Source organism: Peromyscus leucopus, chromosome X (genome assembly GCF_004664715.2).
Source record: "Peromyscus leucopus breed LL Stock chromosome X, UCI_PerLeu_2.1, whole genome shotgun sequence".
Classification (NCBI taxonomy): Eukaryota; Metazoa; Chordata; class Mammalia; order Rodentia; family Cricetidae; genus Peromyscus; species Peromyscus leucopus.
This window is the reverse complement of record NC_051083.1, coordinates 132119862-132191950: the sequence shown is the minus strand read 5'-3', so window position 1 is coordinate 132191950 and position 72089 is coordinate 132119862. Positions and strand designations below refer to the sequence as shown.

The 72089-nt window shown below is 38.7% G+C and overlaps 1 pseudogene; it reads left to right on the top strand.

The window, feature by feature from the left end:
- Positions 1–24356: 24356 nt before the first annotated feature.
- LOC114688018 lies at positions 24357–62555 on the top strand (annotated as a pseudogene).
- Positions 62556–72089: the final 9534 nt, after the last annotated feature.

Genomic DNA, 72089 nt, shown 5'->3' with positions numbered 1-72089 from the left:
CCTGGACCCTGGGAGGGGACTATCAAGGGGCTGGACCCCCATAGTCCCTGATACATCTACTTTACTCCAAGGATATACCCTGGATGATTTAGGTATCTCACTTCTATCCAAACCAACAGTGTTTATATCTAAAATGTATTACCACACAATATATGGGGATTCTCCCATTGTGATTTTTTTTAAGAATTTTATTTATTTATTATGTATACAATGTTCTGCCTGCATATATCCCTGCATGCCAGAAGAGGGGACTGGATCTCATTATAGATGGTTGTGAGCCACCCTGTGATGGCTGGGAATTGAACTCAGGACCTCAGGAAGATCAGCCATTGCTATTAACCTCTGAGCCATCTCTCCAGCCCCTCCCATTGTGATTTTTATCTAACCTAAGAATCAGAGGGAAGGGTCCATATGATTCATCATTAAATTCACAGTGCCTGGTCTAGGTCTGGTGCAGTTGATTGTGAAGATTTAATAAAATATTGATGTCTTCCTTTTTGATGCATTATAGTGTAGTTTTGTACCCATTTGAAAAATATAAACATTTCTATTATTTTGTGTAATTGGGATGCACTGCTAGGTTATAATTTCTGATATTTCAAACATATTTTAGAAGTTTCCTCTTTATTATAATTGCACAGTCAATTTCCTTGTGTCTAGTGAGTATCCAATTAAGGACAAATATTTGTTGCTTTCAAAAACCTAATGATTTCCATCTATATCTCAAATATACTAGTTTGTGAGATCCATGTTTCTTATCTCTTGAATCATCACTTCACAATAAATAACTTCACAAGCATTCTAAGACAAAGAAAGTAGTCCTCCTGAAACTGGCCAGTCAAACACTAGCTTAAACTGATCTTTTGTTAGCATTTGAGAGAAACCAGAAATTTACAAGAAATGAAGTGGCTATATCAGTGCACTAATGATGCATGAGGATGAAGTCTGATAGTCAACCTCACAAGAACATCAAGGAATTCCTGTTAATTTGTGTCAGTAGTCACCAATGTCTTCCTAGTACCCCATCAGTTCCTGATATACACATAATCCTCCCTTTCTTTTCAGTAGGAGTTTAGTATTTTGAATGCTTTAGATATAATGATTCCATGCCTCAAAGACAAGAAGAAAGACTATCATGTGCTCTCTGTACAAGAACAGAGGTGTGTGTGTGTGTTAAGAAGGAAGGTTCTCTCCCCTTTATCAGTATTCTCTTTCCTTCCCTAGTAGGTGTTATTCCTCAGAGGTTAGTCTCTCTTTTGCCCCACAGGTCAGAGTCAGCCTTCAGGTCATTGCCATCTACAATGTTCTGTGCTCTAGGTTCAGAGACTTTGTCATGCACAGTGGATACTTCTCAGCTCCTATTTTATTGACTGGCCCTAGAATTTAACACATCACCTGGCCAGAAACAGCAGTTTTACTGGTGTCTTTTATAATGGTAGCAAATGAATCATTGGGTGATTTTGTTTTCTAATATCTTTTGTATACAACTACAGACACAGAATCTAATGATTTTATCTAGAATGGCATTGCATTTATACATATTAGTCATTTTGTGTCTCATAAAGGAAAGACTTGTCAGTGATCATCTTAAGGCATTGTAAGCCTTCGTTAAAACCACAGGGTTAAAAGAGAGGACAATGCTGATTTAGTGTGTGTCAGCATTCAAATGAGTGTCTTTTCAGCACAGATGGACACCTAGTCCTCCTTTGAAGTCCAATGGAATATATAATAACATTTCAGATGGCCTACTACTCTCCTTTGAATGATTTATTTTTATCCTGTTTTAGTCAGTTGCATGTTTGTGTTTTCTTTTTTAGATAGACCCAATTGTAAGCAGTTAACATGATAGCAAAATACAACTCTCTTTGTATTAGGACAACAGAAAGAATGCCATTTGATTGAAAATCACTGACTTTTCAGGTGATCTTGAACAAGTCATGGTTTGGCTTTTGTTTACCATGTATAAAATAGAGAAAGGGCTATACTAGCTGGTTTTGGCAGGTCTTCAGAGGTATAATATTGAGAGTTTTTGATTACTCATATTTCATTAAGGACCCATTGTTAGCCAGAATTTCTTCAGGAGATGTAAAAAAATCTGTTTGGTCTGGAAGACTTTTAAACTGGATGAATCTCTATAGTCCATTTTCCTTAGGTATCTAATACAATGAAGTCATATGACATGTCTACTTATAGCCTAACACACACATACACACACACACACACACACACACACACACACACACACACAGAGAGAGAGAGAGAGAGAGAGAGAGAGAGAGAGAGAGAGAGAGAGAGAGAGAGAAGGAAAGGTTTAGTGGTACAATCTATACCTATTGTTTGTATTTTTTTTTTGTTTGTTTGTAGTTCTGAGGATTGGAACCAGGTCCTTGTACATGCTAGGCAAAACCTCTCACTGAGCTGTTTCAAGTTTACTGTTATGGATGAAGTTTATTGTTTTTTTTTTTCCAGCATGAGAAGTGGAGAGAAGATTCTAGAGATGTACTTATATTTCTGGTTTAGGCAGTTGGTTAACATGATAGAGCCAATCTGTGGGGAAGAGGGCAAAAAATGTAGACTGATTGAAAAAATGACATATTGTGTTCTTTTTTTGTGAGGATTCATTCTGTGGATTTAAAGATGATATTTTAGACACATTGGCTTTGAGGTGTCCATGGGATGGTTATATTGATGGAGATATTCCAAAGTCCATCTGAAAAATTATCTTTGTAAGGGGCAACCAGGTTTATTTGCATGACCTTATTTTATTCTTATGCCAATTTTAGATCATTATGTTTTATCTCTTAGGTAACTTGTATTATTTATATCTGGAGAAAAGAAATCCATTGAGGATAAGTCAAGTGAAATAAAGTGATACATGGGACAGTGGCATATAAACAACAAAGTGCTATGTACTTGAGAAGGCTGATTAGCTCCTATGGGACACCTATAGATTACTGTGGTTAGATTAGACCCCTTGCTACTGGTATTTGTTCCTCTGTTCTCTAATAAATGCATCATGCATCTATAAATCACTCAATTCAACAAAACTAACCAGCCAATGGTTACTGAGTATCTAATTGTGTATAATTACCTGGAGTCTGAATCAATATAGTTTGTGTGAACTTCCATACAGTTAGAGTACACATTTGGAACATAAGTGATGTAGCTTTCATTCAGTTTTACACTTTAACTTGTGATGTATAGAATTTTGGTCTGGTTAATTTTGGTGTGTGGTTTTCTTTATTTGCAAGATTTTTATAATAAAGCTTATAAAGTTTAAAAATTAATAAAATAGTTTTTGTTCTGAAAAAACTTTCAGCCCAGAGAAGAAGGCAAGATCATAGACCATGATATGAGCTCTGGGTTTGAGTTATAATTATATAACAAAATACTCCTACAATTAACAGATTAAAGCATCTGTTCTATTTTGTTCCCTGCTTTGTAGGTTACAAATGTGGGGAATGTGGCTATGTGTTTTTCCTCTGATTTTCATGACATCAACTTGGTGGTAGTTGGGGAGGGGTAGGGCTAGAGGCTATTTTCTAGTCTTCTCTTTTCTTCACATGTATAAAGCTTCAATATTCTTTGAACTCTCTCCTTTCATGGCTACTTATCATCCAGGATGGTTATTTCTAGGTATTTAAAATTTTATATACAAGCGGGTGGTGCAGATTAAGGTATCTATGAAATCCATGCAGAAGGTAATTTAGATTTGGAAGTCCAAGTATTTCACTTCTGCAATATTCTATTATTCTAAGCCTAGATTCAGTGAAGATGGCAGGAAGATTTCTTGGTTGGATAGTAGGTGCTAACAAAGAATTCATATTTATGCATTAATCTTCCTAACTATGCTAAGAAGTTTGGTTTCTACTACACGTGCTTTTCTATCCATTTATAGTATTTTAATGAGAATGTCCACATGATAATCAGATATGAACTATTAAAAATAAAATATTTTAATTAATTAATTATTTGAGAATTTAATAAATGTATGGAATACATTTTGATCATATTCAGTCTTGCACAAGCTGCTCTCAGATCCACTGATCACTCCTAGTTCCCTTCCCCTTCCAACTTTTCTCACCCCAGCCCCATCCTCCTTCCAACTTTGTGTCTTTTAAAACATAATCCATCAAGCCCAAATTTTATGGTAGTAGGGCCATCCACTAGAGCATGGAAGACCCACCATGGACCACATATTTAAAGAAAATGATTCTCCCTTCTTTAGAGGCTATCAGTTATCAACAGATCTTCAGAGGGGTTGGAGCTCATGAGCCCTTCCCCATTATGTGCTGGAATGTTGACTGGCTTGAATCTGTGCAGAGCTCCTGCAGTAAACTTGAATTTTTAATAGATTCTATTTGTCTACAGAATAGAATATAAAATGGGAAGGAGGTTGAGGTGAGTGGATGAGAGACCAGCTATGAACATTTTCTAGGGTCCAGGACAGACCTGATAACAAGATGGTGGCAATGGTAACTGAGAGAATTAGAGGAATGGCCTTTAAAATTTTAGGAATTAAATCAATAGTTTTGTTTCAATTCATGGAATGAAAAATGCAGTAATTTTATCTTTTGCATGCCTTTCACATTTCCTTGTATTCATTCTATCTTTTATTCATGCACATGATAAAAATGTTAACTGAACATTAGTCACATTAGTATTATCTTTTAGGAATTGTACTGGATACAAAAGGTATTTTCTCTTAGAGAGCTGCGTCCAGTGGTAGGACTTGGTCACATTTTCAAACAACCGTGAGACAATAGCAATATTTTCCATGTGTAAATACTCAGCCTATACTGAGAGACTCACTTTATATATTAAGAGCTCTTTGGCCTTTGCACATACATTTATTCAGTAAGTGGTTTCAATGATTGTCTCATAGACTGCACCCAACCATGTGAAACTCTGATGGAAGCATTGGGAGATTGGTGTGTGGTGAGTAGTCTAGCTTATGCTTAATACCTGCAAGCTCAATACCTGATTCAGTTCTCTTGTACTTATCATTGCTCACAGAAAATCTCAAATTCAAAATCCAAAAGCACCCCTGAAGTATCTTAGTGATATTTCTTTCATGGAGTGACCTCTGTGTTAGAGTCCTCTTTGATCCTAACTATATTTTTACAGATATTTTGAGCCTTATTGATTTTTTTTATCATTACCTCCAACTTTCCACACTGCTGTGGGATGGTCTGTATATCAAATTACTCTGATTGGTCAATAAATAAAACACTGATTGGCCAGTGGCTAGGCACGAAGTATAGGCGGGACTAACAGGAGAAAAGAAAGAACAGGAAGGCGGAAAGAGTCACTGCTACCCGCCAACATGACAAACAGCATGTGAAGACATCGGTAAGCCACAAGCCATGTGGCAAGGTATAGATTTATGAAAATGTCTTAATTTAAGCTATAAGAACAATTAGCAAGAAGCCTGCCATGGCCATACAGTTTGTAAGCAATATAAGTCTCTGTGTTTACTTGGTTGGGTCTGAGTGGCTGTGGGACTGGCGGGCAACAAGGATTTGTCCTGACTGTGGGCAAGGCAGGAAAACTCTAGCTACACCACACTTCATTTTGGTCTCAGACACCAGATTGTTGAAAAATCTCTTGTTCAGGTCATTGGCATGATTCACTGGGCACAGGAAGGTACCTCCTTTGCCTTCCTGTTTTTCCACACATGCATGTGTATGTATGTATATTTACAGACACATGTGGGTGTGCATGTGTATGCACGCATGTATGCATGTGCATGTGGAGGCCAGAAGAGAATGTAAGGATTCCTCAGGAGTTGCTTACATGACTTTTGAGACACAGTCTCTCACTGTCCTGGAGCTTACCAACCAAAATAAGCTGACTTTCCACAGAGATATGCCTATCTCTGCCTCCTCAGTGTTGGGATTACAAGAACACACCACCAGACCTGGAATTTTACAAAGTGTGGGTACTGGAGATTAAACTGAGATTCTTTTGTTTGCTTAGCAAGAGCTTTTACTGACTGAGATTTGTGCTCCACCTCCATTTCAGTTTCTTTATTCCAAAGAATAGTCTACAATATTTCACATCTTGTGAAAAAATTAAGGAAGACTCATTCCTGTAGGTAGTGGATTTAAGACCATTTTTATGGCCTCCTAGTAAGAATGGTCCCCCACTTTTTGGGGGCATGGACCCTAGCTGACTCATTTGTTTGGAGTTCTATTTAATTAACCTTTCTCATTGTCTCTACTTGGTACTACTCTCCCCACTTCTTCTCTAGTACCCTCAATGTTGGGTATTTATAAATTAAACCTTAGTAATGTGATTTAGTAACTACCAGCTCAGGGTGGATTCAACCTAATGACCTCAGGGGGAAATAATTTTTTAAATTTTTTTCTTTCTTTCACTGTTTCAAAGAAATTGGTACTGTATTTTCATTTCACAAGTCACAAATTTGTGTCTTAAAAAGCTGGAAAACATCAACACTTCAGAAAAATTTAGTGTGAAATATGCTGACATCTGCTTACTTGGAGTAGTTATCACAGAGAAACCTGTCATCTCCTGGACTAGGTTAGCATTAGGTGCCTGTGTTCAGACTCAACTTAGGGGCATCTTCAATCTATTGAACTCTGTAGATCATAAAAGCCTGGCAGCACATACACTGAATTAGGCAGCTGGGAGAGATAGAGACTTGTTTCAACAGAAAGTCAACAAAGTTTCATTGTTTCACTGGCTAGGTATCTCCCCACTGTGATCTAACACCTTCCATGAGGCCTTCCTCTCCAGCACAGTCATGTTGGGTCAGGAGTCAGCATTCCACAAGTATTTCCTGAGGGTCTCTCTCCCAAGCCCCTCTCAACATGTGCATTCATGGCCAGATCATTTATCCTGCTTGCCAAATTGGACTGATGAAAATGTTACTTTGACTTATGGCCTGAGCACTTCCTCAGAAAGTCATGGACTTCAAGTGAATTCTATCCTTAAGTTTTCTTCAAAAAATGGTTTTCATTTTTTATAGTCTGTGAATTTTGGATGGCAGCCAATGCTGTAGCCAAGAGGAATGCTTTCCCAGTGGGATTTCTTCTGCAAACATCACCATGATAAATATGCACTGTTCACTTTTACAAAAACACTTTCCTTGAGAGCATGATGGTGTAGTTTTCAAATTCATACTTGTCTTATGTTCTTAATAGTCAATCATGTTTTCATTTAATTATTATGAGATTAGTATAACCTCTTTTTGGGTCCTAAAGTATAATGAGGGAAGAAATTCAGGTATTTTTGTGTTGTGCAGAGGTAGCTTTCCACCAGAACAAATTTGATTTCTGAATGATAAAATAATTTCAGCAGGAATTACTAATAAAAACCTCACAAAGCTGTCTATGGGATGAGGAATTGGTAGCTAACAAAAGGGTGATTATAATATCTCCTCTTCAACAATGGGAATTAGTAAAAACTCATGACAATTTTTAGACAGAAGTAATGTGGTTAACATAATGTAGGCATTGCATTGTTGCAAATGGGGGAGAAGAAAGGTGCCAAGCAAAGCCCCTAAGTATGGTGATATGTTAATTGTACTGAAATGTGATTTTATTTGCATGTTAATAAATAAAGTTGCCTGGGGGTCAGAGCTAATAGCAATCCATAGCAGAAACTGGGCAGTGGTGGTGCATGCCTTTAATCCCAGCTCTTGGGAGGCAGAGCTAGGCGGATCTCTGTGTGTTCAAGGATACAGCCAGCATGGAGACACACACCTTTAATCTCAATACCAACCATAGAAGACCTGGAGTTCTGTACAGACAGGCAGTGACGAGGAGGTCATGTGGTTGGGTTTACAACCAATGAGAAGGCAGAATAAAAAGTCTATAAAAAAGACAAACAGACAGGAAGTAGGTCTCTTGCTGAAGAGGACAACAGCAGCAGTTAAGCGTAATGTTTTAGTTCTGATGTCTTGGGCTTTCATCTCTGCATTGGCTCTGTGTTTCTTATTTAACAAGACCATTCATCTACATTTGGTGCCCATGTGGCAAGAATTCATTAAAAACTGGTTGGCTTGGCTTGGCAGCAGGTAAGGTTTCCCACCTAGGCGGCCTGGCTCCCTAGCTCTGGTCCAGCTCGGCTTAGGTCTCAGGCCCGATGACCATAGCTACAAGCCATTACCACAGCTGGAGCTACTTCCTTAAAGCTGATGCTACAAACAACTCAGACCTGCCCTGCTGGAGCTACCGCTAATTGCAGTGGTTGGAGCTTAAGGAAGCCTAAGCACAGGTTCGACTCGGCTCAAGTGGGAACACATGGCTGGATTTAAGTTTTCAGCTGGAACTTGAGGCTACACTTTCTTGCTCTCTCTCTCTCTCTCTCTCTCTCTCTCTCTCTCTCTCTCTCTCTCTCTCTGGATTCACACCTCGGACACTAGGTAGCTGTTTTGAAATTCCCTCAGATTTCTACTGTTCTACCCAGAATTGGTAAGTTAATTAAGATATCAGATATTTTAAAGGAAATTATTTAAAAGAGAAATTTTTTTCCACATTTAAAAAATGGATTTTTTTTGTGTACATTGGAAGAAAATTGAGCTTTGTTTGAAATTTTAGGCAGTCTGACAATGGAACAACTATATAAGAAGATTAATGTTGATCGAATTATGCACATTACTTTTCTTATCCTTATATTACTATTTAAAAAATAGTCAATTTTGCCGGGTGAGGTGGCACACACCTTTAATCCCAGTACTCAGGAGGCAGAGGCAGGCGGATCTCTGTGATTTCGAGGCCAGCCTGGTCTACCAAGTGTGTTCCAGGGAAGACACAAAGCTACACAGAGAAACCCTGTCTCAAAAAACAAAAAACAAAAAAAACAACAAAAACAACAACAAAAAAAACCAAAAAAAAAGTCAATTTAAGTGCCAGGAAAAAAGTTTTAGAAAAACCTGTTAAACCTGTTAAAATGAATTATAGAGAAATTCAAATTCAGACAGAAGAAATTAACAGTGATGTTGTTTTAGGATTGGATCATAAGGTTACAGAAAGAAAGCCTGTTTTCATACAATCATTCTTAATTAATTCAGTAACCATCCAGCAGTTATCTGATCAAGTGAATACACAAAATATTTGGACTCCAATTGAAATGTTAGATTTTCAAAGGTTTAAAGGAGGCAATAGTATCTTATGGCATGCATTCCGCATATATAAAGCAAATGTTAAACACCTGGTCAACTTATAATAGGATATTACCACAGGACTGGCGGGAGCTGGCAAATGCTGTTCTGGCACCTGGACAACAGCTCCAGTGGCAAATGTGGTTCAAAGAGGAATATAAAAACAGAGAAAAACAATGGAGGGATAAAGAAATAAAAGTCTCCCCAAATCAGCTTGTTGGAGAAGGCCAATATGCTGCAGTACAAAAAAACAAAGTTTATATGATATCCAAATCTTAATTCTATGTCAAATGGCAGGTTTGAATGCATGAGACAGAGTTGAGGAACCAGGAAAGAAAACTGAGACATTTACAAAGGTTATACAGGGTCCAAAAGAATCTTTCAGAGATTCCTTACAAAGACTGGCTTCAGCAGTAAAGAGAATGGTCCGGAATTCAAAAACACTGAAGACACTTTATGCTGGAGAGGATGTGGAACTAGGGGAACTCTCCTCCACTGCTGGTGGGAATGCAAGCTTATACAACCACTTTGGAAATCAATATGGCGCTTTCTTAGAAAATTGGGAATCAATTTCCCCAAGATCCAGCTATACCACTCTTGGGAATATACCCATGAAATGCTCAATCATACCACAAGAGCACTTGCTCAGCTGTGTTCATATCAGCATTGTTTGTAATAGCCAAAACCTGGAAACAACCTAGATGGCCTTCAACTGAAGAATGGATAAATAAATTGTGGCACATATACACAATGGAATACTACTCAGCAGAGAAAAACAATAACATCATGAGGTTTGCAGGCAAATGGATGGATCTAGAAAAAATCATCCTGAGTGAGGTAACCCAGACTCAGAAAGACAAACATGGTATGTACTCACTCATAGGAGGATACTAGAGGTGGAACAAGGATGACTGGACTGCTACTTACATCACCAGTGAGGCTACCTGGAAAAAAACACAAAGAAAGACAGGAGGATCACCCAATGATGGAGAAATGGATGAGATCTACATGAACAACCTCGACATGAGTGGGAGTAATGAAGGGAGAGGGTCGAGGGAAAGAGAGCCTGTGGGAGCGGGAGATCCCTGCTAGATCAAGAACAGAGAGGGAGAACAAGGAATCTGAGACCATGGTAAATGAAGACCACATGAGAAAAGGAAGAAACAAAGTGCTAGAGAGGCCCACAGAAATCCACAAAGATACCCCCACAATAGATTGCTGGCAATGGTTGAGAGACAGCCAGAACTGACCTACTCTGGTGATGTGATGGCCAAATACCCTAATAGTCATGTCAGAAACCCCATCCAAGGACTGAGGCCTCTGGATGCAGAGATCCATGGCTAGGCCCTGGTGGAGCTCCACGAATCCAATTAGCGAGAAAGAGGAGGGTTTATATGAGTGAAAATTGTTGAAACCAAGGTTGGATAAAGCACAGGCACAAATAGCCAAATGAATGGAAACACATGAACTATGAACCAAAGGCTGAGGGGACCCCAACTGGATCAGGCCCTCTGAATAGATCTCTGAAGTATTCGAAGGATCCTAATTGTCATGCTAGAAACCCCATCCAATGAATGAGGGAACCAGACTCAGAGATCCATGGTCAGGCCCCAGGTGGAGCTCCAGGAGTCCAATTGGTGAGAAAGAGGAGGGTTTGTATGAGTGAGAATTGTTGAGACCAAGTTTGGAAAAAGCACAGGGACAAATATATAAACAAAAGGAAACATATGAACTATGAACCAATAGCTGAGGAGCCCCCAACTGTATCAGTCCCTCCGGATAAATAAGACAGTTGATTAGCTTGATCTGCTTGGGAGGCATCCAGACAGTGGGACCAGGTCCCGTCCTTAGTGCATGAACTGGCAGTTTGGAACCTGGGGCTTATACAGGGACACTTTGCTCAGCCTGGGAGGAGGGGACTGGACCTTCCTGGACTGAATCTACCAGGTTGAACTCAATCCTTGGGGGAGTCTTTGCCCTGGAGGAGATGGGAATGGGGGGTGGGCTGGGGGGAATGCAGGGGTGGGTGGGTGGGAGGGGAAGAACAAGGGAATCTGTGGCTGATATGTAAAATTAAATTTAATAAATAAATTTAAAAAAATGAAACATTATCTCAAGTGAAAGAGAGTGCAAGATGGCTCAAAAGTATAGGTCCAGAAGGAAAGAGAGGAAAATTAAAACCACATGTGGCTAACATAGCTATGAACCTGTGGGGTCCAGACCTGTTGCAACAATGGAATACTCAGATTAGCATCCCTCCAATCTCAGAAATAAATCATAATCCAGCACATATTTCTGAGAGAAATACTAGAAGATATTATTCTAATGAGTGGTCACCAGCCATCCATATTATACAAGAACAGGGCACAACAACTGATGATCTCCCAAAGACACCAACAGCTCTACTCTTGAAATGGTTAAGGGATGAACCTGTATTGGTTCAGCAATGGCCTTTAACAACAGAGAAAGTCCAGGCTTTAGAAGAGCTGGTAGAAGAACAGTTAAATCCTCAGCATATTGAAGAATCAACCTGTGCTTGGAATTCTCCTGTATTTGTTATTAAAAAGAAATCTGGTAAATGGAGAATGGTAACAGACCTTAGAGCAATTAACAAAGTAATTCAGCCAATGGGCTCTCTACAATCTGGAATTCCTTTGCCTACTGTTACCAAAAGGATGGCCTCTCAAAATTATTGATTTAAAAGACTGTTTCTTTTCAGTACTCTTACAAGAAAAGGACAGAGAAAAATTTGCCTTGATGGTTCATACTTAGAATAATTCTCAACCAATTAAAAGATTTCAATTGAGAATTCTCCCACAGGGAATGTTGAAAAGCAGAACTCTGTGCCAATATTTTGTACAACAGCCATTGGAAGTGATACATAAACAATTTCCTTAATGTATAAATATTGGAGAAATTATTTTGGCCACTCCACGTAGTTAAAAGGATATTTATTTAATGGCGAAACTCACAAATTAAGTAATGGGTAGGTCGCAGGGTCTGGGGAAGGTGTAATGCAGTCCAGCGGTGTTCTCCGGAGCTCTACACAGTCAATCTGCACTGGTCAGCGTCCCAGCACCGAGAGAGCGCCCAGCGCGAGCGCTGGCCCATCCAGCTCTCGGGTCCCCCGGCGCCTCCCCTCGCCCCGCCTCGTAGGCGTGACAGTTGCCAGAGTCTCAATGGGGGTTGGAACTTCCAGATCCAAGCTGGAATGGCTACCCACTACATCTCCCCCTTTTTGTCTAAATAAGAAGGTTCTAAACTAATACAAGACTATATACAAAGGAATGGTTATCAAATATTGTCCAGAAATAATGAGAGATAATGACCTAGATAAGATGGAACTACAACCAATGCAAACAATATCAAGCAAGAAACACATACTAAAATCCAGAGAAGTATAGAGCATAGGTAAACAGCATGTTATAAAGATCATTCAAAGGTGTCCTATCCTAAAGAACCTGAATCTAATACTTAATATGTTCTATCTAAGATATTATATATACCAAGTTGTAACTATAACTGCTAGTCTTCAATCCCATCAAAGACCTGAGAAGGAACATAATGGTACCTGAGAAATGGTAGATGGATGCAAGCAACTTTCGGGAATCTTGCAAGAGTAGACCAAGACAGCTGGCAGCCTGGACAGTCACCTAATGTTTCTCAGCATTGTTGGTGCATTCAAATTGGCTACAGGTCTAGAGTATCTGACAGACCATTTTCAGAAGCAGGATTTCTGAAAGACCATCTTACCCTGTCTTGGCAGAGTACAGTGGTCGCTTTCCTTGTGTCCCGCTTGTCCAGAAAGGAGAGCATTGCATTTGTACTGTCAGCCATCAAGGCAAGGGCAGTTCTTTGCCCAGTAGGCCATTTTGTGCCAAAAGACAAACTTCCAAATGGAAATGTCTTAGAAGCCCAACATTCTCTCGGGATCAATTGGTGCAGCCAGGAGCAATTGTGTCTCACGTCAACAGAATTCTAAGTTATTTAAATGCCATATTCTCTAGGTCTATGAAGTGTTTGAAGATTACCTATCTATCTGAAATATATCTATGTATACCTAGAAGACTTAACTAACATGGCTACAAATATGATTATCATAGATGACTAATTATTAATCTATTTTTTAATTATCCATTACAATTTTAAATGAGTTATATAAACACAATACCTCAAACAAGAATAGAAATATATATATATATATACAGTACAACAAAATTAACTTCAAGCCTGCATCAACGAACCAAAATTTATACCAATGTAAAACATTTTAAACATAAACTAAAATCTATACCAATGTAAAACATTTTAAACATAAACTAAAATCTATACCAATGTAAAACATTTTAAACAAGTTGTTCTTTAAAAGTAGGTTCATTAATCTACCCTTTTATCTTATCATCTCCATATCCTATATATCCATATCATATCCCCTTTTCTTTTTTAGAAAGAGATCACATTTATAATCAACCTGTTTTAAATAAAAATATTGGTTTTTCTTTGTCCCACACCAGAGGGCTCTTCTGATTTGGGACACAAGAATCACTTAACCATTTTTTTTTTTAAAGCAATATGTCTGGGTTTAGAGGGGGAGTGAGCCAATTCCACCTCTAAAGCCAGCTTGGTATATTTGGGAATTTGGGCGTAGCATCTCTTACTACTTCCTGCTGGAGGGGGCGCTGTATCTTATGGGGATGCAAAGAAAATTTTAGACCTATGGGGTAGTCCGTGAGGCTGTATTGTGTGAACCAGTTGCCTTGAAACCGATCTGGATGATGGATCATCTGGGCCATGGTGTCATCGGAGTCCTTTCAGGGGGTCTTGGCTGGTGAAACCTGATGTATCTTAATCTGGAACAAGTCCACAGCCTCTGGCTTTCTGTGGAAACAAAAGCAGAACCTCTTTCCCAAAGTAACATATCCTTATATCCAAATTTTGAAGTCAAGGTACCTTTAAAATATACATTTTGGCATAACTCAACAGGTTTTGTAATCAAATGTTTTTCTTTAGTTATGAATATCAAAGAGAACATAATCCAGATTCTCTGTGTGGTAGCCATCTTTATGTGGCTTATGTTTTATATTACCTTGAGCCTTGAGCCTATTGCTTTAAACTGTACCATTGTAAGCCTGAAACGGCGGTGTGGCTGCTGGCTCCGCCCACTTCAGCTTCCCAACATGGCAGTGGTACGTTTTCCGCCAACTCTGGGAGTCATCAAGTCTCAGAAATAGTGGGTCTAAGCTTTTATCAAAGCAGCGTGTAGCCCAGAAACCTTTTTTTTTTTTTTTTTTTTTTTAAATACTAGTAAAGACTAAATCTACCACACAGCTTAATTTGCCGCTGGCAGATGCCTCATTTCCGCCATACTGCCGGTCAAACGCACCCGCCAGGAACCCGCCAGTGTCCAAACTTGCGTTTTGCCGTATCTAGCTGCCCGTATGAGACAAGAAGCAGGAACCTTGTTTTGGCTCTGTTTAGAATTGGTTATTAAATATTCTCAGGTTTAAGGTGGAAACTCGAGCCGAAGACTAGATAGTCGTAATTTCCTCAGTTATGATAAAAGATAAGTTAGCTATAAAACCTTAAACTCACAAATATAAGATAGATAGGACATCTTCTTTAACTATAATTCTTGCTCGGTAATTGTTTTGTTATATGTAATTTTACCATGTTAAAGTTAAAACCTTCCTTTTTTAAAAAAAAGAAGAAAGGGGAAGTGCTGTGGATATCACTCTATGTAAATAAAACACTGATGGCCAATGACCAGGCAGGAAGTATAGGCGGGACAGAGAGAGGAGAATTGGGGAAACAGGAAGAAGGAGGAGAGAGACTGCAGCCACCGCCAGGAGAAGAGCATGTAGAGACGCCGGTAAGCCAACAGCCACGTGGCAAGCTATAGATTTATAAAAATGGGTTAATTTAAGATAAAAGAACAGTTAGCAAGAAGCCTGCCATGGCCATACAGTTTATAAGTGATATAAGCGTCTGAGTGATTATTTTATAAGTGGATTGTGGGACTGTGGGGCTTGGGGAACCTGGAGAGAAGCCCTCCAGCTACATATAAATTATCATTATATGGTTGATATTTTACTAAGTGACTCAAGTGCAGATACTTTAGAAAGAATGTTTGAAGAGGTAAAGAAAATTTTGCCTTGGTGGGGATTACCAATTGTTCCTGAAAAGATAAGAAGAAGACATTCTATTAATTATTTAGGATATAAAATAAGTCTACAAAAATTAGACCCCAAATGGTGCAAATTATGAGAGATCGACTACAGACACTTAATGACTTTGAAAGGTTATTTGGAGACATTTCTCATCCACAATCTATTGTTGGGGTAAAAAAATGATGAACTGAATAACTTGTTCAAAATCTTAGAAGGTGATAAGGACTTAAATAGTCCAAGAGAATTATCACCTTAAGCTGAGAAAGAATTGTCCTTGTTAGAAATGAAAGTACATGAAGGACATGTGGATCATAATGATCCAAAGCTGGATTGCATTTTGGTTATTTTACCATCTAGGCATTCTCCTACAGGAATACTAATGCAGAGGGAAAATATTATATTGGAATGGATATTTTTACCAAGTTACCTGAATAAAAAATTAAAAACTTATGTGGAAAAAATGTCTGATTTGATTTGGAAAGGAAAATTGAGACTTTGTCATCTAGCAGGAATAGACCCAGCAGAAATTGTCATACCTTTAACTAAAGAGGACATTGAAAAATTATGGACAGAAAGTGACACTTGGCAAAGAGCTTGCCGTAATTTTTTTTTTTTTTTGGAATTAACAGCAAATAGCCCAAAAGTGATAGAATTGATCTTATAAAGAGATCTGATTGTATCTTGCCTCAAATTGTAGGCAAAAAATCCTTATCTGGAGTTCATACATTTTGTACAGATTCCAAAAAACAAGGAAAGGCAGGTTACAAATCAGAAAATTTAAGTAAAGTGGTTCAAATTCCTTATACGTCACTTCAAAAATCGAAAGTGTATGCTATTCTGTTAGTATTAATGGATTTTTCAGAACCTCTCAACATAGTTACTGATTCTCAGTATGCTGAAAGAGTGGTATTACATATTGAGACTGCAGAGTTTATCCCTGATGCTACAGAATTAAATTCACTATTTATTCATTTGCAAGATACAATCAGGAAAAAGAGTCATCCTGTGCATATAACTCACATCTGATCCCATACTGGTCTGCCAGGCCCCTAGCACCAGGTAATTATGAAATTGATGAATTATGGATAGGAAATATGCTGAAGGCCTCAGAATTTAAGAAAAAACATCATGTCAATCGTGAGGTTTAAAAAAGGATTTTTCCATAACCTGGCAACAAGTCAAAGAAATAGTAAAGAAATGTCCTACTTCTTCCTTCTACAATCAGACGCCATTACCAGCAGGATGTAACCCAAAGGGTACTCAGAGGCATGAAATCTGGCAGATGGACGTGTTTCACTTTGTGGAATTTGGAAAATTGAAATATGTACACTATACCATCCATATTTATTCAGGAATTCAATGGGCAACTGCTTTGAGTTCTGAAAAAGCTGATTCTGTAATCACTCATTTGCCAGAAGTTATGGCCATCATGAGTGTATCTGCACAAATTAAAACTGACAATGCTCCAGGATATGCATCTGTTAAAATGAAACAGGTTTTTTTTTTTTTTTTTTTGCTTATTACAATATAAAGCATATTATAGGTATACAACATAATCCTACAGGTCAAGCAGTTATAGAAAGATCAAACAGAACTCCAAAGGACATGCTAAATAAACAGAAAGCGGTAACAAAAAGCCCCCAGAAATAGACTGCATAATGCTCTATTTATATTGAATTTTCTCAATGCCAATGAGAAAAGAACAACAGCTGCGGAGAGACATTGGATAATAGAAAAAAAAAAAAACCTATAGAATTAAATCATCCTATATACTTCAAGGATGTGCTGACCTCAGAATGGAAACCAGGATATGTGTCACATTGGGGACGAGGTTTTGCTTTTGTTTCTACAGGAGAAGATAAGTTGTGGGTACCATCAAAATTGATAATGGTTCTATTTGAACAAGAGAGACCTCTTAATTAGAGGAGGTGATATTTCATCAACCAGCATGAACATCCAATTTAAACTAACTTATACCAGCAACCCATGCCTTTTCATTTAATCAGATAAAAACTTGCCAAAAAGCAACATCCCCAAAATTAGTCTTGGGGATAGGTTTTTGTTTTTGTCTTTTAGGTGAATGAAGGCTAAGGAATCTGAAGAACACTGGACAAATGAGACAACTGAAGAAAAAGTACAAATCATCTATCCCAGGAAACAGAGTAAAACGGCCTATTGGTATATCATCTATAAAATTTTATAAGTCTTCCTAAATGTTTTTTTGTGATCTTCTGTAATGAAATTTAACACTATTGGTCTTCTAATAGTCCCAGTTCAAGTAAAATTTAAAGCTGGCTTTTGAGTTGCAGAATGGCTCTCTCTTTCTTTAAACTCAAGCATATTGTTAAAAAGAAAATGCAAACTCCCTGTATCATGCCAGAAGAAAAGAACCATCTTTTGCTATGGGACAGGAGGAAAACCAAATTAATTAGGAGATTATTCTATTACTATTCTCAACTCTTTGTTTCTATTCTGATTCTTTAAACTTTTTTAAAATATGAATTTTATATCAAAAGATTAATATATATATATATATATATATATACATTTTAAACTTTGTTAAGATATGAATGGTCGCCGGGCGGTGGTGGCACATGCCTTTAATCCCAGCACTCGGGAGGCAGAGCCATGTGGATCTCTGTGAGTTCGAGGCCAGCCTGGGCTACCAAGTGAGTCCCAGGAAAGGCGCAAAGCTACACAGAGAAACCCTGTCTCGAAAAAACAAAACAAAAAACAACAACAAAACAAAACAAAACAAAACAAAAAGATATGAATGGTCATATAGAGTACTAACTAATTCTAAAAAAAAAAGTCTTCAATTAGCTGCATATATATGTCTTTGTTTTCCAGTATCTAATCAGTTTTCTGCAGGAAATCACGGCCAGGCCTAATATCAACTGAAGTCTCCAGGAAGAAGATGGGCCCCACAACAACAACAACAATTCCACAGGGACAATAATAATATCACTAAGCTGACAAACATCATCTACAGATCAGATTTGGACTACAAAGTGCTCAGAGCAATTTTGAGAGGGCTGGCTGAGATGATCCAATTTCAAAGACTACTTGAATCAGGACTTGAGATAAACCTTGAACTTTGGCATTATGCACAGACTGGACAAGAAAGAACATAGCTACCTTTCCTAAAATTTGACAAGTAACCCAAAATTTTCTTTTCAGAATAAAGATACCTTCGCCCATACCCAGCAGGAAGCAATTTTAAGAATATGACACCCACATTCCCAAAGAGCTGGTGTGGGGCGGGTGTTTTTTTTTTGGCCTTTTAATGGCTTTTGCATCTGGGATAATTTTCATTGTTTAGGAGGGTTGGTTACAAGTTGTTGTTAAGGATTAGAAAAAGGCTAAGCAAAGGAGATTAGATTTAAGATTATTGTTTAAAAAAAAGAAGAAAAAAGACAATTACTAGTTTTAAATACTTTACATTGGATTGGATTTTTTATATTTTATACAAATTATACATATTAGAACTGATATTGTTAGAAAATGCTACATGTATATTTCTAATTTTGTTCAAGATAGTGTACTTATACCATTCATTTAAAAATGTAATGCAAATTGCTATTTCTTGAATGTTATTATTACCAACTTTTTGGATGTAAAGAAATGAAAGTTAGTAGTTAGACATTATAATAGAACTTGTAGTCATATTAGGTATGTTTTCAAGATTGAGCAGATATATTTTAGGTAGACAGGTCATCTTCAAACCCTTCAGAGATCTACAGAATATGGCATTTAAAATGTTTTAATAACTTAGAAAACTTTTTTTTGTTATGACTATGAGACATGTTGGCTCCTGGCAGTACCAATCTACTTCAGAGAAAATATGGACATTGAAGAAACTGCATATGGAGTTAACTTTCATTGTGGCAAAAGTTAGCCACTGGACAACAAAGTATCCTTGAATCAACTGCTGATAACAGAACAAAATGGACAGAGAGGACATGAAACAAAGGACTACTGATTCTTGCCAAAACAAGTGTGGTTATGGCTTTTTCAAAAGGCATCTTCTGAGGCCAGGACAATATGGCACCATCCCTGAAGTGGCTTTTGCAATCTGGAAAAGGTACAGCTGCCTTTTCTTCAAAAGCAGCTGAACAGGCAGTGGGCTGATGGCTTCTGACGTACAGTGGAACAGCAGCTGAAACATTTATTCTTGAAGAGTAACTAAACTCACACCTCTCAATAGTAGACTGGCATTTAATAGAATGATATGGAGAAGAACAGGATGCTGAGATGATGCCACACATACACACTCATAGCCAAGAAGAATGGACAGCTTAATTTAAAAAACATCAATGATTTCCAGAATTTAAAATCCTGAATCATGACATGACACTAGTAAAATTCAGGTGTTTCTGGTACATGGACTGCTCTCACCCAATGTGAAGTCGAACTATTGACCTTGTGTACATCCTACTTCACAAATGAGTCTGTCAGATACACTAAGCCTATAGGCTGAAGATGATGCCCTTAACACTACGGAGAAACCTCAGGTGACTGTCCAGGCAACTGGCTGTTTCTGCCAACTCACATTTTTTTTTGGAAGCTGCTTGCATGCACTTCCTGTTTTTATTTTTTATTAGGTAATATTTTTTCCTTCTTGGGTCTCTGAGGGAGTTGAAGATTAGTTAGTTATAGGGCCAGATTAGTTAGTTATACTTGAAGATTAGTTAGGATAGAAAGTGAATTAGGTACATTTTGGACTTACCAAAATAGGATAGATAATGCAATTATTTTCTCTGAATTTGTCAAATACAAATGGACTAGACATTGTTTAGGTATTTATTACTTGTATATATGGTATATAGTTATTGTACTTTTGTATAGTTTTTATGTTATAACCTTTTTCCTTTTTTATTAAAATAGAAAATGGGAAATATGGTGGTATTTTATTTGTACTAAAATGTCATTTTATTTGTATGTTAATAAATAAAGTTGCCTGGGGGGTCAGAGCTAATAGCAAGCCATAGCAGAAAGTGGGCAGTGGTGTTGCATGCCTTTAATCCCAGCTCTTGGTAGGCAGAGCTAGGTGGATCTCTGTGTGTTTAAGGATACTGCCATCATGGAAACACACACCTATGGTGCTATTCTATTTGTACTGAAATGTGATTTTAATTGTATATTAATAAAGTTGCCAGGGGGTCAGAGCTATTATAGCCATAGCAAGAGCATGGCAGTGGTGGTGCATGCCTTTAATCCCAGCACTTTGTAGACAGAGCTAGATAGGTCTCTGTATGTTCAGGGATATAGCCAGCATTGGAGACATACACCTTTAAGACCTGGAGGGCTGTACTTACAGGCAGTGACGAGGCAGTCATGTGTTTGGGTTTATAACCAATGAGAAGGCAGAACAGAAAGACAATGTAAAGACATACACACAGGAAGTAGGTCTCTTTTGGAGAAGTAGGAGCACTGCAGGAGGAAGGGTAAGATTTTAGTTCTGAGCTCTGACCTCTTGGCTTTCTCTTTTACATTGGTTCTGTGTTTCTTATTTAATAAGATGGTTGGTTACATCTACACATGCCTTTAATCTCAATACCGAACATAGAAGACCTGGAGTTCTGAACAGACAGGCAGTGACGAGGAGGTCATGTGTTTGGGTTTGCAACCAGTGAGAAGGCAGAATAGAAAGTCTATAAAAAAGACAGACATGAAGTAGGTCTCTTGCTGAAGAGGACAGCAGCAGTGAAGGGTAAGATTTTTAGCTCTGACCTCTTGGGCTTTCATCTCTGCATTTGCTCTGTGTTTTGTATTTAACAAGATCGTTCATCTACAACTAAGTTATACCTAGGGGTTGTGGATGGTAGTAGTCTTTATCAGAAACCATTTCTCGGTTAGGCTGCCACATTATAAAGAAGTGTGTTGTGTGATAATTTTGTTTGTGTTATGACAAATAAAGCTTGCCTGGAGATCAGAGGGCAGAGTTTGCCACTAGTGTAACCATAGAGGCCACGTGGTGGTGGCACACACCTTTAATCCCAGCACTTGGGTGTCAGAGAGAGAAAGTGATAAGGCAGGGCAGAGACAGGATTTTTGTTGTTTAGGCTGGAGGATCCAGAGAGGTAAGAAGTCATTGGTGGCTGCTCCTATGTTTACCTGATCTTTCAGGTTATTACCCTGATATCTGACTCCTGGCTTTGATTGATAAGACTAATTAGGTTCATACTTCAGAAGTGAATTTTTAAAACTACTGCTGTGTTGAGACAATCTGTCATTAAATAACCTTGGCTTGTCTTATACTTGTTTGTGTGGCTCAGAATGTCCTTTAAACTTGTGACAGTATTCCTGCCTCAGCCTCACAAGTGCTAGGCTATGAAATATAGTACCAAGCTGGGAAACAATTTTAAACTGTTTTTGAGCCATGAGTTATTTGGGGAATCCAAGAGAGGCCATGTTTAGCTCTACCATGCCATGTACTCACATGCACACTGTATGTACTTTTGCACATATAGTTTCAGGGAGCTTTCTGTTTTTATAAAGGCCTTATCCCTAAAAGAAAATAGCTCCCATGTTAAGAAATCCATTCATAGGGTCTCATTCTTAGTGTTTTGTCTGAGGATGCCAGAAATTTATATATTCCAGCTAATGGAAACACCAGACAGTGATGTATAAGGCAAAATCGCTAAAGAGTTCATATGGTGATATTTTATTTGTGCTGAAATGTGATTTTATTTGTATGTTAATAAATAAAGTTGCCTGGGGGTCAGAGCTAATAACAATTCATTTATCTGAAGTCTGGCAGTGATAGCACATGCCCTTAATTCCGATCACATAACAGGCAGAATCTCTGTGTGTTCAAGGACACAGCCAACATGGATACACATGCCTTTAATCTCAATACCAACCATAAAGACCTGGAGGTCTGTATAGACAGGCAATGATGAATAGGTCATATGGTTGGGTTTACAACCAATGATAAGGCAGAACAGAAAGTCAATAAAAATACAGACACACAAGAATTAGATCTTTTTCTGAAGGGAAGGATGAAAGCAACAGCAAGGGGTAAGAAGGTGGTCTTAGCTCTTGGCTGCTGCTCAATCTCTGGGCTTTTAACTCTGCATTTGACTCTGTGTTTCTTATTTAATAAGACCATTCAAAATTACATGTACATTTGGTGCCCAATGTGGCAAGAATTCATTAAAAACTGTCCAGGGGCCTGGCTCTTTGGCTCCCCAGTTTGGCTCAGTGGCCAGGCTCCCCAGCTCTGCCCAGCTCAGGGTGGCCTGGTGCCCTGACTTGGCCAAAGTTTACAGGCCCCAGGCCCAGCTACCGGTCCAGCTGCACTCTACTGTAGTTGCAGGAACTACATGCAGCTGCAGCTGGAGATGCTTGTGGGCAAATCAACAACTCACATGGCCGGAGCTTAAGGAAGCTGGAGCCCAGGCTCAACTAGGCTCAAGAGGGAATGCATGGCTGGATTTCAGCTTTTAGCCAGAACACATGGCTACATTTGCTTGCTTGTTTTCTTTTCTCTTTCTTTCTTTCTTTCTTTCTTTCTTTCTTTCTTTCTTTCTTTCTTTCTTTCTTTCTTTCTCTCTCTCTCTCTCTCTCTCTCTCTCTCTCTCTCTCTCTCTCTCTCTCTCTTGATTCCCATCTTGGACACTAGTAGCTATTTTGAAATTCCCTCAGGTTTCTACTGTTCTATGCAGACTTGGTAAGTCAATTAAGATATCAGATATTTTAAAGGGAAAAATTACTTAAAAGAGAAGTTTTTTTTCCACTAAAAAAGGGTATTATGTGGACAATAGAAGAGAATTAAACTTTGTTTGATAAAATTTTAAGCAGTCTGAAAATGGAACAACTATATGAGAAGATTAATGTTGATGGGATGTACATTACACCCATTATGCATATTATTACTTTCCTTATCTTTATTTTACTATTTAAAAATATAGTGGATTTGCCGGGCGGTGGTGGCGCACGCCTTTAATCCCAGCACTTGGGAGGCAGAGCCAGGCAGATCTCTGTGAGTTCGAGGCCAGCCTGGGCTACCAAGTGAGCTCCAGGAAAGGCGCAAAGCTACGCAGAGAAACCCTGTCTCGAAAAACCAAAAAAAAAAAAAAAAAAAAAAAAAAAATAGTGGATTTAAGTGCCAGGATAAAAGCTTTAGAGAAACCTGTTAAAATGAATTATAGAGAAATTCAGACTCAGACAGAAGAATTTAAGGTGAAATTATTTTAGGATTAGATTATGAAGTTACAGAAAGAAAGCCTATTTTGAAACAACTACCCTTAATTTATCCGGTAACTGTACAGCAGCTACCTGGTCAAGTGAATGTACAAAATAATTGTAAAACCAATTGAAATGTTGGATTTAAGAAGGTTTAAGGAGGCAATAGTATCTTATGGCATGCATCCCCTTTTGTAAAGCAAATGTTAAGCTCCTGGTCAACTTATAATAAGATGATTCCACAGGAATGGAGAGAGCTGGTAAATGCTGTCCTGGAATCTGGGGCCCAGTTGAAGTGGCATATGTGGTTCAGAGATGAAGTTATAACCATAGAATATCAATGGAGGGCTAGTGGTGTGCCAGTCTCCCAGGATCAGCTTGTTGGAGAAGGCCAATATGCTGAAATACAAACACAATGTTTATATGGTAACCAAATCCTAATTCTATGTCCAATGGCAGCCTTGAATGCATGAGACACAATTGAGGAAGCAGGAAAGAAAACTGAGTCATTCACAAAAGTTATACAGGGCTCAAAAATCCTTCATGGAATTCTTACAAAGACTGACATCAGCAGTTAATAGAATGGTCCTGAATTCAGAAGTTAGCCAAATAATAATAAAATCTTTGGCCTTTGAGAATGTGAATGAAGCATGCAAGAGAATAATCAGGCCATTAAAGGCAAGATATGCACCCTTGGAAGATTGGATTAGAGACAGTTAATGTTGAATATCATGGCCATGATGATATATGGGTAGGAGAAGCAATTTCAAGAGGTTTGAAAAATATCAGATGTTTTGGATGTGGAAAGCAAGGACATTTGAAAAGGGACTGTAAACAGGGCATTCCCAGAAACAATGTTTCATCAAGGAACAATGGCAACAGAATGCCCCTTCTGTCTGGAGTATGCAAAAGGTGTGGTAAGGGAAAACACTGGACCAACAAATGTAGATCAACAAGGGACAGGCAAGGTAATCCTTTGCCTCGGTCCTCCAGAAACTCCCAGAAGGGCCTCAGGCAGGACCCCACAGCAAATCAAGTTCAGACCTTTCCTGCAGTCATAGAAGAAACCTCTACTCAGACCGATTAAATAAACAAATGCCTATTGGAATAAACCAGGCTGCTCAGGGTGATGTAACAGCTGAGACAAAGAGAACAAAAAATTCAGGACAAACCATAAAGAAAATTTTTTGGAAAACTTCTATAAATTTACAAAGACCAAAATTAACAATAAGAATAAATGTTGTTTTGTTGTCTGGTCTGGGAGACACAGGTGCTGACATGACCACAGCTGCACCAGAATTTTGGCATCCAACTTGGCCTCTTCAGGAGGTAAACATTCAGCTGTTAGGAATTGGAACATTATCTCAGGTGAAAGATAGTGCAAGATGGCTCAAAAGTATAGGTCCAGAAGGACAGAGAGGAAAATTAAAACCATATGTGGCTAACATAGCTCTGAACCTATGGGGTCGAGACCTGTTACAACAATGAAATACTCAGATTAGCATCCCTCCAACCTCAGAAATAAATCATAAACTAGCACATGTTTCTGAAAGAAATATTAGAAGGTATTATTCTAATGAGCCATCCAGACTGTACAAGAACACGGCACAATAACTGATGATCTTCTAAAGACACCAACATCTCTACATTTGAAAATTTTAACAGACAAGCCTATATGGATTCAGCAATGGCTTTTAATAACAGAGAAACTCCAGGCTTTAGAAGAGCTGGTAGAAGAGCAGTTAAATTCTCAGCATATTGAAAAATCAAACAGCCCTTGGAATTCTCCTGTATATGTTATTAAAAAGATATCTGGTAAATGGAGAATGGTAACAGACCTTAGAGCAATTAACAAAGTAATTCAGCCAATGGTCTCTCTACAATCTGGAATACCTTTGCCTACTGTTACCAAAAGGATGGCCTCTCATAGTTATTGATTTAAAAACTGTTTCTTTTCAGTACACTTAGAAGAAAAAGACAGAGAAAAATTTGCCTTCATGGTTCTGACATATAATAATTCTCAATCAGTTAAGAGATATGAATGGAGGGTCCTCTCACAGGGAATGTTGACTAGCCCAACCCTGTGCCAATATTTTATACAACAGCCTTTGGAAGTGATACATAAACAATTTCCTAAATCTATAATTTAACATTATATGGATGATATTTTACTAGCTGACTCAAATGCAGATACCTTAGAAAGAATGTTTGAAGAAGTAAAGAAAATTTTGCCTTGCTGGGGATTACCAATTGCTCCTGAAAAGATACAAAGAAGAGATTCTATTTATTATTTAGGATATAAAATAAGTCTACAAAAATTAGCCGCCAAAAGGTGCAAATTAGGAGAGACCGATTATGGACTCTTAATGACTTTCAAAGATTATTTGGAGACATTTCTCATCTATGATCTATTGTTGGCGTAAAAAACAATGAACTGAATAACTTGTTCAAAACTTTAGAAGGTGACAAGGACTTAAATGGTCCAAGAGAATTATCACCTGAAGCTGAGACAGAATTGGCCTTGGTAGAAAAGAAGGTACACGAAGGACATATGGATCTAGATCAATGCAAACCTGGATTGCATTTTGGTTATTTTACCCTTTAGGCATTCTCCTACAGAATTTTTTTTTTTTTTTTTTTTTTTTTTTGGTTTTTTGAGACAGGGTTTCCTCTGTGTAGCTTTGCGCTTTTCCTGGAACTCACTTGGTAGCCCAGGCTGTCCTTAAACTCAAAGAGATCCTCCTGGCTCTGCCTCCCAAGTGCTGGGATTAAAGGTGTGTGCCACCACCACCTGGCCCTCCTACAGGAATTTTAATGTGGAAGATGTACTGGAATGGATGTTTTTACCAAATAGACCAAGTAAGAAATTAAAACATGTGGAAAATACCTCTGACTTTATTTTAAAAGGAAAATTGGGACTTCGTAAATTAGCAGGAATAGACCCAGCAGAAATTGTTGTACTTTTTTTTTTTTTTTTTTTTTTTTTGGTTTTTCGAGACAGGGTTTCTCTGTGTAGCTTTGCACCTTTCCTGGAACTCACTTGGTAGCCCAGGATGGCCTCGAACTCACAGAGATCCGCCTGGCTCTGCCTCCCGAGTGCTGGGATTAATAGACCAAGTAAGAAATTAAGAACATGTGGAAAATACCTCTGACTTTATTTTAAAAGGAAAATTGGGACTTCGTAAATTAGCAGGAATAGACCCAGCAGAAATTGTTGTACTTTTAACTAAGGAGGAAATTGAAAAATTATGGGCAGAAAGTGAAGCTTGGCAAACAGCTGATTCTGCAATCATGCATTTGCTGGAAGTTATGACAATGATGTGTATACCTGCACAAATTAAAACTGACAATGCTCCAGCATATGTCTCTGGTAAAATGAAACATTTTCTTGCTTGTTACAATATAAAGCATATTACAGGTATACCACATAATCCAACAGGCCAAATAGTCATAGGAAGATCAAACAGAACTCTAAATTATATGTTAAATAAACAGAAAGGGGTAATAAAACCCCCCTGAAATAGACTGCATAATGCTCTATTTACTTTGAATTTCCTCAATGCCAATGAGAAAAGAAAAACAGCTACAGAGAGACACTGGATAATAGAAAAAACTGCAGAATTAAATCAACCTATATACTTTAAGGATGTGCTGACCTCAGAATGGAAACCAGAATATGTGTTACATTAGGGATGAGGTTTTGCTTTTGTTTCTACAGGAAAAGATAAGTTATGGATACCATCAAAATTGATAAAGGTTCTATTTGAACAAGTGAGACCTCTGAATTAGGATGGTGATAGTTCATCAACCAGCATGACCATCCAAGTTAAATTAACTTATACTATTAACACATGCCTTTTCATTTAATCAGATATAACTTGCCAAAAAGAAACATCCCCAAAGTTAGCCTTGGGGAAAAGTTTTTGTTTTTGTCTTTTAGGAGAATGAAGGCTAAGGAATCTGAAGAACACTGGACAAAAGAGGCATCTTAATAAAAAGTACAAATCTTCTATAAAAAAAGTCCCCCCAAAAGAGTAAAATGGCCTATTGTTAAATCATCTATAAAATTTTATAAGTCTTTCTAAATGTTTGTTTTTGCTTTCTCTAAAGACATTCAACGCTATTGGTCTTCTAATAGTCCCAGTTCAATTAAAATTTAAAGGTGGTTTTGGAGTTGGAGAATGACTATCTCCTTCTTTACACCCAAGCATGTTGTTAAAAGGAAAATGTAAACTCTCTGTATCATTCCAGAAGAAAAGAGCCATCTTCTGATATGGGACAGAAGAAAAACCAAAAAAAAACCAAAAACCAAAACAAAAAAAAAAATTTAAGGGACTATTCTATTACTACTAATAATTTTAATTCTTAGATTCTATTCTGATTCTTTAAATTTTCTTAAAGTATGAATTTTATATCAAAATTTATAATATTTATATATATGTATATTTTATTTTATTTTTATTTTACAATACTATTCAGTTCTACATAATAGCCACAGATTCCCTTGTTCTCTCCCTGCCTGCCCCCCTCCCCTTCCCCCCAGCACACACCCCATTCCCACCTCCTCCAGATCAAGGTCTCCCCCTAGGACTGAGATCGACCTGATAGACTCAGTCCAGGCAGGTCCAGTCCCTTCCTCCCAGACAGAGCCAAGCATCCCTGCATAAGTCCCAGGTTTCAAACAGCCAACTCATGCAACGAGCCCAGGACCTGGTACCACTGCCTAGATGCCTCCCAAACAAATCAACCCAATCAACTGTCTCACCTATTCAGAGGGCCTGATCCAGTTGGGGGCCCCTCAGTTCATAGTTCATGTGTTTCCATTCATTTGGTTATTTGTCCCTGTGCTTTATCCAACCTTGGTTTCAACAATTCTTGCTCATATAAACCCTCCTCTTTCTCACTAATTAGACTCCCAGCGCTCCACCAGGGGCCTAGCCATGGATGTCTGCATCCAGATTCCTCAGTCCTTGGATGGGGTTTATGGCACAACTATTAGGGTGTTTGGCCATTCCATCACCAGAGTAGGTCAGTCCCAGCTGTCTCTTGACCATTGCCAGCAGTCTTTTGTGGGGGTATATTTGTGGATTTCTGTGGGCCTCTTTAGCTCTTTGTTTCTTCCTTTTCTCATGTGGTCTTCATTTACCATGGACTCCTATTCCTTGTTCTCCCTCTCTTTTCTTGATCCAGCTAGGATCTCCCACTCTCTTTCTCTTGACCCTTGCCCTTCATTTCTCCCACTCATCAAAATGACCAACAGTCCAATTGAGAAATGGGCTTTAGAACTAAACAGAGAATTCTCAACAAAGGAAACTCAAATGGCTGAAAGACATTTAAAGAATTGCTCAACATCCCTAATCATCAGGGAAATGAAAATCAAACAAGTCTGAGATACCACCTTATGCATGTCAGAATGGCTAAGATCAAAAACAGTGAAGACACTTTATGCTGGAGAGGATGTGGAACTAGGGGAACTCTCCTCCATTGCTGGTGGGAATGCAAGCTTGTACAACCACTTTGGAAATCAATATGGCGTTTTCTTAGAAAAATGGGAATCAATCTCCCCAAGATCCAGCTATACCACTCTTGGGCATATACCCAAGAAATGCTCAATCATACCTCAAAAGCACTTGCTCAGCTATGTTCATATCAGTATTGTTTGTAATCGCCAAAACCTGGAAACAACCTAGATGCCCTTCAACTGAAGAATGGATAAATAAATTGTGGCACATATACACAATGGAATACTACTCAGCAGAGAAAAACAATGACATCATGAAGTTTGCAGGCAAATGGATGGATCTAGAAAAAAAATCATCCTGAGTGAGGTAACCCAGACTCAGAAAGACAAATATGGTATGTACTCACTCATAGGAAGATGCTAAATGTGGAACAAGGATGACTGGACTGCTACTCACATCACCAGTAATGCTACCTGGAAAACGAGACCCCAAGAAAGACACAGAGAAATGGATGAGATTTATATACATGTATATTTTAAACTTTGTTAAGATATTTATGGTCATGTAGACTACTAACTAATTCTAGAAAAAAGGCTTCAATTAGCTGCCTACAAATGTCTTTGTGTTTGAGTCTTTATCGGTTTTCTGCAGGACATTATGGCCAAGCCTAACATCAAATTGAAGTCTCCCTGAAGAAGATGGAGCCCTACAACAATAAAATTTCCATGTGGACAATTATAATATCACTAAACTGACAAGCATCATCTACAGATCAGATTTGGACTACAAAGTGCTCAGAGCAATTTTGAGATGGCTAGTTGAGATCATCTGATTTCACAGACTACTTGAATAAGGATTTGAGATAAGCCCTGAACTTTGGCATTATGCACAGACTGGACAACAAAGGACATAGCTACCCAAGAATTTGACAAGTAACCCAAAATTTTCTTGTCAGAATAAAGATACCTTCACCCATACCCAGCAGGAGGCAATTTTAAGAATACCACACTCACATTCCCAAAGAGGTAGTGTGGGGTGAGTGGTTTTTTTTTTGGTCTTTTAATGAGTTTTGGGTCTGGGATAATTTTCATTGTTTAGGAGGGTTGGTTACAAGTTTTTGTTAAGGGTTAGGAAAAGGACTAAGCATAGGAGATTAGATTTAAGGTTCTTGTTTTTAAAAAAAAGATATGTAGAAATGGTAGAACAGAGGGTAGATTATTGAATCTACTTGAAAAAATAAAGAGAAGATATAGATATGATATAGATAAAATGATAGATTATTGAGTCTGGGTTACCTCACTCAGGATGATTTTTTTCTAGATCCATCCATTTGCCTGCAAACCTCATGATGTCATTGTTTTTCTCTGCTGACTAGTATTCCATTGTGTATATGTGCCACAATTTATTTATCCATTCTTCAGTTGAAGGGCATCTAGGTTGTTTCCAGGTTTTGGCGATTACAAACAATGCTGATATGAACACAGCTGAGCAAGTGCTCTTGTGGTATGATTGAGCATTTCTTGGGTATATGCCCAAGAGTGGTATAGCTGGATCTTGGGGGAGATTGATTGCCAATTTTCTAAGAAAACGCCATATTGATTTCCAAAGTGGTTGTACAAGCTTGCATTCCCACCAGCAGTGGAGGAGAGTTCCCCTAGTTCCATATCCTCTCCAGCATAAAGTGTCTTCAATGTTTTTGATCTTAGCCATTCTGACATGCGTAAGGTGGTATCTCAGACTTGTTTGATTTGCATTTCCCTAATGATTAGGGATGTTGAGCAATTCCTTAAATGTCTTTCAGCCATTTGAGTTTCCTTTGTTGAGAATTCTCTCTTTAGTTCTATAGCCCATTTCTTAATTGGACTGTTGGTAGTATTGATGTCTAATTTCTTGAGTTCCTTATATATTCTGGATATCAGTCCTCTGTCAGAAGTGGGGTTGGTGAAGGCCTTCACACAATGGAATACTACTCAGCAGAGAAAAACAATGACATCATGAGGTTTGCAGGCAAATGGATGGATCTAGAAAAAGTCATCCTGAGTGAAGTAATCCAGACTCAGAAAGACAAACATGGTATGTACTCATTCAGGAGGATACTAGAGATGGAACAAGGATGACTGGACTGCTACTCACATCACCAGTGAGGCTACCTGAAAAACAGGACCCCCAAAAAGACACAAGGATCACCCAATGATAGAGAAATGGATGAGATCTACATGAACAACCTCAACATGAGTGGGAGTAATGAAGGGTGAGGGTCGAGGAAAAGAGAGCCTGTGGGAGCGGGAGATCCCAGCTGGATCAAGAACAGAGGGGGAGAACAAGGAATCTGAGACCATGGTAAATGAAGACCACATGAGAAAAGGAAGAAACAAAGTGCTAGAGAAGCCCACAGAAATCCACAAAGATACCCCCACAATAGACTGCTGGCAATGGTCGAGAGACAGCAGGGACTGACCTACTCTGGTGATGTGATGGTCAAACACCCTGATAGTCATGCCAGAAACCCCATCCAAGGACTGAGGAATCTGGATGCAGAGATCCACAGCTAGGCCCCCGGTGGAGCTCTGGGAGTCTAATTAGTGAGAAAGAGGAGGGTTTATATGAGTGAAAATTGTTGAAACCAAGGTTGGAAAAAGCACAGGGACAAATAGCCAAACAAATGGAAACACATGAACTATGAACCAAAGGCTGAGGGACCCCCAACTGGATCAGGCCCTCTGAATAGGTGAGACAGTTGTTTGGCTTGATCTGTTTGGGAGGCATCTAGGCAGTGGTACTGGTTCCTGTGCTCATTGCATTTGTTGGCTATTTGAAACCTGGGACTTATGCAGGGACGCTTGGCTCTGTCTGGGAGGAGGGGACTGGACCTGCCTGGGCTGAGTCTACCAGGTTGATCTGAGTCCTCTGGGAATTCTTTGCCCTGGAGGAGGTGGGAATAGGGGGTGGGCTCAGGGGAAAAGGAGGGGGCAGGAGGGAGGAGAACAAGGGAATCTGTGGGTGATATGTAGAACTGAATGGTATTGTAAAATAAAATAAAAGGGAAAAAAAGAAAGTGAATCAGACACATTTTTGGACTTACCAAAATAGGATAGATAATGGAATTATTTTCTCTGAGTTTATCAAATGCAAATGGACTAGACATTATTTAGGTATTTATTGCTTGTATAAATTATATATAGTTATTGTACTTATTGTATATAATTTTTCTTATATTAGTTATAACTTTTTTCCTTTTTTTCTTTTTATTAGCATAGAAGGGGAAATTTGGTAATATTTTATTTGTACTGAAATGTGATTTTATTTGTATGTTAATAAATAAAGTTCCTTGGGGGTCAGAGGTAATAACAAGCCATTTAGCAGAAGCCTGGCAGTGGTAGCATATGCCTTAATCCCAATCACATGACAGGCAGAATCTCTGTTTGTTCAAGGACACAGCCAACATGGAGACACATGCCTTTAATTGCAATACCAACCATAGGGAGATTGAGGTCTGTATAGACAGGTAACGATGAGAAGGTCATTGGGTTTACAACCAATGAGAAGGCAGAACAAGAACTCAATAAAAAGACACAAGAAGTAGATCTCTTTTTGAGGGCAAGGAGGACAGCGACAGTGAGGTGTAAGAAGGTGGTCTTAGCTCTTGGCTGCTGCTCAATCTCTGGGCTTTTAACTCTGCATTTGGCTCTGTGTTTCTTATTTAACAAGACAGTTCAGAATTACATCTACAAGTTCATTGCAGGGCTTCTCTCTTTCTAGCAGTAGAATATGAATATATATATTCCTGGGAAGTAGAATTATTTCCAAATGTACTCAGAGAGGTGGGTGGACATATTTTATTTCACTACTGAGGAAATTTGGTACCTGTCCTTGTCCTTCAGCAAAGATCTTGTATTTCATCTGAACTCAGGGCCTCATGCTTATATTTTAAGCCCTTTGCCAACTGAGCCTTCTCCCTAGCCACATTTGATTCACCTTGTAGCAGTCATGATTGTTTTATGTCTCTTCTTACCCTCTACTAGAACTGTATGTGGACAAGAGTGGGAGAAGTAGTCAAGGTTAACAAATCAGGGATAACTCTCTATTAAAATACTAGAAGGAGGCTATGATTCACCATTTCTCCAAACTGAATAACACAAATATATTTTTAAAAAGTGTGTGTTTGTGTTTTTTTATTTAAGAAAATTTTCCATTCATTCTGCTTATCAATCATAGATCCCCCTCTCCTCCCTCCTCACACTCCCCCCTAGCTTTCCCCCAGTCCATCCTCCATCCCCTCCTCCAAATAGGTAAGTGTTCCCATTAGGAATCAGCAAGGCCTGGAACATTCAGTTGAGGCAAGAACAAGCCCCTCCCCTCTGCATCAAGGCTGAGCAAGTTGTCCCATCATAGGTAATGGGCTCTAGAAAGTCAGCTCTTGCACCAGTGATAGATCCTGATCCCACTGCAAGGGGCCCCTCAAACAGACCAAGCTACACAACTGGAGACACATGCCTTTAATTGCAATACCAACCATAGGGAGATTGAGGTCTGTATAGACAGGTAACGATGAGAAGGTCATTGGGTTTACAACCAATGAGAAGGCAGAACAAGAACTCAATAAAAAGACCTAGTCCTGTCCCATGCAGGTTCCACAGCTGTCAGTCTAAATTTTGTGAGTTCCTATGAACTTGGTTCAATTGTCTCTGTAGATTTCCCCATCATGATCTTGACCCCCCCTTGCTCATATAATTCCTCTTCCCTCTCTTCTACTGGACTCCTGGACCTCTGCCTAGTGCTTGGCTGTGGATCTCTGTATCTACTTTTGTCAGTTATTGGATGAAGGCTCTATGATGGCAATCAGGGTATTCACCAATCTGATTACCAGGGTAGGCCAGTTCAGGCACCCTCTCCACTATTACTAGTAGTTTAAGGTAGGGTCATCCTTATAGATTCCTGAGAATTTCCATAGCATCAGGTTTCTCCCTATCCCCATGATGTGTTCCTCTATCAAGATATCTCTTTCATTCCTTTCTCCCAGCTTGACCATCCTGTTCCCTCATGTTCTCATGCCCCATCCCCTCCACTCTGTTGCCCCTCCCTCAGCCCATAATAACTTCTCAAAAAAATTGGGACTCAATCTACCTCAAGACCCAATGATACCACTCTTGGGCATATACCCAAGGGATGCTTAATCATGCCACAATAATGCTTAATTATGTTCATAGCAGCATTATTCATAATAGCCAGAACCTGGAAACAACCTAGATGCCCCTTATCTGATGAATGCATAAAGAAAATGTGGTACATATACACAATGGAGTATTACACAGCTGTAAGAAACAATAACATCATGAAATTTGCAGGTAAATGAATGGCACTGGAAAATATGATCCTGAGTGAGGTAACCCAGACAAAGACAGACAAATATGGTATCTCACTCACTCATAAGTGTATACCAGACATAAAGCAAAGGATAAACAGTCTTCAACCTTCAGCTCTGTAGAAGCTGGATAATAAGGAGGACCCTAAGAGGGATGCATGGATCATCCTGGGAAGGAAAAATAGATGAGATATCCATGTGTGTTTGTATTTAAGACCATGTTTCTAGGCTCTTGCAAAAAATCCATGTGTATGGTATGCCCCAATGGGTCCACATTCAAAGATTTAAGGTAGGTTACACAATGGAACATCTAATTATATACTTCATAAGGTCCACAATCCTCTTAAAACATTGGGATATGAGGGTTATCTGATGTCTCCAACTATTATCATTCACTCATGTAACTGAAGATGGCGTAAAGGCCAATTTCCTACCTTAACATGAAAACACAAGTGGCCTTTTCTGGGCCCTACTGGAACAAAGTTAGTTTAGAATGAAATGCCACCTTGCCAAATCTGTACTGCAGCAATGTCTTGGAAGGGAGCTGCTCTTAATGCTTTCATTGACCAGTAGGTGAATGGGACATCTGGAAAAAAGATAAGGATCTTAGAACAGTTATTACTTTCCTGTCAAAAGTTTGACAGTTGAGCTGAGGTTTAATATTTCTAACAATAAGAGCACATGTTGCAAACTAATTAGTGGTCTGGGAGAGAAAGGAGCATCCATGGCACGGAGCACAGTCCCTGGAGCACTGCCTTGTGTTTTTATTCCTTAGACTTGCCTTACACCTCATAAATGTGTCAGTCATTTCGAATAAAATTTCTTAGTATTGGGCAATCCATTTGCAGCATTTGGTATAAGCTATTTGGCAAGTGTTAAGACAATGAAGACTGGAAATCACATTGAAGTAAGGCACAGTGATGAGGTTTTATCTTAACTGATCATTTCTTTGCTACCTTTAATGCTGCACACCTATTAAAAATCCAGTGTCACATTTCCTTTAGTTTAGAGAATTGAAGTTGACTCTTCTCATTTGAGTTGCCATCTGGTGTGTTACTAACAGTCTCAGAGAGTAAGAGGCCATCTGTTAATACTTTTCCAGGAAGCCTTTTATAGTGCAGTGAAGTGGCAACTCTCAAAAACACATTATAATGACTTACATGATCTTGGATACACATACCAGTCGAGGCTAGTATTTTATTTCTATATACATAACTTTTGTTTTCATTGAGAGGGACAGAGGAATCAGGAAATTTTTGCATGTACAAAAGCTCCTCTCCAAAATGTGAGGAGCCATAAAGTTATGGACCTCATGATATTTAAAAAAGAAGATTGTAAATACACACTGACAATTAATGATGATGCTATTGACAGTCATGAGATATTCACTGCCTTTCAACTTCAGTGCCAAATGCCTTTTATGCATTGTATTATTTCTCCCTTCCTCTAATCCTCAGAGGTAGTTGCTGAGATCATACAAGTTACGAATGAAAATAAAACCCCTAAGGTTCAGACAGGTTAATAACTTGCTTATGATATATCAAGTAATAGCCATCATGTGAACAGTTTGATTTAAAAAAAATTGTTTCTGATCTCCAAGCTCTCTTAAGAAACAGAACAGTACCCTCTCAAAATGGGTCAAATATAAGCAATGAGACTTTCTATTGCCAAATGTAGCACTTTAGAGTAATTTGATCAAGGAAAGATGATGGTTTTGATTTCACTCATTCTATTCCCTGCTCCATTTCTCACCTCCCTTGAGAAACCTTCCTCCCCTGTTATGTTCCCCTTTCTACTTTTATGACCTACAACCCACATATAAAAATAAACACACAGAGTGTGTATGGACTAGGTTTTGTTGTAGTTAGAAATAGCCATTAAATTCCAGGGCTTAGCAGAAAAATCTAATTATCATGCCTGCTGCAAGCTTGAGTCAAGTCATTGGAATTCTGTTCCACATGATCCCTCATAATGCTCTCATGGTTTAAACTGGAAGAGAAATATGACATGAATGAATTCCTGTGCAAGCTGGGCATGACTGATGCCTTTGAGGACAGGGCAAACTTTTCTGGAATATCTTCTAAGGAAGGCTTGTTTCTGTTTATGGTTGTACACAAGTCCTTTGTGGAAGTCTTTAGGAAGGCACAGAGGCTGCAGCTGCTACAGCTGCCATTATCTTATGGGGTCATCACCATCGTCCACTCCCCCACCCCACTTCTGTGCCTACCACCCCTTCCTTTTTTCCATTCAGCACATTAATACCAATGGCATTCTGTTCTATGGCCGGTTCTCTTCTCCCTGAGGAAAGGATGCTCCTGTATCTGCTTTGTATCTACTCTCCATGGTTTGCCTGTGACCCAAGTGATGTCATCAACAAGTACAATGACAGTTGAAATAAAGGCTTTATGGCACCTCAAAAAAAGGCCCTTTGTCTGCTGTGGGATGTTCTGTATGTCCTGTGGGAGCCCTTCTTGGGTTCCTTGTGGCGCTACCCAGCAGGTCCGTATAGAGGATGATTAGGACCATGGGCCTGAGTGCAGGTGTTTGAGATGGTCTGCACTTGGCTGTGCTGGGGGATGGTCTGTATGTCAAGTTGTTCTGATTGGTTAATAAATAAAACCTGATCGGCTGTGGCTAGGCAGGAAGGATAGGCGGGACTAACAGAGAGGAGAAATAAAAGGACAGAAAGGCAGAAGGACTGGCTGCAGCCGCCGCCATGACCAGCAGCATGTGAAGATGCCGGTATGCCACCAGCCACGTGGCAAGGTATAGATTTCTAGAAATGGGTTACTTTAAGATATAAGAAAAGTTAGCAAGAAGCCTGCCACGGCCATACAGTTTGTAAGCTATATAAGTCTCTGTGTTTACTTGGTTGGGTCTGAGCGGCTGTGGGATTGGCGGGTGACAGAGATTTGTCCTGACTGTGGGCAAGGCAGGAAAACTAAAGCTACAAATGGCGCCCAGTGTGGGGCTAAAGAAAAAAAGGGAAGAAAAAAAAAAAGAGGGACTAAAGAAAAAGGACAAATGAACAGGGATAAAGGCTGGTGTTATGAAAAAAAAATACTAAAGACAAAGTCCCTTAACCAAGAGGTGCTCCAATAAAGTGTGATCTGAGAAGAATCCTCGCGTGGTGGTAAAGAGGATTCAGAACTCAACACACGGAGCGGTGATGTTGGTAAGTTCTCCAGGAACAGTGACATTGGTAAACGACCCACAGTTCCTAATTCTCTCTCTCAAATGAGCGGCAGCTGCCGGTTTGAGTTACTGGCGGGTTCCTAGTGTGTGCGCTCGACCTGCAGTATGGCGGGAATGAGGCCTCTGCAAGTGGCACATTAAGCTGCGTGGTGGATTTAGCCTTTGCTAGTTACAAAACAAAAAAGGTTTCTGGGCTACACGCTGCTTGGATAAAAGCATAGATTCATGATAGCTCCCAGAGCTGGCGGTAAATGTACCACTGCCATGTTGGGAAGCTGAAGGGGGCGGAGCCAGCAGCCACAGAGCTGTTTCAGGCTTAGAAGGCTACAGTTTAAAGCAATAAGTTTGCAATAAGACAGATTCAGATGGAACAAGACTTTAAATGCTTTACAATGTGTGTAAAAATGTACATAGGCTTGGAAGAGAGAGGAAAAGGAACATAGACAGTTATATAAAGAAATAGAAAGTTTAAAAAAATAAAGTCTTTAAAGAGAAAGTAAAAGTAATATAAAAAATAAGCCATGTAAAGATGGATATCACACAGAGAGTTTGGATTATATTGTCTTTGGGATTTTTAACTGCAGAAAAACATTTGATCGTAAAAGATGTTGAGTTAAACCAATATGTATATATTAAAGATATCTTGACTTTAAAATTTGGATATAAGGATGTGTTACTTTGGAAAGAGGTTCTGCTTTTGTCTCTACAGAAAGCCAGAGGCTATGGATTTGTTCCAGATTAAGATACATCAGGTTTGACCAGCCAAGACCCCCTGAAGGTCTCTGATGACACCATGGCCCAGATGATCCAACATCCAGAATCGTTTCAAGGCAACTGGCTCAGACGATACAGTCTCACGGACTACTCCATGATCCTAAAATTTTCTTTGCATCCCCATAAGATACAGCGCCCCCTCCAGCAGGAAGTAGTTGAGAGAAGCTATGCCCAAATTCCCAAATATACCTAGCTGGCTTTGGAGATGTGTAAAAGTTAAAACCTTCCTTTTTAAAAAAAAGAAAAGGGGAAGTGCTGTGGGATGTTCTGTATGTCCTGTGGGAGCCCTTCTTGGGTTCCTTGTGGCGTTACCCAGCAGGTCCGTATAGAGGATGATTAGGACCATGGGCCTGAGTGCAGGTGTTTGAGATGGTCTGCACTTGGCTGTGCTGGGGGATGGTCTGTATGTCAAGTTGTTCTGATTGGTTAATAAATAAAACCTGATCGGCTGTGGCTAGGCAGGAAGGATAGGCGGGACTAACAGAGAGGAGAAATAAAAGGACAGAAAGGCAGAAGGACTGGCTGCAGCCGCCGCCATGACCAGCAGCATGTGAAGATGCCGGTATGCCACCAGCCATGTGGCAAGGTATAGATTTCTAGAAATGGGTTACTTTAAGATATAAGAAAAGTTAGCAAGAAGCCTGCCACGGCCATACAGTTTGTAAGCTATATAAGTCTCTGTGTTTACTTGGTTGGGTCTGAGCGGCTGTGGGATTGGCGGGTGACAGAGATTTGTCCTGACTGTGAGCAAGGCAGGAAAATTAAAGCTACATTTGTCCTTCCTCATACTATCATGACTGTAGTGATAAGTGTTGTCCCCTTTCCACTTCCTTACATGTTTCATCTGTCAATGGCCACACTAAGAAGGAAGGTTAAAGTATAGTGAGTGACACATGTATGAAGATGACATTATAAAACTGATTTTAGTACTGTTTGTGAAGAAGTTAACTTTAACCTTTCTTCTTAGTGTGGCCAAAACCAGGCTTTTTTTTTTTTAATTTTTTAATTTTTTTTTTAGTAAATTTATTTTACAACATCATTTAGTCCAACATAATAGCCACAGATTCCCCTGTTCTCCCACTCTCGCCCCCCCCCTCCCCCACCCCCACCTACACTTTCCACCTACACTTTTGTTCCCCCCACCTACACTTTCCTCATCTGCAGCCCTCTCCTGCTGGTTCTCTGTCTTCCCACAGTTAGTCTGTGTATTCCATTATCTCTCTGTTTCCAATCTCCATTTAAAACCCTTCCCCCTCATGATTCCTTTTTATAGTTTAATAACACACACATATGTATATACATACACATATACACACAATAAATAGATGAAAAATTAATGGAATCCTATTTGTCAATTCTTGGGATTTTTTCCTATGCTGTTGGAGTCTGCTCAGAAAGCCATTGACTATGTCTAAATCTCAAAGTATGTTTCCTGTTTTCTTTCCTCTTACAATATAAAAGTTCCAATACTGTTCCCTTTTACTGTAGTGGCTAGGATTTGATACTTTCAATGTTTCAGGATTTATATTGTGATTGTTGATCCATTTTGAATTGATTTTTTGTGTGCAATGAGTGGTATGGATCCAATTCCATTATTCAACATGTGGAAATGCAGTTTTCTTAGCACTATTTGATAAAGAGACTATCTTTACTTCATTGAAGGTTTTTGAGACTTTTGTCTCTTCAAGGTTGCTATAGGTGTATGGGATTATACCTATGTTCTTTATTCCTCCACTTTGTTGGTACCAGTTTTTTTTTGTACCAGTACCATGCTGTTTTTGTTACTATGATTCTGTAATACAGTTTGAGATCAAGTACTGTGATACCTCCAGCATTGTTCTGTCTGTTGAAGATTGGTTTATATATTTGGAGTCTTTTGTATTTTAAGATTATCATTCAGTTCTATGAAAATTATCTTTGGAATTTTAAAATTAAGTTAACATCTATTTATTTTGTGTATTGGGAATGGAATGTGGAGAGCATGCCATGGAGTGAGTGTAGAGGGTAGAAGACTACTTGTGGGAGTTGGTTCTTTCTACCATGTGGGTCCTGGAGATTTGAGGTCATCCCCAGGTTATCAGGCTTGATAGCAAGTGCCTTTCCCTGATGAATCATCTTGTTGCCCTGTCATTGGGAATTTGATGGAAATTATATTGAATCTGTTGATCACTTTTATATCTTCCACCCCAGAGCTCTCTCCCTATCTGCAAGTACCATCTAACCTCTTCCTGTGTAGTTATTGGACTTTCAGTTCTTTATTAAACCAATGAAAGCAGCATATCTTCACAGTGTGCAAAAAGATTATGCTACAATATTTCAAGTTCTACCTTCTGAGAACAGGGGAAGAAAGGTGCTCCAGCTATATATATATTTGCAATGTGCTGAATAGTTTTATGTCAATTTGACATAAGCTGGTGCTGAAGAATCATACTAATTAATAAGATACCAGAACTATTAAAGTAAAACCTTTGCTTTGCTGGGATACTCAATGCTGACCTTTGATGAGTGATACTGTGTGAAGAGTAATCCATATAAACCCTTGCCTCCCCAAGTTGCTTTGGTCATGGTGTTTCATTCCAGCAGTAGTAACCCTAAGGCATGGGTTGGATGGTACCAGAATACTGGGATATTACTGTGACAGATCTGACCATGTTTTTGGGGGAGGATTATGAAAGGACTTTGGAACTTTGTGGTAGAAAAGCCATTGGGTATTGAGAACTCAGTGAGCTGAGTTCTGTAGGATCTTGGAAGATAAGAATGTTGAGAGCAGAGCAGAAGTTGAAGGCCTGGCTTGAGAAGTTTCAGAGGGAAGCAAAGACCCTATTGGGCCATTTGTGTCAAAAATCTGTGGTGCCTGGTCAGCTGGGGCTGAAGAATCAGCTGTAATTAACAAAATACCAGAACCACTAAAGTAAAACATTTGTTTTACTGGGACAATTGATGCTGGTTGGTTAGAGCTAAGAAATTAATGGTGATTAAGCAGAGACCAGCATCACTGGGTGAAATCTTTTAGAAAGTGTTTCCTGAGATCACAGAGAAGTTGTGTTCCAGAAGTTGCCAAGCTTGTACCTTGTGCTAGCAGCTGGACTTGGTAGTGTAAGAGTCATGCAGGTGGTAGCGATTTTGATGATATGAAGGGACCAAGGGCACTTCAAGACATGAAGTGCTAAGCTGAGGCCAGGAAAGACCATTGGTGATGGTGCAGCCTCAAAGGCAGACGAAGGCCTAGGACTGAAGGAGTCATGCAGAGAAGTTAAGGCTTGGCACCATGAGGTGCAAGAAGATCTCAGGAGAGGATACTGGTGAAAATGTAGCCCAGTTGCAGCAGAACATCCAGTATTTTGGAGATTCCAGTACCACAGGATGACCACCAAGAACAGCAGCAGTGGAGTGGAGTCAGTGGGAGTTGAGAATACAAGCTGGAGAGCCTGCCCGTGGTTAGGAGACAAGGTGTGTGTGCTATAGAGGGCAGACAGAGCCATAAAAATTACCTAAGCCCTTTGGAGGAGCCCAGGAGATTGGGAGTGAATCCTAGATATTGGAAGTTCAGTTATTTAACTTTTGAAGTTTGGTTTTGCTTTGATTTGATCGTGATTGTGCCCTGGTTCTTTTCTTTTGAAGTAAGAAAGTATTTAATTTATTTTTGATTTTATGGAAGCTCACAGTTGAGGAGACTGAATTTTAAAAGACTTTGGATTGACTATTTTAAAGAGACTGAACTTTTAATTTGTAAAGACTGTGATATATATATATACATATGTGATATATATATCTTTACAAATATATATATATATATATATCTTTACAAATATATATATATATATATATATTTCCAAGAAGGAATTTCTTTGTGTAGCCCTGGCCTGAAACTTGCTCTGTAGATCAGGCTTACCTCCAACTCAGTGAGTTCTGCCTGTTTCTGTCCCCTCCCAGTGCTGGGATTAAAAGCTTGTACCACTGCCCATCTAGTTATTAATATTTTTAGCATGAGATCTTGAGGACAAATGAGAAAGGAAATGCGTTTGTGTGTCAAGTTGAGAAAGAATCAGTTGTGCTGGCTAATTTTATGTCATCTTGACACAAACTAAAATCATCTAAGAGGAAGGAACCTCAATTAAGATAATACATTCATAATGCCAGGCTGCAGGCAAGGCAGAAAGGAATTTTCTTAATGATTGATGGGGGAGGGCCCAGTCCATTCTGGGTGGTCCCATCCCTGGGCTGGTGCTCCTGGATTCTATAAGAAAGGAGGTTGAGCAGGCCACTAGGAGCAGGCCAGTAAGCAACACCCCTTCATGACTTCTTCTTCGGCGCCTGCCTCTAGGTTCCTGCCCTGCTTGAGTTCCTGTCCTGACTTCCTTTAATGAAGCTGAATAAACCTTGTCCTCCCTGAGTTGTTTTGGTCATAGTATTTCATCACAGCAATATTAGTTCTGTCAATCCATGTGCTTGGAGGCCTTTCCAACTTTAATATCACAATTTCTTCCTTCAGTGTCAAAGTTTTAATTGTACTGTTCTTTTTCTTTGGTTGTGGTTATTGCTAGGCTTTTTAGCTTTTGAAACTATTGTGAATGGGCTTTTCCCCTGATTTCCTTTTTGGCAAGTTTGCTCTTGGTGTATAAAAAATCTAATGATTTTAGTATGGTCACTTTATATCCTGATATTTTGCTGAAAACTTTCATCAGGTTGAAGACTTTTGGTTTTTGGTGGAGCTTTTTATGTATAATCTCATGTCATCAGCAAATAAGGATACTTTTCTGTCTTTTTTTATTTGTCTCCATTTTATTTCTTTCTCTTATTGTTCTATCTAAGACTTCAAGCACTACATTGAATAAGAGTGGAGAGAGGAAGCCCTCTTGCTCATTTCAGATTTTAGAGGAAGTTCTCTGTTTTTCCTCACTTAGCATAATGTTGCATATAAGTTTATTGTATATAGCTTTTATTATGTTGAGATATATTCCTTTTGTTCCTAGTTTCTTTAAGGCTTTTATTATGAAGGAAGTTTGATCTTACCAGAAGGTCTCTTGTGATTATATCTAGATTATCATATTATTTATTCCCTTAAGTCTTATTTATTTGCTAAATTACACTTACTGATTTGAGTATGTTAAACTAACCTTTTATCTCTGAACTGAAACCAACTTGGTCACAATGTATGAACTACTTAATTTGTTCTTGAATTTTATTTTCAAGAATTTTATTGATTTTTTTTTTTTACTTTATCTTCATCTAGGAGGCTGATTTATAATTTTCTTCTTGGTTGTATCTTTTATCTGGTTTTGCTATCTGGGTAATACTGGATTTACAGAATGAATATGGTAATGGTCCTTACTTTTTCTATTTTACGGAACCATTAGTGTTATCTCTTCTTTAAATGTTGGTAGAATTTGGCAGGATCTGTATGGGATTGAGCTTTTATTTGCTAGGAGACTTTTTTTTTTTATTCACACCCAACTCCTCCTGGATCTACTGTCCTTCTAGACCCACCCAACTTTTTGTGCTCTTGTTAACACCCATTGTCTATGTCCTTGAACATCTTGGCTCCTTGAAACCTGACTAGGGGTGATGAGGGAATTAAGAAATGACAGACAGAAGCACAGGCACACAGACACAGAAAAACTGTGATCAAATGGTCTGGTCTCTCAGATGAAAAAGGTACAGTACCTGGTAAGTTCAGCATGCTCATTATATACAGTTGAACATGGAGGTGGTGTTATTGCATACAGCTGAACAAGGAGGTGGGGTTATTATATACAGGTAAATAAGAAAGTAGGGTTATTATATACAAATGAACAAGGAGGCAGATTTAGATAATCTCAGGAGCCATCTGCATAGGGGAGTAATCTTCAGATTATAAACATCTAGGAAGAGAAAGCTCTGGTAGACATTTTCTGCATAAATTGTCAACATTTGCACTCAGACCAAGGGTGACTTTGTTGTTCCTCTGAGCCTCACCCAGGGAAGACTTTCCCACTTCTGTGGGTCTGAGGCATTGGAATCTTTGACTTGGAGTACCCATGCCAAACAATATACATCACTCAGGACTTTGCTAGCTCCCTAGAACCATTAAGTCTAATTAATATTGGATCTGTGGCCTTCCACCAGAGCCTGGTCAGTCTACCATGGTATATACTTCTAAAGAAAACCAGTTTTACCTCTCCCAGTAGTTATCAATTATCAGTAGCTCTTCAGCTGGTAATTAGACTTAATACCCATATTCCTTCTCTGTGCTGAGATTTGGACTGGCTTAAGCTTTCACAGGTTTTGTGCATGGTGTTACAGTAACCACTGTAAGTACATGTGTGCAACTGTCTTGCTGTGTCCCCAAAATACTGAAGTAACAGGGTCTTGTGCTGTTGTTCCCTTTCAGAGAGGGGGCCAAGTAAGTGCAGAGTCAATGACACAGACTCTGGGAGAATGTTGAAACAACAAGCTCAGTTTATTCAGGAAGAAGAAAGCCTTATATACCCTCCACCCCACCCTGGGGGAAGGTCTGATGAATATGCATCTGCTGGTGTGACATGGCTGCCTCTCATTGGTCCAGGTCATCTCCAGATCATGTTTCAGCTGCTGTTGCTAAGGCCCTCAGTCAGGCCCAGGTTGGCTCTCAGAAAGTTTTTTTTTTTTTTTACTTGTTTGGGCTGGCTGGCCCTCAAGCCTGTTAGGGATGAGTCATCCCACATAGTTTTAGTCACCTACTACCTTACAATATATCCATCCCCTCTTCCACAATGATCCCCAATCTCAGGAGGAGAGGATATGATATTAATATTCCATTTCATGCTGATGCACCTTGACCAGTTGTCATTAATTGCCATCTACTGTAAATAGAAGCTTATCTGATTAGGTTTGAAAGACTTACTAATTTATATCTGTAATGAATTGTTAGGAGTTGGTTTAATAATATATGTCTATTTAGCATTATAATAATAGTTTCTCCCATATGGCCTATTATCTGTCTCCACACAGGTTCTTGCCTCAAATATTGGTGCAATATATGGGACTAGTGGAGTGGGCCTTAAGGCCAATAAAAAAGTAGTTGGTTACTCCCCTGATGTGTATGCCACTATTGTACCTATTGGCAGTCATTATTTTAGTTCTCAGAGTTCACAGATAGGTAAGATTGATGGTTACTTTTCTCCTCTGGCAATCTATATGACACCTTAGCACTATGAAAGCTATCCAGTAGGACTGAAGCTTTCAGGTCAGTACCAGCATTATTTTCCCATGTCCTATGACTCAAGTATGTAATGTCTTCAGTAATGTGGTTTTCATCAAATTTTGGAGGGCAACTATACCTTTTAGCATTTAATAACATTTCTCTTTATTTTTTGGCATTTGGACTATAATATGCCATGGAAAGGTTCTTCTCTGTTCATAAGTATTTGAGGTTATAAATGCCTCATCTTTGATGGCTATTTTTCTCTAGATTAGGGAAGTTTTTTGCTATAGTATTATCAAATAGATTATTTAGTACTTGTTTCAGATCTTTCTTCTGTCATATAGATGCTTGGAGTTGGACTAGAGTTATGCTCATTTATTTTGCTTTCCTTATTAATGTTTTAATATTGTATCTCATCAACCTTGTCTCCATCCATAATATTTTTTCTTCTGCTTGGTGGAGTGTATTACTCATTTCCAGTATGTTTTAAATTTGACTCATTAGGTTTTCATATTCAGAATTACCTTTTGCTTTGTTTTTCACAAAATCTCAATTTACTCACTGAAATTTCCTTCCATATTGCTAACTTTTTCAGGTTTTTTGATCATTTTGACTAAGAATGTGTTGGAATTTTTATCTAGTATTTTATCCATTTTGAAAGTATTTCAGTATTTGAGGAATTGTGTGTCCTGGAGGAGTCATGTTGCCTTGCTTTTTCATTGTTTTTGAGGGTTTTTTTGGTGGCAATTTATGCCTCTTATTTTCTATCTTTTTTTTTTTGATTAGGGTGGAAATCTTATTGAGAACATGTTTTTGAAGGCCCAATTCCCTGTGCCACTTGGCAAGGAGAAAACAAACTGTTGTAACAGCATCAAACCATAAAAGATAAAAAAATGCAATTAAAATTACTTTCATATTGCTAATATACCACCAGTGGACATAAAGTTGGAAATAACTATCAAAACTACCATAGAAAGTACAGAAATTGTAAATGAGTGCAATAAAGGAAAATACATTAGTTCACTTTCTTGTTGCTGTGACCAAATACTGAAAATGAGCAACTTAAGGGAGGGTTTGTTTTATAGTTCAAGGGTACAGTTAATTATGCTGTGGAAGTCACAGGGGAAGTAATGTGAGGCACCTGGTCACATTTTATCCACAGTCAGGAAGCTGAGAAATGACTGATGGTGTTTTGCTTATTTTCTTCCTTTATCCACTTTTGACACCCAGCTCATGAGATGGTGCCATCCATGTTTAGTGCATGTCATCCTTAATTAAAGCTTTATGGAAACATCCTTATAGCCACACTCAAAGGTGTATTTCTATGAAGATTAAAATCTAACTAAATCGTCAATCAAGATTAACCATCACATGTCTACCATTTGTAAACTTGATACCCAAACCTATTACTTTTAAATAATAAAATTTAACTCTTATCCCTAAAGTCTCACTGTTGTCACCAAGGTGAAATGCATTTAATCCATTTCTAGACATCCTTTTATTTTACATGTATGAGTGTTTGTCTGCATGTATGCATTTGCATTAAATGCATACCTGGAGCCATGGAAGACTGAAGAGGGCATTGGGTCACCTAGAACTGCAGTTATAGATGGTTGTGAGCCACCATGTGGATTCTGAGAACAATTACCTGCTATGGGATAATGCTTTTGTACACTTGTTTAATAAAACGCTGATTGGCCAGTAGCCTGGCAGGAAGTATAGGTGGGATAAGCAGACAAGGAGAATTGTGGGAAGAGGAAGGTTGAGTCAGGAGACACCAGCCCACCATTTAGGGAGTAGCATGTAATGGCACATAGGAACATGTGGCAACATATAGATGAACAGAAATGGGCTGAGTTTAAGTATAAGAGCTAGTTAGAAGTAAACCTGAGCTAATGGCCAAGCAGTTTTAATTAATATAAGCCTCCATGTATTTACTTGGTCTGAGCAACTGTAGGACCAATGGGTGATAGAGATTTGTCCTGACAAATTAGGGTAGTCACCAATCTGATTATAGGGAAAGGCCAGTTCAGGGACCCTCTCCACCCTCTCCCTCTCTATTGCTGGGTCATCCTTGTGGGTTCCTGGAATTTTTCCAGCACTAGGTTTCTCCCTAACACCATAATGGCTCCCTCTATCAAGATATCTCTTACATTGCTCTCCCTCTCCATCCCTCCCCCAACTGGATCATCCAGTTCCCTCATGTTCTCATCCCCTTCCCTTCCTCTCTTCACTCCCTACCAGTTTACCCAGGATATCTTATCTATTTCCCCCTCTTAGGGCAATTCATTCATGTCCCTCTTAGGGTCCTCCTTGTTACCTAGTTTCTCTGGACCAACTTATTATTTTTACAATAAGCATATGCTAGTATGAAGAACCCAAAATTTCTAATACTACCTGATTTCTTATTTGTTTTACACTTTAAAAATATCTCTGCATAGATTATAAAAATTTGAGATCATATAGAACATATAATTTATACTTACATATATATGATGGAATATATGTGAGCCACAATATTACTTATAGTATGAAAATGTACCATTATAAAAATTTCTTCCTTAGCACAATATTGCTTTAAGAAAGCCTTAAATGTTTTTGTACTTGCATAAAGTTTTATAGTAAAAATGCAATGCAACTTAATTTTTTTGTGTTTTACATATTTTTTCATACATTTTCTGATTTTCAAATAATTACAGATTTTGAATTATCCACAAAATATTGCCAAGAGGTCTCGGAGGCCCTTCATTCAGCTCCCTCAAATGTATATATTTTTGTGGTGTGTGTGTGTGTGTGTGTGTGTTTGTGTTTGTGTGTGTGTGTGTGTGTGTGTGTCTTTGTGTGTGTGTGTGTGTGTGTGTGTGTGTGTGTGTGTGTGTGTGTGTCTTGCTTTGTGATTCACGTTGTCCTTGAACTTACAATCCTCTAGTTCTGTCCTCCTAAGGCTTGAGATCTGTCTTAGTTTGGGTTCTTATTGCTGTGAAAAGACACCATGACCATGGCAGTTCTTAAAAAATAACATTTAATTGGGGTGGCTTGCTTACAGTTTCAGAGGTTCAGTCCATTATCATCATGACAGGGGCATGGAGGCATGGAGTCAGATGTGGTACTGGAGCTGAGAGTTCTACATCTTGAAGAGAAGGCCGCAGGAAGTTGATTGACTATCACACTGAGGGAAGCTTGAGAAAAAGAGACCTCAAAGCCCACTCCCACAGTCACACACTCCAACAAGGCCACACCTCCTAATAGTGACACTACCATTGGGGGCCATTTGCTTTCAAACTACCATAGGATTATAAGAATGTACACAATACCTGTCTCAAAAATTAAGGTCTTATATAACTCTAGTATAAGTATCAAAATCAGGAAATTAACATTTGATACAATTAATAATTTTATAAACTGTGGTGGAGCCAGGTGGTGGTGGCACATGCCTTTTAACCCAGCACTCAAGAGGCAGAGCCAGGAGTTCAAGGCCAGCCTGGGATACAGAGTAAGTTTCAGGAAAGGTGCAAAGCTACACAGAGAAACCTTGTCTTGAAAAAGCAATAAAATAAACTGTGGTGGTTTGAATAAGTCTGGCCCCCACAGGCTCATATTATGAATGCTTAGTCACCAGGGAGTGGCATTATTTGAGACGTATGAGGAAGTTTGAAGATTGGGCCTTATAGAAAGAAGTATTAAACTGGAGGTGGGATTTGGGGTTTCAAAAGCCCATACCAAGCCCAGAGCCAGTCAGTCTCTCTCTCTCTCTCTCTCTCTCTCTCTCTCTCTCTCTCTCTCTCTCTCTCTCCCCCACCTCTACCTGTGGATCAGGATGTAGCTCTCAGCTGCTTCTCCAGCACCATGTCTGCCTGTATGCTGCCATGCTCTCTGCCATGCTGATAATGGACTACACTGTGAAATTCGAAGCAAGCCTGTAGCAGGAATCTTAAAGGGTCTTATTAATAAAAACAAACACATGGCTTGGTATTGGGGTGAATCCTGAAAGATCAGAGAAGTAGAACAATCCATAGCTTCCTCACCTCACCAATTCTTCAGCTGATCCTATTTCCTCAGACTGGAAGCTTCTGTGCCCTTATCCAAATAGATCTCAGCTGAACTGCTGCTCTAAAGCCTAAAAGATTAACCAGGCTATAGTTTCTTATCCTCACACCTTAAATACCTTTTTGCCTCCTGACATTAATTCCTGGGTATAAAGGCTTGAGTCACCATGCTTGGCTGTTTCTAGTGTGGCCTTGAACTTATAGAGATCCAGGTGGAACTGTGCCTCTTGAATGCTAGGATTAAAGGCATGTGCTACCACTGTCTAACCTCTATGTTTAATATTGTGGCTGTTCTGTTCTCTGACCCCAGATAAGTTTATTAGAGTGCACAATATTTTTGGGAACACAATACCACACAAACCCCCAATTAAATAGTTTCTTTTATAAGAGTTGGTGTCTCTTCACAGCAATAGAATATTGACTAAGACATAGATTTCATTCAGATTTTGTTAATTATCTAACAATTTTTATTGTTTAGTTCTGTGATTCAACCCCATGCCTTGGGTTGCACATTACATTAACAAGTAATAGCTAGGTCCTTAAATACATGTAATTTGGGACAATTTTTTTAATCTTTAGTTTTAGTAAGTCTAAAAATTTTGAGGCAGTCACTTCCAAACCACAATGAGTTTCTTTTGGATCTGCCTATGATTTTGGGTCTTAGAAAAACATAACTTTTCCTCTTTGTTCTCGTCTGTCTTTTCCTTTTGAGTGAGAGTTAGAACCAAAGTATGGTATTTTCTGGAGCTTCAATTTATGTGTGTGTAGTGGTTATTTATTTTGTAAAGGGTTTTTTAAATTGTGTTTGAAGTTTCATTATGGTGGAATTCTGAGTTTATATTTCTGCCAATAACATCAGAGATGCTCAACCCATCAAGGATCATTGTATCCTGGAGTACACAATGTTGCTATGTCTTAGTATTGAAACCTTCAATATTGTCATCTGGCAATAAACATATGAGCAGTTTGTATTTATATATTTGGAAGTGTGTGTGTGTGTGTGTGTGTGTGTGTGTGTGTGTGTGTGTGTAACAATTTAAGTAACGGAAACCATGAATTTGAAGGAGAGTGAGAAAGAGGGAGGTATGTGGGAGGGTTTGGAGGAAGGAAAGGGAAGAAAGAAATGATATAATTATATTATCATTTCAAAAAATAAAAATAAAATCATAAAAAACCAGATATTTAGTAGGTAGTACTAACATTTTATTAATTAATATATGTTCACAATTGGTATATTCATATTATATGAATACTCTTATTTTGTATTAAAATAATCATACATTTCTTTTTTTTTTAAAGATTTATTTATTCATTTATTATGTATACAGCATGTATGTCTGCAGGCCAGAAGAGGGCACCAGATCTCGTTACAGATGGTTGTGAGCCACCATGTGGTTGCTGGGAATTGAACTCAGGACCTCTGGAAGAGCAGTCAGTGCTCTTAACCTCTGAGCCATCTCTCCAGCCCATAATCATACATTTCTGATACCTTTGGTAGAGTCTGAGCTACTTTAATAAGCTCTTATCATCTTAATGAGATGCTGTTTTGCCACTTACTCTAGGACTTCAGCCTTACCTTCCCATCCTAGTGCCATCTTCAGAGAGGCTATTTGAACTTGTACAATGAGCTGAATTTCAAAGGACATGCATATTGTTTTTTAGATCTGAGAAATAACTCGATGAAGACCAAGACAGAGCAGGAGTTTGGCAAGCTCTACAAGGACCATGTGTGACTGACAGGGAGATTGGAGGAAGGATTACTAGACCAAATCCAACTTGGACATTGGCAATTTTATGAAGGGTGAACAGAGAATGCTTGAAGCTCTCAAATCTTTTCAGCTTTTACTTTGGTTTATATAATATTGGTCAATTCTTGGAGGTTCTTCTGGCCTTGAAGGAGCATTGTTTATTTTGATCTCATTGAAACAGAAGAGGGCAACAAGTCTTACTCTGTCCTGCCCAGCCAGCTCCCAAATAACAACGTAGAGACTTCTTACTAACTATGAAAGCTTGGACTTTAGCTTAGGCTTGTTTTTAACTAGCTCTTATAACTTAAATTAACCCATATGTTTATTAATCTACATTCTACCACGTGTCTTTTACCTCTGTTACATTCTGTGTCCAACTTGTTTCATGTCTCTCTCTCCCACCTAGATTCATCTCCCCTTTCATTCTCCAGAAATTCTGCCTGTACCACCTGCCTAGCTATTGGCAATTCAGCTTTTTATTACACCAAATCACACTGAATATGAGATTGTGCTACATAGTAAGATTCAAATATTCAGAATAAGCAAATATTTCATGATGTCCTCTTCAGTACCTCCCATAAAGCTGAACATGCAATGATACACAACTACAGTTCCTTTACCACCTACTTCGTAACCCTCATAGAAAAGTAAATTACACCTGATGGGGGAATGTCTTTCTGTATGCTATGAAAATGTGTTGCTCTTATTGGATGTTAAATAAAGCCAATGGCAAGGCAGCTTAAAGGCAGACAGAAAATCCAAAAAACAGACAGTAAAAGAAAGGAAAGGCAGAACAGAGGAGACACAGCCAGCTGCTGCCTTGAGAAGCAAGATGTAAAGCAAAGGTAAGCTGAGAGCCATGTAGAAGTAACTGTCTTGTTAAATAAGAAACACAGAGCCAATGCAGAGATAAAAGCCCAAGAGGTCAGAGCTAAGAGCTAAAACCTTACCCTTCACTGCTGCTGCTGTCCTCTTCAGCCAAGAGAGCTACTTCCTGTCTGTCTTTTTTTTTATAGACTTTCTATTCTGCCTTCTCACTGGTTGTAAACCCAACCACATGACTGCCTGTCTGTACAGAACTCCAGGTCTTCTATGATTGGTATTGAGATTAATGGCGTGTGTCTCTAGGCTGGCTGTATCCTTGAACACACAGAGATCTGCCTAGCTCTGCCTCCCAAGAGCTGGGATTAAAGGCATGCACAACCACCACCCAGCTTCTGCTATGGCTTGCTATTAGCTCTGACCCCAGGCAACTTTATTTATTAACATGCAAATAAAATGACATTTCAGTACAAATAAAATATCACCATATTTCTCCTTTTCTATTTTAATAAAAAGAAAAAAAGGAAAGTTGTAACTAATATAAGAAAAACTATATACAAAAGTACAACAACTATATACCATATATACAAGCAATAAATACCTAAACAATGTCTATCATAGACAAAAAAAAAAAAAATAAAAAAAAACTGACATATTAACAAAAAAAAAAAAAAAAAAAAAAAAAAAAAAAAAAAAAAAAAAAAAAAAAAATAAAAAAAAAAAAAAAATGACAGCAGCATCAAGTCTTTCACAGCTATCATCTCACTATAGGCTTAGTGTATCTGACAGACTTATTTGTGAAGTAGGGTGTACAGAAGGTCAACAGTTTGACCTCACATTTGGTGAGTGCAGTCCATGTACCAGAAACACCTGAATTCTACTAGTGTCATGTCATGATTCAGGATTTTAAATTCTGGAAACTGTTGATTTTTTTTAATTCAGCTGTCCATTTTTCTTGGCTGTGTATGTGTGTATGTGTATGTGTGGTGTGTGTGTGTGTGTGTGTGTGTGTGTGTGTGTGTGTGTGTTTGTGTGTGACTTCATCATGGCATCCCGTACTTCTCCACATCTGACTATTAAATCTATTATAATGCCTAACTACTATCATTTTTTATATTTAATAATAACATTCAAGAATCAGCAAATTACATGTTAAATAACTATAAGTACAATACCTTGAACAGATTAGAATATATGTATGACATTTTCTAACTATATGTATATATATATATAATTGATATACAATATAAAAATCCAATCCAACGTAAAGTATTTAAAACTAGTAATTGTCTTTTTTTAAAGAATCAGAATAGAATAAAAAATTGAGATTAGTAACAGAATAGTCCCTTAATTAATATGGTTTTTCTCCTGTCCCATAGCAGAAGATGGCTCTTTCTTCTGGCATGATACAGGGAGTTTGCATTTTCCTTTTATCAACATGCTTGAGTTTAAAGAAGGAGAGAGTCATTGTCCAACTCCAAAGTCAGCTTTAAATTTTAATTGAACTAGGACTACAAGAAGACCAAAAGTGTTAATTTTGTTTCTACAGGAGGAGATAAGCTGTGGGTACCATCAAAATTGATATAGGTTAGATTTGAACAAGAGAGACCTCTTAATTAGAGGAGGTGATAGTTCATCTACCAGCATCAACATCCAATTTAAACTAACTTATACCAGCAACCCATGACTTTTCACTTAATCAGATAAAAACTTGCCAAAAAGGAACATCCTCAAAATTAGTCTTGGGGAAAGGTTTTTGCTTTTGTCTTTAATGAGAATGAAGGCTAAGGAATCTGAAGAACACTGGACAAATGAGACAACTGAAGAAAAAGGACAAATCATCTATCCCAGGAAACAGAGTAAAATGGCCTATGGGTATATCATCTATAAAATTTAATAAGTCTTCCTAAATGTTTGTTTCTGCTATTAAATGCCAGTCTATCATTGAGAGGTGTGAGCTTAGTTACTCTTCAAGAATAACTGTTTCAGCTGCTGTTCCATTGCATATCAAAAGCCATTGGCCCACTGCCTGTTCAGCTGCCTTCAAAGAAAAGGTCACTGTACCTTTTCCAGATTGAAAAGGCCACTTTATGCATGGCGACATATTTTCCTGGCCTCAGAAGATGCCTTTTGATAAAGCCACAACCACATTTGTTTTGGCAAGAATCAGTAGTCCTTTGTTTCATGTCCTGTCTGTCCTTTTGTAAGCAGTTGATTTGAGGATACTTTGTTGTCCAGTGACTAACTTTTGCCACAATGAAAGTTAATCCCATATGCAGTTTCTTCAATGCCCAAATTTTCTCTGAAGTAGATTGGTACGGCCAGGAGACGACGTGTCTCATAGTCATAACAAAAAAGAAAATTTTTCTAAGTTCTTAAAACATTTTAAATGCCATATTCTGTAGATCTTTGAAGAGTTTGAATATGACCTGTCTATCTAAAATATATCTGCTCAATCTTGAAAACATACCTAATATGACTACAAGTTCTATTATAATGCCTAACTACTATCATTTCTTTATATTGTAATAATAACATTCAAGAATCAGCAAATTGCATTACATTGTTAAATGAACTGTATAAGTACAATACCTTGAACAAGATTAGAAATATATGTATGACATTTTCTAACTATATGTATATATATGTATATATATATAATTGATATACAATATAAAAATCCAATCCAACGTAAAGTATTTAAAACTAGTAATTGTCTTTTTTTAAAGAATCAGAATAGAATAAAAAATTGAGATTAGTAACAGAATAGTCCCTTAATTAATATGGTTTTTCTCCTGTCCCATAGCAGAAGATGGCTCTTTCTTCTGGCATGATACAGGGAGTTTGCATTTTCCTTTTATCAACATGCTTGAGTTTAAAGAAGGAGAGAGTCATTGTCCAACTCCAAAGTCAGCTTTAAATTTTAATTGAACTGGGACTACAAGAAGACCAAAAGTGTTAATTTTCTTTAGAGAAGAGCAGAAACAAACATTTAGGAAGACTTATTAAATTTTATAGATGATATACCCATAGGCCATTTTACTCTGTTTCCTGGGATAGATGATTTGTCCTTTTTCTTCAGTTGTCTCATTTGTCCAGTGTTCTTCAGATTCCTTAGCCTTCATTCTCCTTAAAGACAAAAACAAAAACCTTTCCCCAAGACTAATTTTGAGGATGTTCCTTTTTGGCAAGTTTTTATCTGATTAAGTGAAAAGTCATGGGTTGCTGGTATAAGTTAGTTTAAATTAGATGTTGATGCTGGTAGATGAACTATCACCTCCTCTAGTTAAGAGGTCTCTCTTGTTCAAATCTAACCTATATCAATTTTGATGGTACCCACAGCTTATCTCCTCCTGTAGAAACAAAAGCAAAACCTCATTGTAGATGTAACCAACCATCTTATCAAATGAGAAACACAGAACCAATGCAAAAAAGAAAGCCAAGAGATCAGAGCTAAGAGCCTTAACTTTCCAGCTGAAGCTAGCCTCTTCAGCCAAGAGACCTCTCCACAAGAGACCTACTTCCTGTGTTTGTCTTTATATAGTCTTTCTGTTCTGCCTTCTCATTGGTTGTAAACCCAAACAAATGACTGCCTCATCATTGCCTGTCTGTAGAGACCTCCAGGTCCTTCTATGGTATTGAGATTAAAGGTGTGTGTCTCCAATGCTGGCTGTATCCTTGAACACACAGAGATATACCTAACTCTGCCTACCAAGTGCTGGGATTATAAGCGTACACCACCACCGTCATGCTCTTGCTATGGCTCTAATAGCTCTGACCCCCAGGCAACTTTATTTATTAACATACAATTAAAATCACATTTCAGTACAAATAAAATACCACCACATTTCCCCTTTTCTATTTTAATAAAAAGAAAAAAAAGCAAAAGGTTATAACTAACAAAAGAAAAACTATATACAAAAGTACAATAACTATATACAATATATACAAGTAATAAATACCTAAACAGGTATTTGACAAATCAGAGAAAATAATTCCATTGTCTATCCTATTTTGGTAAATCCAAGATGTATCTAATGTACTTTCTATCCTAATTAATTTTCAACTATAACTAACTAATTTTCAACCATGACTAACTAAACTTCAACTCCCTCAGAGACCCAAGAAGGAAATAATATTAGCTAACAAAAATAAAAACAAGAAGTGCATACAAGCAACTTCCAAAAAAATTTGTGAGTTGACAGAAACAGTCAGCTGCCTGGGCAGTCACCTGAGGTTTCTCCGCAGTATTGGGGCATCATCTTCAGCCTATAGGCTTAGTGTATCTGACAGACTCATTTGTGAAGTAGGATGTACACAAGGTCAACAGTTCAACCTCACATTGGGTGAGTGCAGTCTATGTACCAGAAACACCTGAATTCCACTAGTGTCATCACATGATTCAGGATTTTAAATTCTGGAAATTGTTGACAGTTTTTGAATTCAGCTGTCCATTCTTCTTGGCTGTGTATATATGGCTTCAACTCAGCATCCCCTTCTTCTCCACATCCTTCTATTAAATGCCATTCTACTATCAAGAGGCGTGAGCTTTCAGCTGCTGTTCCATTGCACAACAGAAGCCATTGGCCCTCTGCCTGTAACGCTGCCTTTGAAGAAAAGGGCACTGTACCTTTTCCGGATTGCAAAGGCCACTTCAGGGATGGGGCCATATTGTCCTGGCCTCAGAAGATGCCTTTTGATAAAGCCATAACAACACTTGTTTTGGCAAGAATCAGTAGTCCTTTGTTTCGTGTTCTGTCTGTCCATTTTGTCCTGTTGATTTGAGGATACTTTGTTGTCCAGTGGCTAATTGGTGTCCAACGTGTTGGCAAGAGTTTCTACTTAAAACCTGAGAAAAGATTCTAAAATGGAGCTAAAAACAGCTTCCTAATTGTCTCTCTCAAATGAGCAGCAGCCTGCCGGTTTGAGTTACTGGCGGGTTCCTAACATGCGAACTGGATCTGCAGTATAGCGGGAATGAGGCCTCTGCAAATGGCACATTAAGCTGTGTGGTGGATTTAGCCTTTGCTAGTACAAAACAAAAAAAGAGGTTTCTGGGCTACACGCTGCTTGGATAAAAGCATAGACCCAGGATGGCTCCCAGAGCTGGCAGAAAATGTACCACCGCCATGTTGAGAAGCTGAAGTAGGCGGAGCCAGCTGTCACAGCACCATTTCAGGCTTATAAGGCTGCAGTTTAAAGCAATAGGCTAAAGGTAATATAAAAAATAAGTCACATAAAGATGGCTACCACACAGAGAATCTGGATTATGTTCTCTTTGATATTTGTAACTGAAGAAAAACATTTGATTGCAAAAGCGGTTGAGTTATGCCAAAATGTGTATTTTAAAGGTAACTTGACCTCAAAATTTGGATATAAGGATATGTTGCTTTGGAAAAGAGGCTCTGCTTTTGTTTCTACAGAAAGCCAGAGGTTATGGATTTGTTCCAGATTAAGATACATCAGGTTTGACCAGCCAAGACCACCTGAAAGGTCTCCGATGACACCATGGCCCAGATGATCCAACATCCAAAATCATTTCTAGGCAACTGGCTCAGACGATACATTCTCACAGACTATTCCATGATCCTAAAATTTTCTTTGTGTCCCCATAAGATACAGTGCCCCCTCCAGCAGGAAGTAGTAAGAGAAGCTACACCCAAATTCCCAAATAATCCAAGCTGGTTTTGGAGATGTGTAAAAGTTAAAACCTTCCTTTAAAAAAAAAAAGAAAAGGGGAAGTGCTGTGGGATGGTCTGTGTGTCAAATTGCTCTAATTGGTCAATAAATAAAACACCAATTGGCCAGTGGCCAGGCAGGGAGTAGGTGGGACAAGGAGAGAGGAGAATTCTGAGAAGCAGAAGGTGGAGGCAGAGAGACACTGCAGCAACCGCCAGGATAAGCAGCATGTAAAGAGGCCGGTAAGCCACCAGCCACATGGCAAGGTATAGATTTATAAAAATGGGTTAATTTAAGATAAAAGAACAGTTAGCAAGAAGTCTGCCATGGCCATACAGTTTGTATGCAATATAAGTCTCTGTGTTTACTTGGTTGGGTCTGAGCGGCTGTGGGACTGGCGGGTGACAAAGATTTGTCCTGACTGTGGGCAAGGCAGGAAAACTCTAGCAACACCTCGTCCCCAATGTAACACATATCCTGGTTTCCACTCTGAGGTCAGCACATTCTTAAAGTATATAGGCTGATTTAATTCTATAGTTTTTTCTATTATCTAATGTCCCTCTGCAGCTGTACTTTTCTCATTGGCACTGAGAAAATTCAAAGTTAGTAGAGCATTATGTAGTTTATTTCTGTTTTTTTGTTACCCCTTTATGTTTATTTAGCATACCTGTAGAGTTCTGTTTGATCTTTCTATAACTGCTTGACCTGTAGGATTATGTGTTATACCTGTAATATGCTTTATATTTTAATAAGCAAAAAACTGTTTCATTTTACCAGAGACATATGCTGCAGCATTCTCAGTTTTGATTTGTGCAGGTATAGCCATGACTGTCATAATTTCTAGCAAATAAGTGATTAAAAAAATCAGCTTTTTCAGAACTCAAAGCAGTTGCCCATTGAAATCCTGAATAAGTTTCGATGGTGTGGTGTACATATTTCAATTTTCCAAATTCCACAAAGTAAAACACATCCATCTGCCAGATTTCATTCCTCTGAGTACCCTTTGGGTTACATCCTGCTGATAATGGCATCTGATTTTAGAAGGAAGAAGTAGGACATTTTTTTACTATTTCTTTGACTTGTTGCCAGGTTATGGAAAAATCCTCATTTAAACCTTAACTATTGACATGATGGGTTTTTTTTTAAATGAAATTCTGTGGCCTCCAGCACATTTCCTATCAATAATTTATCAACCTCATCATTACCTTGTGCTAGAGGGCCTGGCAGACCAGTATGGGATTGGATGTGAGTTATATATAAAGGATGACTCCTTTTCCTGATTGTATCATGTAATTGAATGAATAATGAAGTTAATTCTGAAGCATCAGGGATAAACTCTGCAGTCTCAATATGTAATACCACTATTTCAGCATACTGAGAGTCAGTAACTATGTTGAGAGGTTCTGAAAAATCCATTAACCAATGGAATAGCATACAATTCTGATTTTTGAAGTGAATTATAAGGACTTTGAACCACTTTACTTAAATTTTCTGATTTGTAACCTGCCTTTCGTTCTTTGTTGGCATCTGTATAAAATGTAAAAACTCCAGATATGGGTTTTTCCTGTACAATTAGAGGCAAGATCCAAACAGCTCTTTTTTTTTTTTTTTTTTTTTCTCGAGACAGGGTTTCTCTGCGTAGCTTTGCGCCTTTCCTGGAACTCACTTGGTAGCCCAGGCTGGCCTTGAACTCACAGAGATCCGCCTGCCTCTGCCTCCCGAGTGCTGGGATTAAAGTCGTGTGCCACCATCGCCCGGCCCTCTTTTTTTCTTTTTTTTTTTTTTAAATTTTATTTTATAATTTAATTTAATTTTACATATCAGCCACAAATTCCCTTGTTCTTCCCAGTCCTAACCCCCTGCCTTCCCCCCAGCCCACCCTCCATCCACATCTTCTCCAGGGCAAAGACTCCCCTGAGGATTGAGTTCAACTTGGTAGATTCGGTCCAGGCAGGTCCAGTCCCCTTCTCCCAGGCTGACCCAAGTGTACCTGTATAAGCCCAGGTTCCAAACAGCCAGCACATGCACTGAGGACAGGTCCCAGTGCCACTGCCTGGATTCTTCCCAAACAGATCAAGGTAATCAACTGTCTCACTTATCCAGAAGGCCTGATCCAGTTGGGGCTCCTCAGCTATTGGTTCATAGTTCATGTGTTTCCATTCGCTTGGCTATTTGTCCCTGTGCTTTTTCCAACCTTGGTCTCAACAATTCTCGCTCATACAAACCCTCCTCTTTCTTGACAGTTGGACTCCTGGAGCTCCACCTGAGGCCTAGTCGTGGATCTCTGCATCTGGGTTCCCTCAGTCATTGGATGAGGTTTCTAGCATGACAATTAGGATGTTTGGCCATCCTATCACCTGAGTAGGTCAATCTCGGCTGTCTCTTGGCCATTGTCACTAGTCTATTGTGGAGGTATCTTTGTGGATTTCTGTGGACCTCTCTAGTACTTTGCTTCTTCCTAGTCTCATGTGGTCTTCATTTATCATGGTCTCTTATTCCTTGTTCTCTTTCTCTGTTCTTGATCCAGCTGGGACCACCCACTCCCCTAAGCTCTCTTTCCCTTGACCCTTGCCCTTCATTACCCCCACTCACATCCAGGTTGTTCATGGTGATTATTGGTGAAATTATTTTGGCCATTCCACGTAGTTAAAAGGATATTTATTTAATGGTGTAAGTCACAAATTAAGTGATAGGTAGGTTTCAGGGTCTGGAAAAGGTGCATCGCAGTCCAGCGGTGTTCTCTGGAGCTCTGCTCGGACCACTTCCAACATTCAGGGTGCTGGAACAGAGAGAGCGCGCAGAGCGAGTGCTGGCCCATCCATCTCTCGGGTCTCCAGGTGCCTCCCCTTGCCCTGCCTTGTAGGTGTGACAGTTGCCAGAGTCTCAGTGGGGGTTGGAACTTCCAGATCCAAGCTGGAATGGCTACCCACTACATCTCCCCCTTTTTGTCTAATAAGAAGGTTCTAAACTAATACAAGACTATATACAAAGGAATGGTTATCAAATGTTGTTCAGGAATAATGAGGGATAATGACCTAGATAAGATGTAACTAAAACCTATGCAAACAATATCAAGCAAGAAACACATACTAAAATCCAGAGAAGTATAGAGCATAGGTAAATGGCAAGATATAAAGATCATTCAAAGGTGTCCTATCCTAAAGAACCTGAATCTAATACTTAATATGTTCTATCTAAGATATTATATGTATACTAAGTTGTAACTATAACTGCTAGTCTTCAATCCCATCAAAGACCTGAGAAGGAACATAATGGTACCTGCGAAATTGAAGATGGATGCAAGCAACTTTCGTGAATCTTGCAAGAGTAGACAGAGACAGCTGGCACCCTGGACAGTCACCTAATGTTTCTCAGCATTGTTGCTGCATTCAAATTGGCTACAGGCCTTGAGTATCTGACAGACCATTTTCAGAAGCAGGAATTCTGAAAGACCATCTTACCCTGTCTTGGCAGAGTACAGTGGTAACTTTCCTTGTGTCCCACTTGTCCAAAAAGGACAGCATTGCATTTGTACTGTCAGCCATCAAGGCAAGGGCAGTTCTTTGCCCAGTAGGCCATTTTTGTTCCAAAAAGACAAACGTCCAAATGGAAATGTCTTAGAAGCCCAACATTCTCTCGGGATCAATTCCAGCAGCCAGGAGACGTGGAGTGTGCTTTGGACACCATGAATTTTGATGTGATAAAGGGCAAGCCAGTACCCATCATGTGGTCTCAGCGTGATCCATCACTTTGCAAAAGAGGAGTAGGCAACATTTATTAAAAATTTGGACACATCCATTGATAATAAAGCACTGTATGATACGTTTTCTGCATTTGGTAACATCCTTTCATGTAAGGTGGTTTGTGATGAAAATGGTTCCAAAGGCTATGGATTTGTACATTTTGAAACACAGGAAGCAGCTGAAAGATCTATTGAAAAAATGAATGGGATGCTTCTAAATGACCGTAAAGTGTTTGTTGGACGATTTAAGTCTCGGAAAGAACGAGAAGCAGAACTTGGAGCAATGGCAAAGGAATTCACCAACGTTTACATCAAGAACTTTGGAGAAGACATGGATGATGAGTGCCTTAAGGATCTCTTTGGCAAGTTTGGGCCTGCCTTAAGTGTGAAAGTAATGACTGATGAAAGTGGAAAATCCAAAGGATTTGGATTTGTAAGCTTTGAAAGGCATGAAGCTGCACAGAAAGCTGTGGATGAGATGAATGGCAAGGAGCTCAACGGAAAACAGATTTATGTTAGTCGAGCTCAGAAAAAAGTGGAACAGCAGATGGAACTTAAGCGCAAATTTGAACAGATGAAGCAAGATAGGATCACCAGATACCAGGGGGTTATGTGAAAAATCTTGATGATGGTATTGATGATGAATGTCTCTGGAAAGAATTTTCTCCATTTGGTACAATCACTAGTGCAAAGGTTATGATGGAGGGGGTCGCAGCAAAGGATTTGGGTTTGTGTGTTTCTCTTCCCCTGAAGAAGCCACTAAAGCAGTTACGGAGATGAATGGCAGAATTGTGGCCATGAAGCCACTCTATGTAGCTTTAGCTCAGTGCAAAGAAGAGCGCCAGGTTCACCTCATTAACCAGTATATGCAGAGAATGGCAAGTGTGAGGGCTGTGCCTAACCCGGTGATCAACCCCTATCAGCCAGCCCCGCCTTCAGGGTATTTCATGGCAGCTATCCCCCAGACTCAGAACCATGCTTCATACTATCCTCCTAGCCAAATTGCTCAACTAAGACCAAGTCCTCGCTGGACTGCTCAGGGTGCCAGACCTCATCCATTCCAGAACATGCCTGGCTAGCTCAGTCGGTAGAGCATGAGATTCTTAATCTCAGGGTCGTGGGTTCGTGCCCCATGTTGGGCACCAGATATTGGTGAAATTATTTTGGCCATTCCACGTAGTTAAAAGGATATATATTTAATGGTGTAACTCACAAATTAAGTGATATGTAGGTTTCAGGGTCTGGGAAAGGTGTATCACAGTCCAGCGGTGTTCTCTGGAGCTCTGCTCAGACAACCTCCAATGTTCAGGGTCCCAGAACAGAGAGAATGAGCAGAGTGAGTACTGGCCCATCCAGCTCTCGGATCTCCAGGTGCCTCCCCTCGCCCTGCCTCATAGGTATGACAGTTGCCAGAGTCTCAATGGGGGTTGGAACTTCCAGATCCAAGCTGGAATGCCTACCCACTACAGGAGATCTCATCCATTTCTCTGTCAGTGGTCGATTTCTGTGTCTTTCTTGGGGTCCTGTTTTCAAGGTAGCCTCCCTGGATTTGTGAGTAGCAGTCCAGTCATCCTTGTTCCACCTCTAGTATCCTCCTATGAGTGAGTACATACCATATTTGTCTTTCTGACTCTGGGTTACCTCACTCAGGATGATTTTTTCTAGATCCATCCATTTGCCTGTAAACCTCATGATGTCATTGTTTTTCTCTGCTGAGTAGTATTACATTGTGTACATGTATCACATTTTATTTATCCATTCTTCATTTGAAGGGCATCTGGGTTGTTTCCAGGTTTTGGCTATTACAAACAATGCTGATATGAACATAGCTGAGCAAGTGATCTTGTTGTATGATTGAGCATTTCTTGGGTATATGCCCAAGAGTTGTCTAGCTGGATCTTGGGGGAGATTGATTCCCAATTTTCTAAGAAAGCGCCATATTGATTTCCAAAGTGGTTGTACAAGCTTGCATTCCCACCAGCAGTGGAGGAGAGTTCCCCTATCTTCACATCCTCTCCAGCATAAGCTGTCTTCAGTGTTATTGATCTTAGCCATTCTGACAGGTGTAAGGTGGTATCTTAGAGTCATTTTGATTTTCATTTCCCTGATGATTAGGGATGTTGAGCAATTCCTTAAATGTCTTTCAGCCATTTGAGTTTCCTCTGTTGACAATTCTCTGTTTAGTTCTCTAGCCCATTTCTTAACTGGACTGTTGGGAATTTTGATGTCTAATTTCTTGAGTTTTTTACATATTCTGGATATCAGTTCTCTGTCAGATGTGGGGTTTGTAAAGATCTTTTCCCATTCTGTAGGCTGTTGCTTTATCTTGTTGACCATATCCTTTGCTCTACAAAAGCTTCTCAGTTTCAAGAAGTCTCATTGATTGATTGTTTCTCTCAGTGTCTGTGCTACTGGTGTTATATTTAGGAAGTGATCTTCTATGCCAATGCATTCAAGACTAATTCCTACTTTCTCTTCTATCAGGTTCAGAGTAGTTGAATTTATGTTGAGGTCTTTGATCCACTTGGACTTAAGTTTTGTGCATGGTGACAGATATTGATTTATTTGCAGCCTTCTACATGTTGATATCCAGTTATGCCAGCACCATATGTTGAAGATGCTTTCTTTTTTCCATTGTATAGTTTTGGTTTCTTTGTCAAAAATGATATGTTTATAGGTGTGTGGATTGTCAGGGTCTTCAATTCCATTGGTTCACATGTCTGTTTTTATGCCAGGACCAAGCTGTTTTTATTACTCTAGCTCTATAGTAGAGCTTGAGGTCAGGGATTATGATGCCTCCAGAGGTTGTTTTATTGTACAGGATTCTTTTGGCTATCCTGGGTTTTTTGTTTTTCCATATGAAGTTGAGTATTATTCTTTCCAGGTCTGTGAAGAATTGTGTTGGTATTTTGATCGGGATTGCATTGAATCTGTAGATTGCTTTTGGTAAAATTGCCATTTTTACTATGTTAATCCTACCTATCCATGAGCATGGGAGATCTTTCCATTTTTCTGACATTTTCAATTTCTTTTTTCAGGGAATTAAGGTTCTTGTCTTGTCATATAGGTCCTTCACTTGCTTGGATAGTGTTACCCCATGGCATTTTATATCATGTGTGGCTATTATGAAGGGTGTTATATTTCTGATTTCTCTCTCAGCCTGTTTGTCAATTGTATATAGGAGGGCTACTGACTTTTTTCAGTTGATCTTGTATCCTGCTATGTTGCTGAAAGTGTTTGTAAGCTGTATCAGTTTCTTGGTTGAATCTTTAGGATCACTCAATTATACTATCATGTCATCTGCAAATAGGAAAAGCTTGTCTTCTTCCTTTCCAATTTGTATCCCTTAATCTCCTTATGTTGTCTTATTGTTCTGGCTAGAACTTCAAGTACTATATTGAATAGATATGGGGAGAATGGACAGGCTTGTCTTGTTCCTGATTTTAGTAGAAGCTTTTTGTGTTTCTCTCCATTTAATTTGATGTTGGCTGTTGGCTTGCTCTAAATTGCCTTTATTATGTTTAGGCATAGTCCTTGTATTCCTGATTGCTCCAAGACCTTTATCATGAAGGGGTGTTGGATTTTGTCAAATGCCTTTTTGGCATCTAGTGAGATGATCAGGTGTTTTTTTTTCCTCTGAGTTTGTTTATATGGTGTATTACATTGACAGACTTTTGTATGTTGAACCACCCTTGAATCCCTGGGATGAAGCCTACTTGATCATGGTGGATAATTGTTTTGATGTGTTCTTGGAGTCTGTTTGCCAGTATTTTATTGAGTATTTTTGCATCAATGTTCATGAGGGAGATTGGTCTGTAGTTCTCTTTCTTTGATGTTTCCTTGTTTGTTTTAGGAATCAGAGTAATAGTAGCCTCATAGAAGGGGTTTGGTAACGTTCCTTCTGTTTCTTTTGTGTAGAGCAATTTTAAGAATATTGGTATTAACTCTTCTTTGAAATTCTGGTAGAATTCTGCGCTGAAACCATCTGGTCCTGTTTTTTTTTTTTTTTTTTTTTTTTTTTTTTTTTTTTGTTTTGGGAGGCTTTTAATGACTGATTCTATTTCCTTAGAGGTACTGTACTATTTAAATTGTTTATCTGGCCTTGATTTAACTTAGGTATGTGGTACCTATTGAGAAAATTATCCATTTCTTTTAGATTTCCCAGTTTTGCAGAGTAGAGCTTTTTTAAGTATGACCTCATGATTCGCTGGATTTTCTCATTGTCTGTTGTTATGTCCCACTTTTCATTTCTGATTTTGTTAATTTGGATGCTCTCTCTGTGTCTTTTGGTTAGTTTGGATAAGGGCTTTTCTATCTTATTGATTTTCTCAAAGAACCAACTCTTTGTTTCCTTCATTTTTTTTGTATTGTTTTCTTTGTTTCTATTTTATTGATTTCAGCTCTCAATTTGTTAATTTCCTGGCATCTATTCTTCCTGGAGACTTATCTTCTTCTTGTTCTAGAGCTTTCAGATGTGCTGTTAAGTCACTAGTGTGAGATTTCTCCAACTTCTTTATGTGGGTATTTAGTGCCATGAATTTCCTTCTTAGTACTGCTTTCATAGTGTTGCATAAGTTTGCGTATGTTCTTTCTTCATTTTCATTGATTTCTAGGAAGTCTTTAATTTCTTTCTTTATTTCTTCCTTTGTCCATTGGTGATTCAGTTGAGCATTATTCAGTTTCCATGAGATTGTAGGTTTTCTGTAGTTTTTGTTGTTGTTGAAATCTAACTTTAATCCATGGTGGTCTGATAGAATGCAGGAGGTTATTCCAATTGTTTTGTATCTGTTGAGATTTGCTTTGTGGCCAAGTATGTGGTTGATTTTAGAGAAGGATCCATGGGGTGCTGAGAAGGTATATCCTTTTTTGTTAGGATGGAATGTTTTGTAGATATCGATTAAGTCCATTTGAGTCATGACATCAGTTAAGTCCTTTATTTCTCTGTTAAGTTTCATTTTGGGAGATCTCCAGTGGTGAACGTAGGGAGTTGAAGTCTCCCACTATTAATGTGTGGGTTTTTATATGTGGTTTAAGCTTTAGTAATATTTCTTTTACATATGTGGGTGCCCTTGTTTTGGGGGCATAAATGTTCAGAATTGAAACTTCATCTTGGTGGATCTTTCCTGTGATGAGTATGTAATGCACTTCTTGATCTCTTTTGATTGATTTTAGTTTGAAGTCTATTTTGCTGGATATAAGGATGACTACACCTGCTTGTTTCTTAAGACCATTTGATTGGAAAGTCTTTTCCCAGCCTTTTATTCTTAGGTAGTGTCTGTCTTTGAATTTGAGATGTGTTTCTTGTATGCAGCAGAAAGATGGGTCTTGCTTTTGTATCCATTCTTTAAGCCTGTGTCTTTTTATAGGTGAATTAATTCCATTGATATAAAGGGATATTAATGACCAGTGATTGTTAACTCCTGTTATTTTTTGGTGGTAGTGTGTGTGTGTTCTTCTCTTCTTTGGGGTTTACTGCTGTGGCATTATGTGTTGCCTGTGTTTTCGAGGGTGTATCTTATTTCTTTAGGTTGGAATTTTTCTTCTAGTGCTTTCTGTAGGGCTGGGTTTGTGGATAAGTATTGTTTAAATCTGGATTTGTCTTGGAATGTCTTTTTCTTTCCGTCTATGATAATTGAAAGTTTCGCTGGGTATATTAATCTAGGCTGGCATCCATGGTCTCTTAGTGTCTGCATTGCATCTGTCCAGGTCCTTCTGGCTTCCAAAGTCTCCATTGAGAAATCGGGTGTTATTCTGATGGGTTTGCCTTTATAAGACACTTGGCCTTTGTTCTTTGCTGCTCTTAATATTCTTTCTTTATTCGATACATTTAGTTGTTTAATTATTATGTGGTGAGGAGCATTTTTTGGGGGCTCTAGTATGTTTGGTGTTCTATAGGCCTGTTGTATCTGCATAGGCATTTCCTTCTTTAAGTTGGGAAAGTTTTCTTTTATGATCTGTTGAATCTATTTTCTGTGCCTTGGAGTTGGTATTCTTCTCCTTCCTCTATCCCTATTATTTATAGGTTTGGTCTTTTCATGGTGTCCCAAATTTCTTGTACATTTTGGTTCATGACTTTGTTGGCTTTTGTGTTTTCTTTGACTGATGAATCTATTTCTTCTACTGTATCTTCAACACCAGAGATCCTCTCTTTCATCTCTTGCATTCTGTTGGTTATACTTGCATCTGAAGTTCCCATTCATTTACTCAGATTTTCTATTTGCAGCATTCCCTCTGTTTGTGTCTTCTTCATTTTTTTCTGTTTCCCCTTTCAGGTCTTGGACTATTTCCTTCATCTGTTTCATTGCTTTTTCATGATTTTTGTTCAAGGATTTATTGTTTTCTTCTGCTTTATTTGTCCTTTCCTCAATTTTTTTAATAGTGTTATTCCCATTTCTTGTTTGTCTTCTCAATTTCCTTTGTGGTTTCTTCTATATATGCCTCTACCCTCTTCATGATGTTATTCATAAGGTTGCTTTTTTCTGCTTCTCCATTTTGTGATGTTCAGGTCTAGCTTTTGGAGGAGGTTCTGGGGATGCTATATTCCTCTTCATTTTGTTGTATGTACTTCTGCCTTGATGTCTGCCCATCTCTTTGTGGATTCATTCTTGGTCTTATCAGCACTCTTGGTCCAGACAGAGCTGACAGATTCAGGAAGCCTCTCTCTCTTGTCCAGATGGGAGTTCTTTTCCAAATGGGAAGTCTGGGGTAGGATGGGAGCTGTTGTCCAGATGGGAGGTCTGGGGCAGGATGGGAGCTGGAGGCTGGTCTCTTAGTCTCAGGAAGTAGCTGGGGTCTTGGGCAGATGGGCATAGAGGCAGGGCATGGAAATTACAGGGTCTTCCAGGGATCTTGGAGAAGGGCAACCTTCCTGGTAGGCATGGAGGGGATCCTACCCAGTGGCCAGAACCTGGGTCCAAGTTGGGCAGGTCTTCCCGGGAATGGCTGGTGCCCAGGGATAGGATCTAAGGGCAGGTCTCTCTGTGTCTGAGTCTAGGCATTCACCTCTTTTCCAGATGGGAGGTCCAGGGCAAGATGGGAGCTGGGGGATGGTCTCTAAGTCTCAGGAAGTGGTTGCTGTCTCTTGTCCAGATGGGAGGTCCCAATCAGCTCTTTTTATAAGATCAGTTCTATTGCTTTTGGGATATTTGCTGTTAATTTTTCCCAAAAAATTACTGCAAGCTCTTTGCCAAGTTTCACTTTCTATCCACAATTTTTCTATGTCCTCTTTAGTTAAAGGTATGACAATTTCTGCTTGGCCTATTCCTGCTAATTGATGAAATCTCAATTTTCCTTTCCAAATCAAGTCAGACATTTTTTTCCACATAAGTTTTTAATTTTTCATTTGGTTTATTTGGTAAAAATATCCATTACAATATAATATTTTCCCTCTGCATTAGTATTCCTGTAGAAGAATGCCTCGATGGTAAAATAACCAAAATGCAATCCAGCTTTGGATCATTACAATCAACGTGCCCTTCATGTACTTTCTTTTCTACCAAGGCCAATTCTTTCTCAGCTTAAGTTGATAATTCCCTTGCACTATGTAAGTCCTTGTCACCTCCTATGGTTTTGAAAGTCATTAAGTGTCTGTAGTTGATCTCTCCTAATTTGCACCTTTTGGGGGCTAATTTTTTGTACATCTATTTTATATCCTAAATAATTAATAGAATCCCCTCTTTGTATCTTTTCAGGAGCAGTTTGTAATCCCTGGCAAGGCAAAATTTTCTTTACTTCTTCAAACATTCTTTCTAAAGTATCTGCATTTTAATCAGATAGTAAAATATTGTCCCTCTAATGATAAATTATCGATTTAGAAAATTGTTTATGTATTACTTCCAATGGTTGCCATACAAAATATTGGCACAAGGTTGGGCTCTTTAACATTTCCTGTGAGAGAACCCTCCATTGATATCTCTTGACTGACTGGGAATTATTATTAGTAGGCACCATCAAGGCAAATCTTTCTCTGTCTTTTTCTTGTAAGAGTACTGAAAAGAAACAGTCTTTTAAATATATAAGAGGCCATCCTTTAGGTAACAGATGAGGCAAAGGAATCCCAGATTGTAGAGAGCCCATTGGCAGAATTACTTTGTTAATTGCTCTTAGGTTTGTTACCATTCTCCATTTACCAAATTTCTTTTTAATAACAAATATAGGAGAATTTTTTAATATGCTGAGCATTTAACTGTTCTTCTACCAGCTCTTCTAAAGCCTGGAGTTTCTCTGTTGTCAAAGGCCATTGCTGAACCCATACAGGCTTGTCTGTTAATCATTTTAAAGGTAGAGCTGTTGGTGTCTTTGCAATATCATCAGCTGTTGTTCCCTGTTCTTGTATAATATGAATGGCTGGTGACAACTCATTAGAATAATATCTTCTAATATTTCTCTCAGAAACATGTGCTAGTTTATGGTTTGTTTCTGAGATTGGAGGGATGTTAGTCTGAGTATTTCATTGTTGCAACAGGTCTGGACCTAACAGGTTCATAGCTATATTAGCCACATATGGTTTTAATATACCTCTCTGTCTTTCTGGACCTATATTTTTGAGCCATCTTGCACTATCTTTCACTTGAGATAATGTTCCAATTCCTAACAGTTGAACGTTTACCTCCTGAAGAGGCCAAGTGGGATGCCAAAATTCTGGTGCAATTATGGTCATGTCAGCACCTGTGTCTACCAGACCAGACAACAAAACACCATTACTCTTATTGTTAATTTTGGTCTTTGTTCATTTATAGAAGTTTTCCAAAAAATTTCTTTATGTTTTCTTCTAAATTTTATATTCTCTCTGTTTCATCATACTGAGCCACCTTGTTTATTCCAATAGGCATTTGGTTATTTAATTGCTTTGAGTAGGGGTTCCCTCTATGACTTCAAGAAAGGTCTGAACTGGATTTTCTGTGGGGTCCTGTCTCAGGCCCCTCTGGGGGTTTCCCAAAGACTGAGGTAAAGATTACCTTGCCTGTCCCTTTTTTTTTTTTTATCTAACATTCATTGATCGTCTCAGTGTTTTCCCTTACCACACGACCTTCTGCAAGTACATACTCCAGAAGGATAAGGGACATGTCTGTTAGCCATATTGTTTCCCGTGAAGAAAAACATTGTTTCCTATGAGAATGACCTGTTTACAGTCCCCTTTATTCACAATGTCCCTCCTTAGCTTTCTCCCAGCATCCACATCCTCCAAAAAACATCATAATCCATTCCTACAAGACCTTTTTTTGAAACATTGCCTTTTCCTTACCACAGCATATCATTCTATTGCTGCATTGAAGCCGTCTTCAACATTAAATTAAAAAATTGCTTTTACATATACATTGTGTATCTCTAATCCTATCTTCCAAAGGTGCAGATCTTGCCTTTAACTGCCTGATTATCCTTTTGCATGCTGCATTCGCATTCTCAAAGGACAAAGATTCAATTATTATCTTACTAGCTTCTGAATATGGGACTATTTTTTTTATTGCTGAATCCAGTCTTTGTAAAAAAATCTGTGAAACATTCTTTTGCGCCTTTCATAACCTTTGTAAGTGACTGTTTTTTTCCCTGGTTCCTCAACTCTGTCCCATGCATTCAAGGCTGCTGTTCAACATAAAATTAGGGTTTGGACATCATATAAACATTGTGTTTGTACTGAAGCATATTGGCCTTCTCCAATAAGCTGATCCTGGCAAACTTGTATTCCTTTATCCCTCCATTGTTTTCCTATGTTTTTAGCCTCATCCTTGAACCATGTTAACCACTGAAGCCTTTGGCTGGGTTCCAGAACAGCTTTTGCCAGCTCACACCAGTCCTGTGGTACAATCCAATATATGTTGACCAAGAGTTTAACATTTGCTTTACATATGGGGAATGAATGCCATAAGATACTATTGCCTCCTTAAACCTTCATAAATTCAACATTTCAATTGGAGCCCAAATATTTTGTGTAGTCATTTGATCAGACAACTGCTGTATGGGCTGTATGGTTACAGGATAAATTAAGTGTGACTGTGTGAAAACAGGCTTTCTTTCTGTAACCTTATGATCCATACTTGAAGCAACTTCACTGTTAATTTCTTCTGTCTGAATTTTTACAGGTTTAACAAGTTTTTTTAAAACTGTCATCCTAGCACTTAAATCGACTATCTTTTTAAATAGTAAAATGAAGATAATCATAGTAATAAACTTCATAATTTGATTATTAATCTAATATAGTTGTTCCATTGTCAGACTGCCTAAAATTTCAAAAAAAAAACCCCAATTTTCTTCCAATGTACATATAAAATCCATTTTTTTTTAAATGTGGAAAAAATTTCTCTTGTAAATAGTTTCCTTTAAAATATCTGATATGCTGTGACTTACCAAGTCTGCGTAGAAAAGTAGAAATCTGAGTGAATTTCATAACAGCCACTTAGTGTCCCGATTTGTGAATCCAGAGAGAGAGAGAGAGAGAAAGAGAGAGAGAGAGAGAGAGAGAGAGAGAGAGAGAGAATGCAAGAAAGCGTAGCTGGCTAAAGCTTAAATCCCGCTATGTTTTCCCTCTTGAGCCGAGTCAAGGCTTGGCTTTGGCTTCCTTAAAGTCTGACCATGTGCGTTGACTTTACAGGCAGCAGCCCTGTTTGGCAGGGAAG